Source organism: Triturus cristatus, chromosome 3_2 (genome assembly GCF_964204655.1).
Source record: "Triturus cristatus chromosome 3_2, aTriCri1.1, whole genome shotgun sequence".
Taxonomy (NCBI): Eukaryota; Metazoa; Chordata; class Amphibia; order Caudata; family Salamandridae; genus Triturus; species Triturus cristatus.
Window position 1 is genome coordinate 948,671,769 of NC_140584.1, and position 72,089 is coordinate 948,743,857.

Sequence of the window (72,089 nt, forward strand, 5' to 3'; positions counted from 1 at the left end):
CCCCTTTGAATTGTTGTTTGGGCACCCTGTAAGAGGCCCACTGTGTTTGGTGAAGGAAGGATGGGAGTTACCTCTCAAAAAGCCTAAGCAAGACATAGTGGACTATGTACTTGGTCTCCGCTCCAGGATGGCTGAGTATATGGAGAAGGCATCCAAAAACCTTGAGGCAAGTCAGGCCTTACAGAAAGCTTGGCATGACCAAAAGGCTGTCTTGGTTGAGCTTCAGCCAGGACAGAAGGTATGGGTGTTGGAGCCAGTGGCCCCAGCAGCACTCCAAGACAAATGGTCTGGACCCCATACAATCCTGGAAAAGAAGGGAGAGGTCACCTACTTGGTGGACCTAGGAACTCCCAGGAGTCCCCACAGGGTACTCCATGTTAACAGGTTAAAAGCATATGTTGACAGGGCAGACATGGGCTTGCTCATGGCTACAGATGAGGGACAGGAGGAAGAGAGTGACCCTCTCCCAGACCTGTTGTCTCAAAACCCTGAAGATGGCTCAGTTGAAGGAGTGACCCTTGGAGGCAACCTCACTGCCCATCAGCAGACTGAATGTAGGCAAGTTCTACAATCATTTCAACATCTGTTTTCCCTAATACCTAGCCAAACTGACTGGTGTACCCATGTTGTGGACACTGGTGACAGTCTGCCTGTAAAGAACAAGCTCTACAGACAACCTGACCACGCCAGGGACTGTATAAAGGCTGAGGTACAAAAAATGCTGGAATTAGGTGTCATTGAACCCTCAGAGAGCCCCTGGGCTAGCCCAGTGGTTCTGGTCCCCAAACCTCACACCAAAGATGGCAAGAGAGAGATGAGGTTCTGTGTGGACTACAGGGGTCTCAATGCTGTCACCAGGACAGATGCACACCCTATTCCAAGGGCAGATGAGCTCATAGACAAACTAGCTTCTGCTAAGTTTTTGAGCACATTTGACTTGACAGCTGGCTATTGGCAAATCAGATTAGCTGAGGAGTCTAAGGCCAAAACAGCATTCTCAACCCCAGGTGGACACTACCAATTTGTGGTGATGCCCTTTGGTCTGAAGAATGCACCTGCCACCTTCCAACGGCTGGTGAACCAAGTCCTTACTGGGTTGGATGACTTTTGTGCAGCATATCTGGATGACATTGCTGTCTTTAGCTCCACCTGGGAGGATCACCTGATCCACCTGAAGAAGGCTCTTGAGGCCCTGCAAAGGGCAGGCCTCACTATCAAGGCCACTAAGTGCCAGATAGGGCAGAGTGAGGTTGTATATTTGGGCCACCTTGTAGGTGGAGGCCAAGTTCAACCACTGGAGAGTAAGATACAATCCATAAAGGACTGGTCCCCTCCAACCACCCAGACTCAAGTTCGAGCTTTCTTGGGCTTGACTGGGTACTACAGGAAGTTTGTTAAGAACTATGGGTCCATTGTGACTCCTCTTAATGATCTGACATCCAAGAAGATGCCCAAAAAGGTTCAGTGGACAGTAAGCTGTCATAAGGCATTTGATGACCTGAAGGAGGCCATGTGCTCTGCACCTATCCTGAAAAGTCCTGACTACTCCAAAGAGTTTATTGTCCAAACAGATGCTTCTGAGTTGGGTGTGGGAGCTGTGCTGTCACAACTTAATGTAGATGGTCAAGACCAACCCATTGCTTTTATTAGCAGAAGGTTGACCCCCAGAGAGAAGAATTGGTCAGCTATTGAGAGGGAGGCCTTTGCTGTGGTGTGGGCCCTGAAGAAGCTGAGGCCATACTTGTTTGGCACTCACTTCAAGATTCAGACCGACCATAAGCCCCTCTTGTGGCTAAATCAGATGAAGGGTGAAAACCCCAAACTGCTTAGGTGGTCCATTTCCCTACAGGGTATGGACTTTACAGTGGAGCACCGGCCAGGTACTGACCATGGGAATGCAGATGGTCTCTCCAGGTACTTCCACTTAGGACATGAAGACGAGACTGGTCAAGGCTAGTTTAATGTCCCTGCGTTTGGGGGGGGGGGTTGTGTAGGAGAGTAGGGTCTGCTATCCTATGGTCACCCCAAATTTTTGCTTTTTGCTTCACTGGTTTTTGACATATTGAGGCTGTGGGCCTGCCAATCAGACCCCCAGCCTGCTGTTCTCTCTACTAAATTTACACTATGCACCCTAGGTGCATAACCAATTGGAAGTGGATCACCCTGTGAGCCCCTGTACCAGTGTACACTAGGTACCCAGGGCATTGGTGTATCTAAGGCCTGCCAGGGGCTGAAGCATGTATTATGCCACCCCAGGCTTGGCCTAACATATTTGACACAACTGGCTGATCACTCAGCTGGGGTAAGTTGCTGTAACCACCTCTTACTTAGGTGCAGTATACCTATACCTAACCTTAAATGGGACACATGTGAACCTATAAGTCACTCCTATGGCAGGCCTTAACAATCCTGAAGGCAGAGTGCTTGGTTCCATGTGAGATGGTGCTCTGGCATGAGCTGAGCCTGTCTGCAGTGGTCGGAACAACTTCCTTCTACTGTTTCCAGATATCGTCATACCATATACTCTTAAGTGCATTATGAACCTCGCGGTTAAATGCTATCTTTGGTTTGGCTTTATCAAAACATGTCGAGTAAGGTGTCATACGAATTGGAATACTAACCCCTCGCCAATTCTGGCGACGGGGTTAGCATTCCACCCTTCTAGAGGGACACAACATGTACAGTACCTGAAACCCGGGTAAAATCAGACATAGCCTCAGCTCCACAAAATGGATGCTGCCACCACAGACACAAGTCTGCCCTCCTGCTGCTGGGAGTCCTTCCAGCTTGGGAGGTGTGGACAAACGGTTTCCTGCCAGGGGAGGTGCGTGCACCACCCCAGACAGGATTTTGTGTATTGGTCAGGTAGGGCTTGAAAGAAACCAGACATGCCTGAGGCTCACAAGGAGCCTCGGTGCATATGCCAGTTCAATCCGGTCCTGGGGCACACCAGTCCCGGGCCTGGGGCGAGCTGGACAAAGGATTGGGGGTGTAACCACCCCCCTTCCTGGTCCCACCCTTAGGGAGGGACCTAGCAGGTAGTCCGGCCCCTAGAATCCGCTTAAAGGTAGGAGCTGTGTCCTAAGACTTCAGACATCCTGGAATCAACTTGAAACTAAGAAGAAGACGGGAACTTCGACGCTCTGCCGCACAGAGGACTGAAGCCAATCTCCCCTGTGGTCAGGGAGTGACCACCTTGCTAACGCAAGCACCATCCAGCGAATCAACGTCTGCTTTGCCGCCGCCTCCCGCCGGAGTCCGAGCCCAGAGACTGACAAGACCTGGACCTCCAGACCTCTCACCGCACGATCCACAGTCCCTGAGAAGAGGAGACCCGTGGAGGCACCGAGACACGTGGAGCCAGCCATCTTGAAAAGACCACGACAAGCTGCAAGCGCAACAACCGAGGCTCCCTCCAAGTTGTGCTTTGGGATCTGAGAAGCCCAACCCCCGAGCAGCATCTGCACCAAAGGTGAGCCCTCCAGCATCTCCACGACCTTCTTCATTTTGCCACTCGACGCGCCTAACCGGTTGCTGGCCCGCTGGCTAGTGGCCATCTTGGCGATGAACTTCAAGAAATACACCGCTGGTCTGGTTGCTCCAGACTGGCCCTTGCTCCCCTCCAAAGGAGCAGTCCCTCTGACCTTGCTGGTCAGAACCATCAGCTTATTTCATCTCCTACAACAATTGCTTTTGCCAAGGCTTGTTTGCTTCGATCAAGTCTCCGACACCGCCGACAGCGAGAGCCTGCTTGGGACAGCTCGTGACTTGACTCCTGGACGTCGTTGACCTTCAGGGACCACGTGGCTGCAGAGACAAGCTACACCTTCCTTCCTGTTTGCACCCGACATCGCCTGGTACCCACCTGGTGCCACGCTGGTCACTGGCTAGTGACTGTGAACACTGTCCCCTCTGCTTACAGGTCTTCAACATCTCCGATCCACTCTGGGATCCACCGCATCTCTTCCGGGGCGACCGCCGGCAGCATCTTTGTCTACAGGCTCCATTGAACAGATAGAAGAAACCCGACGCACTTCGACGCCTATGCACCCGCTTCCTGTGGGTGAGGTAAAGCTGGCACTCCGGTGCCCAAGTGTAGAGAATCATCTCTAGTGTCTCTGTTTCCAATCTTAAGTTCCTAGTCCATCCGGAAGATTCCTTTTGCAGTAACTTTGTACTTTTTGCGCACCCATTGAAAACCTATGGGAGCTCGCGTGTGACTATTTGCTCTGCACACGCAACCCGTGGACCTCCTGGTCACTAACTGAAGTTAGCTCCTTGTAGGCCCAGCGATTCTAGAGGCCCTAGGCCTTTTCCCTTTTCTGTCCGTGGTACTTATACCACTATTTTAGTATATGGTTTGAGCGGCCACCAGGGCCTATCCATATAAAGTGCAACTTCTGTGTATTCTACTGTAATCTTGTTTGACGATTTGTGCTCCTGTGCTCATCAAGAGACTAGGGGTTACTTTGAGAAATAAATACATATATATTTTGAATATATATCTGTGTGGTGTCCTTTCATTGGTATAAAAGGGGGTTGCATTTGGTAAAACAGCTTGCTTAACACGTTTCACGAGTTTAGCCTCAAAGACTGCTTAGCCTACGCTACCACTAGGGCAGCTAGTCCGAAAAGGTTGACTTACAACCACACCATAAGGGTTGCTTGGCATGGTACAAGGTGGTCACTTTAACTAGTGAACATCATATACCAGGCCAACTTCTCACACTCTGTAAGATCTCCCACAATTTAAAAAAGTTTAAAGTTTGATCCCTATCTAGGCAGACTCTGCCTTCCATCCATCTAGGGTCAGTAATTTGAATACCATTGAAGTTGGTAATAATAACACCTTTTATTTACGGCAGAAAAACAGTATGAATCACTAAATAAAAACATGTTATTTTTGTGACTGACCACAGGTGACAATAAGAAGTAATCCTAAACAAATCCAATGTTTGTCCACTTATCTAATGTAATGAACTGTCCCACATGATGTGCTTTTTCAGATAATAGGAGGTTGCTCCTCACATTCAAAGACTATGGCCCAGTTTCTTAAAGGTGTCACACAAGCAGTGCAGCACCCAAAGAGTCTGCACTGCGTTGCGTGACAGGAAGAGAGCAGGAAAGTGCCTTATTGATAGAGATATGTCTCTCTCCTTCCCTCTCCCTAGTGCTGGCGCTTGCACTGATTTGTGCTGGCGTGTGCCAGGCACACACCTCAGCGCCATAGTGCTAGGGTGCATGCCTGAGTCTACCATACGTTTTGTACAGAAAGGATCCCCTTTCTCTACAAAATACCATGGCTAAACAAGTTTAAAACCATTTCCTACTTTGTATGTGTGCTGTACAGTGAGGCATGCATGCAAAGTCAGAAAAGCAAGGAGAAATGAAAACATTACTCCTTTTAACGCCTGCTTTTCAGCAGCGTTCATTTTTCGCACCAAACCCTGTCTACTAATGTTAGTTGATTAGGTTTAGTGTCAAAAAACATGGGTGGTTACATGGGAATGCCCTTGTACCACCCATGTAATGCCCTGGTGACGCAGAGTAATGCAAAGCGGTGTTTCGCGCTGCTTTGTGCTACTTTTCAATACAAACCAAAGCAAATACCAATTTGTGGTGCTTTGTTAATCGCCAAACAGGCTTAGCATTAAAAAATTAACACTAACCCAATGCTAAACCTTTGTGAATCTTGGCCCATCGGCCTCATCTCTGTAAGGCATTTTATCAAAGTCATGGCACCCAAGAGGCAATGAGTTGTTGTTTCCCGCAGCCCAATATCTGAGACTTCTGTCTGTACCTCGCAGCATATATAGCCACGGTTTCAGAAGGATTTAGGTTTCTTTTTTTTATTTGGATTCTGATTTGTCCCTGACGCTGTAAGTTCTATTAATCATTTACCCTTCCCTCCCAAATGACTTGCTGTGATTTCATCTTGGCTAAACTGCACAAGATGTCACTTCCAGGAATGTCATCAGGTTAAAGGTTATATCATGTCTCTTCCTGCGATTCAATAAGGGAGAAAGGGTACATGATGTCACTTCCTCTACCCTGACATGTTGTTGAATCGATGGCCAGGATGATTAGCAAATTGTGCAATCAATTGTGCGCCCTGGGTTAATTCTTTCTCGGGCTGTGATTTAGTAGATGCCTTAAGTTTTAAACTGTATGTACATACTGGAGTTAGGACTGCAGCTCGCATGCAATATCAGAGATGTTGAGGCCACAGGGGTGGACTGGCCTATGGGAGAGGGAGCCTGTTGCTGGTGTGTCCAATAATCTCATATGTGATTGTCTATCCCTATCCCCGCAGGCCTTTAAGAGGCAACGGACCGACTACAATTCTCACATTCTCCATGTAGAACATCATAGATGTCGAGAGACAATGTCCCTTTAGATGAGAGACCTTACACCACTTCCCATTCCTACACTATCTCCAGCTGAGAGGCCTGCTCCACTTCCTCGGCCCTCTGCACCTCTAGCTGAGTGGTCTATCTAGCCATTCCAACATTACTTCTATATGAGACAATGTCCCTTTAGATGAGAGACCTTACACCACTTCCCATTCCTACACTATCTCCAGCTGAGAGGCCTGCTCCACTTCCTCGGCCCTCTGCACCTCTAGCTGAGTGGTCTATCTAGCCATTCCAACATTACTTCTATATGAGACAATGTCCCTTTAGATGAGAGACCTTACACCACTTCCCATTCCTACACTATCTCCAGCTGAGAGGCCTGCTCCACTTCCTCGGCCTTCTGCACCTCTAGCTGAGTGGTCTATCTGGCCATTCCAACATTACTTCTATATGAGAGGCCTCTTATTGACCATCCATCCCCCATAAAATAACCGTAAGTTAACTTGAAACTAAATGACTCCAGGATTCCATCAATTTGGGGTCACTTTGTGGCGGTATGGTGGAAGGGAATTGGGAGGGCGAAGTCATAAAAGCAGAGCAATCAAAATTCGTAAAAACCTAAATACTATGGGACAAGCAAACTTCCAACGAGGACAAATATGACAGTAAATCTGTGCTGACTTACTTCATTGATCACAAAAAGGAAGCTTTTTGGGGTTGAGGCACCTGCTGCAGAGATCTTAGTATGGCCAGCGATTTTCAGGGGATAATAATGCACTTTCTGGAGAGAGCTGTGCTTTGTTTAGTCACTATTTTGACACATAAAGTAGCGTAGAGGGTGCATGTGCCTGCTGCAAAGCGCCACATGTAATATGCAGATCACAGATTTGTATTTTATGTAAATATCTCAGTGGGTTACTGCTTTTAGCACAAAGCTCCCTCTGTTACTTAGAATTCATAAGTAGAATCCTTATATTATAGCACAGTGTGCTATAGACTGGCATCAAGAAGCTGTATGCAAACTGTAAGGCATGGGTTTATGCTGTTATGTTATGCTATGTTATGTTTCCAGTTTCATTGGGCATGCCACTACCTATACATGTATCCTACAGCTAGGAGAAAGCAGAACAAGGAGGGCATAGACGTGAACCATTTGGCATAGAGCCAAGTCTTCAATACTTTCCTGCAGTGGAGCAGATTCTGATAATTGATTAAGGATGGCGGAAGGGAATTCCATAGTTTGACGGCCACAACTAAAAAGGCTTTTCCTCCTATCTGGACACATTGGAATCTAGGTTCCTGGAGAAGGAACGCATCAGACGATCTAAGTGAACAACTCGGACATAGTGTGTAAACTTGATTTTAACGTAGGTCGGACCCACAGATAGTAAGCTCGTGGACATGGGATGAAGAGGCAGAATTTTAGAACTTTAAAAATATTATTGTCTTTTTCTCAAACCTTGGTTATTCTAAGGTTGCTAAAAAGGGTTCCTTTAGCTAGTAATATGTGACTCCAACACCTTATACCCCTCATTGTCTTATGTAATATTTCCTGTACATTAATCTACCACTTGCATGATTCATTGTCTCAGTATATTATGTGTTTGGGATTTAAAGCACTCTGACACCACACATTTGGATGTGTAGCGCTATACGAAAATGTTTTAAAATAACTTTGAAAGCGCTATTGAAATTGTTATCAGTGTACATACTCCTGCAGATAGATGCATTTGACTTTCTTACTGTGCATGCACATCTTTTACACAGAGGTTGAACAAATGATAACCCTGCCCACAAGAAACTGTTTCTATTAAGCACTTGTCAAGGCTGCCCAGGGGGCCACGCAGTGGCCCCTCAACAAGGCAGCCGCCTTAGTGCCAAAGGAAGGCACTGGAGTCGGCCTCCTAGTCTCCCTGGGCTGGGACCAGGGGGACGTCCGGACGGCCACTTCCGGTAGTGGGAGGGGGGACAGGGGTACATATACTGTCCCCCGCCCACTGAGCAGCCTCTTGTCCGCTGCCCGTCTCGCCTTGTCTCGCCGGTTTAGTCGTGTCCGTGGTTGTGCAGGAGCTGTGCCATGGTGAGTCTGTAGCCTCCCTGTCACCCCCCGCCTCCCCTTCCCTCTCGTCAGCTTAAGCGGCACTGCCAGGCCATTGCATTGGAGGGGTGTCCGCCGTGAGGGGGGCGGCGATTCGGCTCCATGCACCAGGGTCGGTCTTCTGTCCTCCCGGGTAGTGTCCCGTGTGTGAAGTGTGTGACGGGGGTAGCGGCAAGAGATACCTTGGGGTTGATAAATCACACTGTTTTGCAAATACCCAACATCTTTTGGGGGCGAGGTGAGACACAAAGGCAGCAACAGCTGGGGGCCCTGAGGAAATTCGATTTTCGATCGTGATCGAATCGACCCACCATTTTGTGCTCCGCCGCCATTTTGTGTTGCCCTCACTCAGGCATCACGGCGAACATAGTCTTTTCTGCTTTTTCTGCAGCTTCGTGTCGAAATAAGCCTTCTGCCTCTATTTACAAAGCTGATGTTAGCACTGGCCGAGTACACTAATCCCTGTCTGGTTTTCTTAATCCCTGTCTCAACTATCTGTTGGTTCACACTATTCTCTTCTAACTTTATTTTATCGTCTGGCCTTCGCTGTCTTCTGCTTGTATTCTCTTGTTTCACAACTGTCCTCCAAAGCACACAAACGTATCTCGTCACCTGCGAGTCGACCACAGACGTGTTAATGAATTAGTTTGTGGGGAGGGGTGGCAAACACAGCTGGAGGAGAGGCTCTTCGAGTTACCCGATACTCTGTTTTCAAACCTTTCCTATTGGTTCTGATCTGTTTTCCAACTTTTCTTATTGGTTCTTTCTATCTGCTTTAGGTGTGTTCTTGGTTAATGTATATTTCACATATGACCTATATAAGATTGTGCGCCACGGAGTGAAGTGGCAGTCTCCTGAGAACACACCGTGTGTACTTCTAGGATAACTGTACTAGCTGCAGCTAATAAAATCTGATCTTTTATGCCGACGGAGTGTCCCCGTGTCTCTGTGTAGCTGAGCAGTAGAACCCAGGAGATTAAGGCGTACCCTGCGCCGCCAGACCCAAAAGGTTCTGGTTCTTCAACTGGCGCCCAACATGGGGCGGCTTCAAAGGTAGTGGTTCTGCCTGAAGGTCGTGAGGAATCCCGCAAGAAAATTCTGGAGGAATCGCGAGCCACATTAAGCGACCCCTGTATGTCGAAAGTGGTCCGAAGGTCTTTTGCAGCGTGGTTACTCCTTCCTGACGGCTACTGATGACTGCTGCCCTGACTGCGGCCCTGCCTTGGCCCTCTTTCGATGATGTATGGTAAGGCGAGATGATAGACGGGGCCTCTGTTGGCGTAAGAAGACATCCTTAGTTAAGTACTTGGTGGGTCGCGCCCACAATTTTGGTTCTTTGTTTTCCTCCGGTCCTTAGATTTGACTATTGCAATAGCCAAAGCCGAGGGTAAGTGCATTTGTGCTGCGTAAACTGAGTTTGCCCCCTTGATGTTTGTGAACAGTCCGGTGAAATCACGAGATGCCTGGTCTGACTAAGTTTGGAAGAATTTGTTGCTTCGGTTGTAATAGGGATTCCCAGCTTGAGGACTCTTGTCCGATTCCTTCGGTTGGAACTCCCACTTATGAGCTCTATTCTAAACATGGTGTTGGCCCCATCGCCTTTAACGAGGTATGGATCCGATATACGAAGAATGATGGTGTTTTAAAATGGCCAGATAATGGTAGCTTTGAGTCTGATATTCTAGATAATTTAGAAGCAGTTTTATTCAAAAGAAAAGCCCGGCCGGCAATGTTTGACTCTTTCCGCCTTTGGCGTAAGGAAGCCAAACAGAAGAAAATTAAGCAAGAAGAACGAGATAAGAAAGCACAGGGTATGACCGTTATACAGGCTGCTCAGCAGTTTAAAGATGATGAAGTTGATAATGCGATGGAAATTTCAGAGAGACAGCATCGTATGACAATAGATAAATGCTATCCGATGTTGCCAGCTTCCCCCTCTGATAAAAGAAAGAATTTGGAAGAGGATTCCTTGATGTCTCACCTATTGAGATTGCCTCCGCCCTATGCACAAGGTACTAATGCACCCCAGTTGTTACAAGCTGTTCAGCCGCCAGTTGCACCTCCGCATGCTCCGGCTCTTCCACATTTGCCTCCTCAAGTATTGCCGCCTTTGCCTTCAACTCCTTTGCCTTCATCTTCTTTGCCTTCTGCTCCTCCGGTAATTACCGATTCCTTCTCCGTTAATTTGCCTAATACTTTGTCCCCTATTCTTATGTCCAATTCTCCGTCTATGCGTAAACGGCTTACAGAAACGGTCTCTGGTCTTTTATCACCTTTCTTTGAGGCATTAAATGTGTCTCTGGCATTTTCTCGAAGACAGTCTCGTAGTCAGTTCCCAGATTCCGAAGAACGCGAAATATTGGACTCCCTTGCTCGTAAATGGATTGAAAAGGGTCCACGGTATAGTGTACCTGATATTATGCCTACCTTCTCACAGTGGAATGCGCCTACGCAGAGATATGTTTTCAATGTGATGTGCGATACTCTTATTAAAGGATGGGAGGATATGGACTTGGGTTCAGTTCCTCAGGGTTTGTTAGACATTCAGGCTCATTTTGATAAAGGTCTCATTGTGGGTTCTAAGGTTGAGGACGCTGTAAAGACACTTGTTTCCTTTAGGACCTTATTTTCTTCACAGACTTTTCTAGATTCCGATCCTTCATTTAGGTTGACACTGAAAAATGAATCCATGAGAGAGGTTCCTCCGCTATGGAGAGAAGAGGTTCCAGCAGCAGGTAACGTTCCACCTATTCCTGCTCACTTCCAGCGAATATGGGTACATGTCCCCTGGAAAAGGTCTGAAGTTTTAGCCCTTAAACAGTCTTTACCGGATCCTCGTAAGAATCCTGCAGGTTATTATAAAGAATTGTCACAAACTGTTGAAGCCTGCATCATGAATTTAGCAGATATTGACATGTTGATGGGGAATGTAGTTCCGCAAGCATTATGGGCTAGGATTCGTAAAGAAAATCATGCCCAAGAATTAGGTGGAAATTGGGATGCTATCATTGCCGCAGATAGAAACCAAGTGGGTGGTGCGAAGCCTGATGCTTTGATTTCAGAACTCCCTGGTAGGATTATTACATTAATGAAAATGATGATGCCTGCCTTGAGAGTTAACTGGTATAAACTAGCCGTGTGTAAGCAGAAGAAAGATGAGAGTGTCTCCGATTTCTTTACTCGTTTCGAGGAGACATTCATCGATCACAGTGGTCAGGACATGACTACAGAGGGTGGCTGGGTCACCCCCTTGCTCCTCCTGCCGCCTCCTGCTCCTGCCTGTCAGCCTTGCCGCAGAGCCGCCCGCTCGCCAGTTTCCTGCCGCAGCTCGCCACAGGCCCCGCCCACCACCGGCCCATTGGGCGAGCCGCTCCCGCCGCCCAGCTGACCCACCCTCTCGTCCCCCTTCTTAAGGGGACAGCAAGGAGTGCTCGGGAGTGACCGCTGTGCCTCTCACCAGGCCGGGTCACCCCCTTGCTCCTCCTGCCGCCTCCTGCTCCTGCCTGCCAGCCTTGCCGCAGAGCCGCCCGCTCGCCAGTTTCCCGCCGCAGCTCGCCACGGGCCCCACCCACCACCGGCCCATTGGCCGAGCCGCTCCTGCCGCCCAGCTGACTCGCCCTCTCGTCCCCCTTCTTATGACGCCCCCAGAGCGACCGCGCAGCGGACGCGTGCAGCGGGAGCACCGATTGAGCGCCGAAGGTGCGCCAAAGGTAAGCCCGTCTGCGCCCGTCCGCGCCTGGCCCGCGCCCAGCGCCAGGACCCCTGGCCCCCGCAGACCCCAGCCCACCCGCCGGACGTACGACGCCGCCACCCTCAACGCACTCAACGCCGGCCGAATCCCAGGATGCTACCGAGCCACCCCGAGACGCACCCACGGACCCTTCTGCTGCAACGCCTGCAAGTTCACCTGCATCCGGACCAGCACTACTCCAGCACCAACCAAGACCAAGACAGCAGCAGCCACCTGAAATGCATCCTGCTCAACACCCGCTCCGTCCACAGACACGCCATCGAGCTCTGGAACCTGCTCGACACAACCTCACCAGACGTCGCCTTCCTCACAGAAACCTGGATGAGCGCCTCTTCAGCGCCCGACATCGCCATCACCATCCCAGACGACTACAAGATCATCCGAAGGGACCGTATCAACCAGACCGGAGGAGGCATCGCCATCATCCACAGGAACACCATCCGCATCACGACCAACACCGACGACACCCTCGCACCCGCCGAGCACCTGCACTTCCAGGTCCACATCAACCCCAAGACCACCCTCAGAGGCACCCTCATCTACAGACCCCCGGGACCACGCACACAATTCAGCGAAGACATCGCCGACTTCATCAGCCCGCACGCCCTCCTCTCCGCTGACTACATCCTCCTCGGGGACCTCAACTTCCACCTGGAGAACAACAACGACCGCAACACCACCACCCTGCTGGACAACCTCGCAAACCCAGAGACGTTTTAATGCATGGGCAAAGTGGGCTCTGGCCCAGGGCCCCAGCATTTCAGGGGGCCCCTTGACAGAGTCAGCTCTGTTCTCCAGAGTTTTGCCTCAATGACCTTGAATATTTCTTAAACAAATTGTTTTAAATACTGTTTTCATTTGATTTATTATTTATGTACCTGATGTGTGAGAGTCTAGTGCAGCCATTTTGCAGAAAAATTTTGTGTTTATGTTTCAAGCAATATACATAAAAAAAGTTTCTTTTAGATCAAACAAGCCCTAACATATAAGAAATGGGAGGGTTTCACAGAGATTATTTGCAGTAATATTGGTGAGCTGCTGCTGTGTTACAATATTGAAAACACACATAACTATCCCTGAATATTAGATGTAAACACATTTAGGGCCTTATTTATGAGAAGTGATGCATCGCTGTGTGAAAACAGAGATGAGTCACTTCTTAGTGCGCCCTCCTTGCGACATGATGGATGCGTCATATTTACTGTATGAAGCAACATGTTGCATCGAGTTACAGATATGTCAGTATTTCTCACGTATCTGTAGGCGCAAAAGGGATGCATTGCTGGGGTGTGTCTGAAAATAGATGCAACTCCAGCAGTGTGTCCTTTCACATGGGGCAAGCCCTATGTGAAAGGGCCTGCATCAGTCTTAAGCCTGCAGTGAGGCAGGTGTAAGATATTGACGCAATGGAGTCCTAGAAGTGGCGCACTGAGTTATCATAGATTTCAATCCGCCACTTCTACAAGGCTTTTTGCGGGGGAACACCACCCTGCATACATTACACCTGGCGCAGGTATAATGTGGTGCAGGGGTTTACAAAGTGACGCATCTGCCTAGATGCGTCACATGGTAAATACGGCACAACATGGCACATTTTTTATGCTGCTGGTGCGTCACAAAAAGTGACGCACCGGCGGCATAAAAGTGAAGCAAGGCCTCATAAATATGGCCCCTAAAAATTGGACGAGGGTTCCTTTGCACTGTCAGGGACCTAATGAAATGAAATAGTGTATTTAATAAATCGCGCAGCTACTCGAGTGTCCTGGCACATGACAGCGGGAGGAAAACGTGCGTAAAAGACCCATCAGTTATTAAAAAGCCAGGTTTTTAAGTTCTTCCTAAAAGAGAGTAGGTCTGTGGTTAGTCTCCGAGACTCAGGGAGTCTATTCCACAATTTTGCGCCTAGAAATCTGAGGGATCTGCCTCCAGTGCGGGCACGGCATATTTTAGGCTCGATGGCCAGGTTGGCATTGGAGGATCTTGGGGGTCTAGATGTTGTGTAGCAATTAACAAGCTTATTTAGGTAGCCGGCTCCTAAGCCGTGGAAAGCTTTAAAGAAGATGGTCATCTCTTTGAAGTCGATCCGTTCTTTTCTGCGGAGCCAGTGTAGAGACTTAAGAATAGGAGTCATACTAGATCTGAGTTTAGTTCTCAGGATGGCTCTGGCCGCTGTGTTTTGTACCACTTGTAGGCACTGGATAAGGGATTTGGGAAGACCGAGGTACAAGCTGTTGACATAGTCAAGCTTTGATGTCACTAGAACCTGCACAACAATCTTTCTGCTCTCAAGTGGTAACAGTGGCAGCAATTTTTTTTGCATCCGTAGTATGCCAAAGCAAGAGCCAGTTAGATTTTGGATTTGAAGGCGCATGGAGAGTGTCTTGTCTATGACAATTCCTATGTTTTTTACTTTCTCCTTTTCCGCGGGCGGGGGCGGCAGATCTTTTGGCCACCAACAGCTCCAGTGAGGCGTTTCTGGATTACCAAAGCAAACAACTTCAGTTTTGTCAGGATTGCACTTCAGCTGATTGATCTTAAGCCAGTTAAAAATCTTTGTGAGGCAAGACCTAATCTTTGCCCCGTCAAAGTCGGTTCCTTTTTCACGTGTTAAAATCAGCTGAGTGTCATCAGCATAGGAAACAATTTTAGCTCCCTGTTCCTCTACCAGAAATGCAAGGGGGGATAGATCTATTTTAAAGAGGGTAGGACTGAGAATGGAGCCCTGAGCGAAATCTACATTCATGGCCGGAACCGGGGATGAGAAATGGGGGGGCAGATGTCCTGAGATCTATTTGCCAAGAAGGATGACATCCATGTTAAGGCGATCCCCGCCCAGGGCAATGTTAGCAAGTCTCTCCAGGAGCCTCTCATGTGGGACCGTATCAAAGGCCGCCGACAGATCGAGCAGTATCAGAACAGCCTTGCCTCCCTGGTCCAGCATACCCTTGAGAAATTCAGTCACTTCCAGCAGAGCGGACTCTGGACTGTGGTTAGCCATAAAACCAGATTGGGACTCATGAAGGAGCTTCCCATCTTCAATGTGCTTTTGGAGGGCCTTGTTTACATGCTTCTCTAATATTTTAGAGAGGGCCGGAAGAAGGGAGATTGGCCTGTAGTTGGCAGGGTCCGTCGGTTTGACGTTAGCCTTTTTTATCAGTGGAAGAATCTTAGCATTCTTCCATGATTTCGGCATGTTGCCTGAGGAGAGGGAAGCATTTAAGAGCTGGTTTACCCTGGGGTCTATGGTGAGAGCTAATAGGTTCAGGATATTCGCTGGACATGGTTCGGTAGGAGAGCCAGACGTAATGCTTTGGAGAAGGGTTAGGGACTCTTCAAGCTGAAACTCAGGGAAAGCTAGTAAAGATGGTGGATCCAAGAGGTGACATTTGCTATTAGAACTAAGGTAGAAGGTCAGTTCTTCCTCTGAGATGTTAGTGAAGGCTTGTTGAATCTCGGAGATATTTTTGTGGAAGAATTAAGCTATTTGCTTAGACAATTCTTCCGTGCATGGCCTTTACTTTGTGCCGGATTTAACTATGCTAAAGATTGCCTTACTCTTATTTTGGGCATTTTCTATCTTGGATTGAAAGACGTTTTTCTTGGCTCCCTTCATGAGAATGTAATGAGCTTTTAAGGTGTCTTTATACACCTTCCTGTCCTCAGGTAGATAGGATTTACACCATTTCCGTTCCATTTTTCTACAACTTCTTATGCTAGATCTGGGAATCGTTAAACCATGGAGCTGATGGGGCCAACCTCTTTGAGGAGCGGGAAACAACCGGTACCGCTGCACCAATGTTGGTTCGGAGCCATGAATCTACTGAGAGGGCATCTGAGTCGGGGCAGCCAGACAGCTCCGGTGAGGAACGACCAAGGGCGTCTGCTAACATCGGGATGGATATTTTATGGAACGTCCTGTAATTAGGTACCCTCTGTCCTGCGTTAGTCCAAGGGGCTGTGGCAGAGTTGGGAATGACGAATTTTGATAGGAGGTGGTCAGACCAGGTAATGAGAAGAGGTAGGCTTACTGATATGTCAAAGTTCTGAAAGATTTGGTCCCTCTCATGGGTGGCAGAAGAAATACATGGAAACATGTTGCAGGCCTACAGCGTCTACAACAAGGAAATTGTTTGCTGTTCTTTTCCATTGTCCACATGTATATTGAAATCTCCTAGAGTAAGGCAGTTGTTGTATTTTAAGTCCAGGGAGCTGGTGGCTGTATTAAGCATAGTAATAACATTTCCAATTGCACCGGGAGGTCTGTAAATCAGAAAAACATCTATGCTATGATGGGGGGCTTAAGGTACAGCGGAAGCCTAACAACTCAGCGCCCTCGATAATTTCCATTGGGATGGGAAAGCAGTCTAGTTTTTTATTGTAAATTATGGCAACACCACCCCCCTTCCCACTCTGTCGATCCCTCCTAAGGATTTTATAACCCGTAGGGATGGCCGAGGTGATAGTAGGGTTGGAGGCTTCAGACAGACAGGTCTCAGTGAGAAATAAAAGATCAGGCAGTTTGTCTAAAAGTAGGTCATAAACGTGTGGTTCATGCTTTTGCATAGATCGACAAATAAAGGGTGGCCTTTAAGTCCTCTTTTTTCTTATTGTTTTTACACTTATTGTTGCGTGGGAGGATCTTGGGTGCGAGTTACCTGGGCTGAAGGAGAGACAAGTTGCACTTATTGCATCGAAAGTCTACCTCCAAGCTCGGATCAGCTACTGTACACTGAGATAATGGTAGCCGCCTAAGGCTAAGCAGTTTTTCGCTATTGTAATATAGTGGAAGAACCTCACCAGAGGGGAACTGGGCAGCATCGCCGGCGCCGGACGACTCCGGGACGCTGACGGGGGCAGACGGGCTTGCCTTTGTCGTGCCAGCGATGCGCCCGCTGAGTCCGTCCGTTTGCATTGATATAGGCTAATGCCTATGATGCAAACTGGATCGCTAACGAAGCGGAAACTGCGTGGGCGGAAGTGAGGAGCCCGATAGTAGCCCTAGCCCTCCACACAATCAGTGTATCAGCCGCAGCAGACCAGTACTGGAGGAAAAGCGATATGCGAATCGGAGCAGCTAAGGATGTGTAGGCAAGCAGAATCAAGTAAAGTGCAAGTGCGCGTAGGTAGGAGAAATTGTTAAAAAGCACAAAGTAATTCAGCCACACATACAATTTAAAAAAAAGTATTAAAACCTAGTAGCAGGGCAGGAAACACTAAATCCTACCGCTGCCAGCTGCGCGCGTCTGTTTGCATTGGGAATATATAGGCCAATGCTTATTATGCAAACTGGATCGCTAACACAGATGAGGAAGCGGAAACTGTGTGGGCTTAAGTGAGGAGCTCGATAGTAGCCCCATCCCTCCGCACAATCGGCGTATCAGCCGCGGCGGACCAGGACCGATGGAAAATCGAGAAGCGAATCGGAGTAGCTAAGGAGGTGTAGGCAAGCAAAATCAAGTAAAGTGCAAGTGCGCGTAGGTAAGAGAAATTGTTAAAAAGCACACAGTAATTCAGCCACACATAGACAATTTAAAAAGTATTAAAAACCTAGTAGCAGGGCAGAAAACACTAAATCCTACCGCTGTCAGCTGCGCACGTCCATTTACATCGGAATATAAAGGCTAATGCCTATGATGCAAACTGGATCGCTAACACAGCTGAGGAAGTGGAAACGGCGTGGGAAACAGGGTGCTCAAATTGGATCATAAATTCAAAGCTGTTTTGAACAGGGGCCCCCAAAATATGTTTGGCCCAGGGCCCCCAAAAACCTTAAGATGTCCCTGCGCAAACCTGGGACTCAAGCAGCTGGTCACCACCCCCACCCACTACGCCGGACACACACTCGACCCCGTCTTCTCATCCAGCAAGAACATCGCCTTCAGCCACGCCACCGGACTCCACTGGACGGACCACAGCTGCGTCCACTTCAGCTTCAGAAGGACCACGATCCACCACCACCAGCAACAGGTTGCACGCAGAAGCTGGAACAAGATCACAGCCGACCAGCTCGCGACCTCCCTGAGCAGGAACCCTCCCACCAGCGCAACGAACCCAAGCCAGGCAGCCACCAACCTCGCGAAGTGGATCAGCAACTGCGCAGACGACCTCGCCCCTCTGAAGACCCCGCCTAGCAGACCCGGCAGCAAGAAAGCCCCATGGTTCACCGACGAACTCAAGAGCTCCAAGAAGAACTGCCGAGCCCTCGAGAGAGCCTGGCACAGAGACCCAACACCGGACAACATGACTGCCCTCAAACTCGCCACCCGAAAACACCACAAACGGATCCACGCCACCAAGAAAACTGCATTCAAGGAACGACTGGACAACAACGCACACAACAGCAAGGAACTCTTCAACATCGTTAAAGAGCTCTCCAACCCCAACGCCGGAAACAACGACATCACCCCTTCGCAAAACCTCTGCAACTCCCTCGCCTCCTACTTCCACAACAAGATCGCGGACATACACAACAGCTTCAGCACTCAACTGACGCACGCCACGACCGAACCACCGCCCCCCACCACCACCCTCCGCGCCTGGACCCCGATCAGCACCGAAGACACCGTCCGCACAATGAACTCCATCCACTCCGGATCTCCTACCGACCCCTGCCCTCACCACGTCTTCAACAAGGCCGACGCTGTCATCGCACCCCACCTGCGGGACATCATCAACACCTCCTTCGACACCGCTACTTTCCCGGAGAGCTGGAAGCACGCCGAACTCAGCGCACTAAAGAAGCCAGCAGCCGACCCCACCGACCTCAAGAACTACCGCCCCATCTCGCTGCTCCCGTTTCCTGCAAAAGTCATCGAGAAGACCGTCAACAAGCAGCTGGCCGCCTTCCTCGAGATGAACGGTTCCCTCGACCTCTCGCAGTCTGGCTTCCGGGCCAACCACAGCACCGAGACCACCCTGATCGCAGCCACCGATGACATCCGAGCACTGCTTGACAACGGAGAAACAGCAGCCCTCATCCTCCTAGACCTCTCCGCGGCCTTCGACACTGTCTGCCACCGTACACTAGTGCAGTGACTCAGCAACGTCGGAATCCAGGAGAAGGCACTGGAGTGGATCATCTCCTTCCTCGCCGGAAGGACACAGAGAGTCCGCCTCCCCCCGTTCAGATCTGAAGCCACCGAAGTCATCTGTGGCGTTCCTCAAGGCTCCTCGCTCAGTCCAACCCTCTTCAACGTCTACATGAGCCCCCTCGCAGACATCGCACGCCAGCACAACCTCAACATCATCTCCTACGCCGACGACACCCAGCTGATTCTCTCCCTCACCAACGACCCCGCCACCGCCAGAGCCAACCTTCAAGAAGGGATGAAAGAAGTAGCCGAATGGATGAAGAACAGCCGCCTGAAACTGAACTCGGACAAGACGGAAGTCCTCATCCTGGGATCCTCACCCTCCGCCTGGGACGACTCCTGGTGGCCCCCCGCCCTAGGCAGCGCACCCAAACCAACAGACCACGCACGCAACCTGGGCTTCATCCTGGACTCCTCCCTCTCCATGACCAGACAAGTCAACGCCGTCTCCTCGTCGTGCTTCAACATCCTGCGCATGCTACGTAAGATCTTCCGGTGGATCCCCACCGAGACCAGGAAGACGGTCACCCAGGCCCTCGTCACCAGCTGTCTGGACTACGGCAACTCCCTCTACGCCGGAACCACCGCCAAACTCCAGAAGAGACTCCAGCGAATCCAGAACGCCTCAGCACGACTCATCCTGGACATCCCCCGTCGCAGCCACATCTCCGGACACCTGAGAGACCTGCACTGGCTCCCGGTCAACAAGAGAATCACCTTCCGACTCCTCACCCATGCACACAAAGCCCTACACAACCAAGGCCCAGGATACCTCAACAGCCGCCTCAACTTCTACGCTCCCAAACGCCAGCTTCGATCGACCGGCCACGCCCTCACCGCCGTCCCCTGCATCCGAAGAGCCACCACAGGGGGACGGTCCTTCTCCTACCTCGCCGCCAAGACATGGAACTCCCTCCCGACCCACCTCCGCCTGACCCAGGACCACCTCGCCTTCAGGAAGCAACTCAAGACCTGGCTGTTCGAGCAGTAGCGGACCCCCCTCCCCCAGCGCCTTGAGACCCTCTGGGTGAGTAATGCGCTATATAAATGCTTTGATTGATTGATTGATTGATTATTTGTGGATAAGTTCGTATTTAATTTGCTTCCCGAGCTGTCACATAAGTTGAAAGACTCCGAAAGTTCATGGGCTGTCTCTTCTTCAGCTCAGATATTGGCCACTGCTCAATATTATGAGAATAGAGATAAAGAAGAAAGAAATAAGCAAGAGAAAAAGACTAAAGAATTAAAAACTAAGGTTCTCTTGCAACAGGCTTATCCACCTCGCTATGCTCAGCCTCAGTTTCAACAGCCTCCGCAGTTTCAGAGCGTGAATCAAAAGCCTGAGTCATATATTCCGCGACCTTTGTTAGGACCTAATTAATGTGCCTATTGTAGAGAGGAAGGTCACTTCAAGAATAGTTGTCCGGTTTTATTGCAGCGTAATGGCACACCATCTGCTTCACGAGGTCGTGCTGGCCTCCAGTCAGCAAACAGAGGTAGAGGTCGGGGTATGTTGACCCAAGAACAGCGTTCTCCTCCTCCTTCTAATTCTGTGAATTACTTTGATCAGCAAAACGTTCGGTCTACACAGTACTACAATGAGGATTGTTACATTGAAGACGGGAATGAAAGTCTTCATGCTAACTAGGACAGCCATGGACAAAGTAAGGGAGTTGTGTCGATTCCAGTAGATCAAAATGGACCTTATGTTAAAGTCACTACAATGGGTGTTTCAGAGCCATTTCTTTTAGATACTGGAGCGATGAGAAGTTCTATCATCCATTCAAAACTCCCTGGGGCACCTTTGTCTGGCTTAACGAATGTATCTGTAGGATTTTCTGGTGCCCCTGTTCGTAATCCGGATTCTTGCCCTTTGCCCATTTCAATCGGTCCTTATGATTTGGAAGCTCCGCTTCTTTTGACGAATGGTGGCGGTGAGAATCTGTTGGGCTTGGACTTATTGAAAAGAATGCATGCTACGATATATTGTTCTCCTTCTGGTGTACATCTTACTTTAGGTCAGAAATTAATTTCTCCAATGTATCTGTCCAAAGATCAGTTTCCACCTGAATTGCTTTCTCTTCCTGCAACGCTTTGGGCCACGGGTCCGAACGATGTGGGCTGTCTTGAGATTCCACCTTATGTTGTTACTCTCAAGCCCAATGTTGAATTGCCTCGTATTCCACAGTATAGAATTTCCACTGAAGGTGAGAAAGCACTTTTGGAAATCATTCATGATCTGATTCAAAAGGGTGTGGTTGAGGAAACGAGAGGAAACATATGCAATAGTCCTATTCTTCCTGTTGGTAAACGCATTGATCCTTCTCAGCCTCCTGTTTATCGTTTCGTAATTGATCTTCGGGAGGTAAACAAAATTGTTGTACCACAATTTCCTGTTGTCCCAGATATCAGTGCTCTGTTGACAATGATACCTTCCACAGCGACTTGGTTTTCTGTTATCGATCTAAAGAATGCTTTCTTTAGTATTCCCATTGCAGAAGAGAGTAGAGATATTTTTGGCTTCTCTCTTGGAGGCCGAAGCTTCCGGTTCAAGCGCGCACCTCAGGGCTATTGTGAAAGTCCCTCTATTTACAGCCAAGCTTTAAAATGTCATCTTGATACTTTTCATTTGCCGTCTGGTGCTGCTCTTATCCAGTACATGGACGACTTGTTGATCGCTGCGGATTCAGAAGATATTTGCAAAAACGTGACTGTTGCATTGTTACGCCATTTGTTTAAACTGAATCATAAGGTTTCACCTTCCAAACTACAATATGTTCGTCGAGAGGTTACCTACTTGGGTCATCTCCTATCAAAGGAGGGACGACGATTAACCCCAGAATGAATTCAGGCGATTGCGCAAATGTCTGTGCCATCCACACAAAGGGAGGTACATGCCTTCCTGGGCATTACTTCCTATTGTAGACAGTGGATCCCTAACTTCTCTCTGTTGGCCAAACCTCTGTTGGCACTCACCTTGATAGATACACCTCAGCCCCTTCCATGGACTGACGAATGTCAGAAGAGTTTCACTGACTTACGTACTGCGCTATGTTCTGCTCCTGTATTGGGTACTCCCGATTATAGTAAGCCATTCACATTATATGTTCATGAAAAAGAAGGTTGTGCGTTGTCAGTTTTAACGCAGCGTTTTGGAGACAAACAGCGACCATGTGCATATTTTTCAGCTACGTTAGATCCGGTAGCTAAAGCATTGCCTAGTTGTCTTAAAGCAGCAGCAGCAGCGGCAATTTCTATTCGACAGTCTGCTGGAGTAGTGTTAGACAACACACTTATTGTTATGGTGCCGCATGCAGTGGATACCTTACTCAACCGAACGAAAACACAGCATCTTACGAGTGCGCGTTTATCTGGATATGAGTTGACACTTTTGGCTGGTCATGTGCACATCAAACGATGTAACACTTTAAATCCGGCTACTTTGTTGCCTCTTCCAGTAGATAAAAATGATGAAAAACAACATGATTGTTTCATCCGTACTGAGGAAGAGACAAAAGGAAGGATTGACTTGAAAGATACGCCGCTAGAAAATCCAGATGGAATTCTATGGGTGGATGGTTCTTGCTTTAAGCTTCCTAATGGAGATACAGTCTCAGCCTATGCTGTTACTACTTTACATACAGTTGTGGAAACAGCCAGTATCAGACACAATTCAGCTCAAGCAGCAGAACTGATAGCTTTAACAAGAGCATGTGTGTTGTCAAAAGGAAAGAGAGTGAATGTGTATACTGACAGTCAGTATGCCTTCGGTGTGGCGTTCAATTTTGGGCGTCTTTGGAAAGAGAGGGGATTTCTTACTTCACATGGCACTAAAATACAACATGGTCAGTTGGTGACTGATCTTCTTGAGTCGCTTTCTTTACCTGCCCAGATTGCAATTGTAAAGTGTAGTGCACACAAGAAGATTACAGATGATGTTGGTCGAGGAAATGCGTTTGCAGACGAAGTAGCGAAAAAGACAGCGAGAGATGCTACAAGTCGAATGTATGTTGCGGGTCCTGCGAACTGGGTTAGAGAAAGAGGAATGTATGAGGATACAGTGGAAAGTGTGAGGTCGATTCAGGAAGAGGCTACAGAGAAAGAATTAAGCAAGTGGAAAGAAAGTACAGGAATGTTAGATGAGATGGGATGTTGGGTGGAATTATCTGAGCACCAACGTTGGCTGTTACCAGACGCCTATGTACTTCCAGTAGTTACTATGGCGCATGGTCCAGCCCACTTAAGTGCGAAAGGTATATGCAAGCTTTTGGCTCCAGTGTGGCAAAATGAAGGAATCCCAAAGTGTGCAGACAATGTAGTGAAACATTGTATTGTTTGTTTGATGTGCAATCCAGGAAAGGGAACCCCAACTCCAGCGGGTCATTTTGCTCCTCCGACATATCCATTTGAAGTGTTGCAGATCGACTACATTCATATGGAACGATGCAACAACCTCAAATATGTTCTGGTGGTGGTATGCGCTTTTTCTAGGTGGATTGAAGCATACCCTCTAAAAGACAATACAGCCTTATCCACAGCTAAAGTTCTATTAAAAGAATTATTTCCCAGGTTTGGTTTGCCGCGCATTGTCTGGAGTGACAATGGAAGCGAATTTGTGGGCCAAGTCATGCAAAAAGTTTGTGCGGGACTTGGTATCAAGCAAAAGTTTCATGCGGCAAACCATCCACAATCAGCGGGTTTAGTGGAATGCTACAATGGAACTTTGAAGTTAAAGCTAGCTAAAGTGCAAGCTAGTACAGGACTTAATTGGCCCGATGCTTTACCATTGGCTCTTCTATCCACCAGAACTGCTGTACACTCTCGTTTGGGACTTAGCCCTTACGAAGTGGTGTTTGGACGCCCAGCTAATATATGGGGAGTCCCTCGCCCCAAGAAATACTCAGACTTGCCATATCCAATGTTGAACGATTACTTGCATGAACTTACAACTAAATTGCGTGTTCTCCATCAACAGGTTCAGAGTGCTTTGCCGGAGGCCTCCACAGACCCAGGTCATTCCATCCGACTAGGTGACTGGGTCTGCACAAAGAATTTCCAAAGGACGAAAAATTTGGAGCCCAGGTGGAAGGAGCCTCGGTTGGTTCTCCTCACCACGAGAACAGCAGTAAAGGTCGAAGGAAAGAAAAATTGGATTCACGGCGTGCATTGTAAGAAAGTGCCTTTGCCCCTACCCTTTGATCAATGGATGCGTAAAGGCATTGGTGACTCTGAGAGCGAGAAGGTTCCACGATTTGTACCTTTCAGTGATGCACACCTGAACGGAACATTGTCTGAGAAAGAGGACGACGACATTCTTCAGCAAGCTGTACCGCCACATCGTCGCCTAAATACGACAAATCCGAGAACATTATTCCAAGACCAAACTGTACCTGACAAAGAACACTATAACCTAAGACCTAGACTGAAGAACACTTAAGATTTCTTTTTCTCACCTATGTAGTATTCTATCCCGGTTGCAGGGTCACGGTAGGAGTCTTAGTTGTGACCTGAGTAGTGGCAATAGGCCTGCAGGACTTGCAGTGTCATAGGACGGCAGATAATCATAATTAAGTGATTGAGGAAGATTGCCGTGAGCATCCATTAGAAAGATGGAAACTACATTAGGGAAAAGAGAGAGAAAGGATAAAATGAAGAAAGAATTATGTAAATTAATGTACAATCGTTTTAGTATAACCTTGTGTATCATTATATTATTGTGTATTCTTTTGGCGTGTATGCAGTGAAAAGTTGTCTCTCCTTCTACCTCTTTGTCTTCTTCTACTGTCTCTCCACATCTATTTCATACCCTTCCTCAACATGAACTCATTAGAAGAACCGAGTATTACAACAATTCATTTGTCCAGTTATTACATCAACACCAATTAGTGATCAATACAACTGACTGTTGGGTGTGTGGACTTATACCACATACCACAGAGAAAGGAATGCCGTATTTAGTTCTTCCTTTTTCTTATGAGGGTTCCGCTTGGGCTTATTTCGTCATCTTCTCCTAAGCCTACCAAAGTAAATTCAGACGACCCGTTAGTTCATATATTGGTGGTCCGGATTTCAGTCATAGTTCACTAATAAAGGGAATGGTAGCTATGGCTAAAATCATGGAGAATAGTAAGATTTCCGTTGACGAAAGGAAAGCGTACACCAACTGGAACGTCACCCATTATGTCACTAGCCTTAGTGATAAAGTTAAACAAGGAAAATCACCACCAATTTGGACTATTCCTCATCAGGGAAATTTCTGTCTACAAATTAATAATCTGTCTACTGATACCATACAAAGAAACAACTGTACCCACACATATGTCTACTCCTCTCAGAACTCGCCTCCTCTAGTACCATCCCAAGGCACGTATTTTATCTGCCACGATAAGGCTTACACGTGGTTGCCAACTGGTTTTTCTGGTACCTGTTATATAGCTTTCCTTCTTCCCCTACATACACCGCTTCTGCAAATCATCATCGAAACAGATATGGCAGAGGGATTATTGAGATAATCACTAGAAGGCACTGTTCCGGGGTGGGTATGGTCGTGAATCAACCAAGTCCAACCACAAAAATAAGGAAGAAGAAAAAATATATATAAAGGTATTGGGTCTAGGGTAAGGTACTAGAGATGGGGGGAGACAGCAAAAGTGTCTCTTGTTGCCCTCACACACCCCGAAGGATGTCATGCTTCATCATCGGGCTGTGCTCCTCGTCGGGCCGGCGGTGCAATGCCCTACGGGTCCCCCGAAGGGTCTCTTTAGCTGAGATCTTTTAGAGAGCTGCCGATGGGTGCATGCGGGTATGTGGAGGGAGAGTACCGGGGTCAGTGGTGAGGGTAGTGTGTGCAAAGATAAAAATACCTAAGGGTTGCCTAAGGGAGTACTTTAATAAAGAGGTACCCTTGGTACAATGAAAAATGTGAGTAAATTGTTACCTTTCAAGACGTAATGTGTCTATGGTAGCTGGAAAAAAATGGTCGACATGTTTCGCGCCTTAAGTGGTCAAAGTGATCCCTGGCGTTTCATCAGGACCAGTAGTGGTGAGTAGTGTGGAAGGGGTGCACAGACTAAGTGTAGTGGGAGGGGTAATAATCACCCTCTCACTGGGCAACAGGGGGGTGTTTTAGTGTCTCCTAACCAGGTAGTGTGTGATTAAGGAGTCTGTTGTGCCCCCTTTGCACTAGACCTAAAAAGAGAGTTGGGATTACTCCTTGAGTTTTAAGCGGCGTAGGAGGCCCACACTATCTAGGGGGGTTACTCAGGTGACGGCACTGGAAACCTGCCCGGTCCAGGTTTCCAGTGCCGTCACCTGAGTAACCCCCCTAGATGGTGTGGGCCTCCTACGCCGCTTAAAACTCAAGGAGTAATCCCAACTCTCTTTTTAGGTCTAGTGCAAAGGGGGCACAACAGACTCCTTAATCACACACTACCTGGTTAGGGGACACTAAAACACCCCCCTGTTGCCCAGTGAGAGGGTGATTATTACCCCTCCCACTACACTTAGTCTGTGCACCCCTTCCACACTACTCACCACTACTGGTCCTGATGAAACGCCAGGGATCACTTTGACCACTTAAGGCGCGAAACATGTCGACCATTTTTTTCCAGCTACCATAGACACATTACGTCTTGAAAGGTAACAATTTACTCACGTTTTTTATTGTACCAAGGGTACCTCTTTATTAAAGTACTCCCTTAGGCAACCCTTAGGTATTTTTATCTTTGCACACACTACCCTCACCACTGACCCCGGTACTCTCCCTCCACATACCCGCATGCACCCATCGGCAGCTCTCTAAAAGATCTCCGCTAAAGAGACCCTTCGGGGGACCCGTAGGGCATTGCACCGCCGGCCCGACGAGGAGCACAGCCCGATGATGAAGCATGACATCCTTCGGGGTGTGTGAGGGCAACAAGAGACACTTTTGCTGTCTCCCCCCATCTCTAGTACCTTACCCTAGACCCAATACCTTTATATATATTTTTTCTTCTTCCTTATTTTTGTGGTTGGACTTGGTTGATTCACGACCAAACCCACCCCGGAACAGTGCCTTCTAGTGATTATCTCATTGACATTTCGGAGCATAGGCACTGGACCATTAACCAGCTCCTGGTCCCCCCCCTCTCCCCTTTCTGTTGATACAGAGGGATTATTGACTCAAAAGACACAGCAGGACAAGAGGGAGGAGATTTCCTCAAAGGAATTCTTCCTTTTTGGGGTCCGATGGCCAACAGCAGAAATATAAGACAACTGGTTCGTGTCGTAGAAACCACTATAGGCATCACTGTAGGAGCCTTAAGTAATATCACGGCAGAACTACAGGCAGATCGTCTTATGACGTTACAAAACCGAGTTGCCTTAGACTTTGTTCTTGCGGATCGTGGTGGAGTGTGCAAATTGATCGGGTCAAGTTGCTGTATTTTCATACCTCATGACGCTCCGACAGTATACCAAGCTATCTCTATGTTACATATAATCTCTGAGTCGATTCACCAAGACAAAGGAGATTGGTCATTATTGGAGTGGTTTTGGTGATTACTGTCCAAATGGGGTTGGACGGTATTGACATTCCTTGGAGTAGTTTTGACCATCATTTTCTCTTGTTGCCTTTGTATACACTGTGGTCCCGCCGTCTGCGACCTGTGTGTTACTATGTGCATCCCTAAACCCAAACCACAAGTAACAGAGAATATTAGAATGATGTTACAGCAACAGCTCGATGACCTTAAGGCCATCGACATTGACTCAGACTAACGTGAGTCTATGTATCTTGCCTGAGTTCTGGCAAAAGGAGGGTCTGAGGAAATTCGATTTTCGATCGTTATCGAATCGACCCGCCATTTTGTGCTCCGCCGCCATTTTGTGTTGCCCTCACTCAGGCATCACTGCGAACATAGTCTTTTCTGCTTTTTCTGCAGCTTTGTGTCGAAATAAGCCTTCTGCCTCTATTTACAAAGCTGATGTTAGCACTGGCCGAGTACACTAATCCCTGTCTGGTTTTCTTAATCCCTGTCTCAACTATCTGTTGGTTCACACTATTCTCTTCTAACTTTATCTTATCGTCTGCCTTCGCTGTCTTTTGCTCGTATTCTCTCGTTTCACAACTGTCCTCCAAAGCACACAAACGTATCTCGTCACCTGCGAGTCGACCACAGACCTGTTAATGAATTCGTTTGTGGGGAGGGGTGGGAAACACAGTTGGAGGAGAGGCTCTTCGAGTTACCCGATACTCTGTTTTCAAACCTTTCCTATTGTTTCTGATCTGTTTTCCAACTTTTCTTATTGGTTCTTTCTATCTGCTTTAGGTGTGTTCTTGGTTAATGTATATTTCACATATGACCTATATAAGATTGTGCGCCACGGAGTGAAGTGGCAGTCTCCTGAGAACATACCGTGTGTACTTCTAGGATAACTGTACTAGCTGCAGCTAATAAAATCTGATCTTTTACGCCGATGGAGTGTCCCTGTGTCTCTGTGTAGCTGAGCAGGAGAACCTAGGAGATTAAGGCGTACCCTGCACCGCCAGACCCAAAAGGTTCTGGTTCTTCAGCCCCTGTGGGAACGGGTCGCGTGTGGCCCCCCTCCCGGGACTACGTCTCCGGCCCTGGAGTATTTTAATTGCTCGGAGGGGTATCTGGGTGCGGGCGGTGCCGAGGCTCTCTTCTGGGAGCTATTTATGGCAGAGTTCATGCAGTCCGGTCTTGACTGCAGGGCACGGGTTCGAGCCTGGGGGTCGCGTCCACATCCTGTGATTTCGGGCTAATCACTTAATCTGCCCTGCCCGAATGTGGAATGTAAATACGGTGCTCCGGCACAGCGCTCCAATACCTTTGGGTCGAGTTTGCGCCCACGTGGGGGGCACCCAACAGCCCCGTGCATGTGAAGGCTTAAACTGCCGACTTTGGGGCAGGAAACCAGGGTTCGAGCCTGGGGGTCGCGTCCACATCCTGTGATTTGGGCTAATCACTTAATCTCCCCTGCCTGAATGTGTTATGTAAATACGGGCTCCGGTACAGCGCTCCATACCTTCGGGTCGAGTCGCGCTATATAAATGATGAGAGAAGAGAAAGAAAAAAAAATGCGATGAAAGCGCGAGGAGACCGCGCTGAAAACAAAAGGTCACGATCCATGTTTAGGTATGCCTGGTTCACGGTATTTCATTTTCAAAAGGCCCAAGCTTTGTAACATGGATGCGTACTAGGATAAAGGGAGCGCTTTTATAAGGAAGTCATGTATAACGTTAGAGTATAAGTGCGCTCCTAACCGAGCGCTTTAAAAAGAAATCTAAATGGCTTATGCCTCTTTCTCAAGCTGCATGTCTCAAGGATCCTGTCTTACCTTTATTGGATTCCCAGTCTCTGCGGCCCTGGAACAAGTCGAGTTCCAGTTCAGTGCCGCCAATTATACTGTAACTCGTGTCCTGACGCAGGGACCAGTCATTCATCATGACGTGCAGTTATTTGGTGAGGCCACTGAAGAGTTACTACATTTTGGGAAAGTATGTAAAAGGAACCACATCACATGGTTTACAGAAATAAGTTGTATTCGAAACAAACTAAAATAGTGAAAGGTTGAGTAAGGGTTTGTGTTCGGGGAAGAGGTTTGTAGGATCCACATGTTTATGCGTGCCTAGCTAAGCTGCACTAGTAAAGGGCTATTGATTTGAAGGGGTCTGCATAGCCATGAGGGATAAGCTAAGAATTGTGATGGTTGGGGCTATAATGATCAAAGTGACATTCAGATTAATTAAAGTCATTATAAGAGCAGGAAGAAGATCACTGAAAGTAAATTCACATTTCAAATAACATATAGCACAACAGGGTGTGCTACCTCACCATGCCGTGGCCATCCGCCCTGTTGCACGCGATCCTGGCCGAACTCAAAGTTAAGCAGGGTCGGGCCGGGTAGCACCTGGGGGGGAGACGGCCTTGGTCTTCAGGGTTGCAGGCTTGCACAAGACACCAATATTCCTGGTAGCTACGGTTGCCCCAGGGTCATACCTCTACCCCAGGCCAAGCGGCTTGCAGGTACAGCGACCTTGCACTGGATAGCCAGGGATCGAGCCTCGTGGTCGCGTCCACTCCTGGGCAAATCACTTAATATCCCCGTAACTGAAGATGAATGTAAATACGGTGCTCAGGTACAGCGCGCCTATCCTTCGGGTCGAGTTCGCGCTATATACGCCATGTTGCCCACTCCCTGTGACTGTGGAGTCATTGTAAAAATAATCTTTACAGTAGAGATGCCGGGCGCCGAGAGGTCCGCATTGCTGTGGGCTGCGGGGCGGCGCTTACCTCTGTTGCCCAGGGTCGCCAGGCCTCACGGGGTGGAGGTGCAACGCACGGCAGTGGGGGTGTGGAGCGCCTGGGTTGCGCAGTGCTCCGGGGCTCAAACTGCTGACTTGGTGCAGGAAACCAGGGATCGAGCCTCGAGGTCGCGTCCACATCCTGTGATTATGGGCAAATCACTTAATATCCCCGTGACGGAATAGGTAATGTAAATTCGGTGCTCATGTACAGCGCTCCGTGCACGCCGGGTCCTCCGGTGCCTGCTAGATGCGTCAGGGCTCTATGTCAATTTTTCCGACTTCAGAATGGCCCTATTGGGTATTATCGACGGGGTTCTAGATTATGGCATTCCAGGAGGCATGGTCATTGATGCCCCATAACTGTGAGTTGGCAGATGGAAGGAGGTCTACGGAGTCTCAGGCAATCGCCAGGTCCAAGTTCAGATTGCACATCACATAAGCGGACACATGAAAGCCTAACTGCAATCATGTGAGATCAATTATGGTCACAGTTTATTTCTAAGTGAGATTTCACCTTGTTGCTGATAACACCTGTCGCCGCAGCGCATGTGGTCTAATGTACCGGTTTGTATGGGTGGCGGGTACAATACGCTCCTGCCCTGCACCCTGGTTATGTTTCGTGGTTTTGGAATGATTTGAGGTGTGCTGTGTCCCTTGGGTGGCCGCGTGCGTTTCTCTTCACAGTCGGCGGTTAACTCGACTTTAATATATGGTGTTGATGTGATGTCTGTCATCTTGCTGCCAATCCCAGATCAATGCAATGGGGTGTGCGTTTCTTAAATGTGCAGGGTGCCATTGCAGAGATTGTCAACCGTGTCCTCTGGGCAGCACAGCGGGATTAGTATGGCTGTGCAGTCCTCACAGGTGAGGCGAGAGGGGTAATCTGCCTGGGTCAGCACCCGTCTTGGGGGAATTTTTGACATAGTTCAGTGTCAGCAAAGATGTGGGCCCATCGTTAAAATGGTTTACCTTTCGTAATGAGCTTGGCGATTGGGATGACATCAAGAAAGGTTGGCGAAGGGAAGCTTGGCAAATATATAATTATAAGAAGTATGTGGTATGCACAAAGAGTACTATGCCTCTCAAGGGACAGATATTTCAGTGTCGAGCTCTTTACCCAGCCTTTGGTTTTTAAGCATTATATCCGCCGCCCGGATCTACATGCTCTTCTTGTGGTCATGCGTTGCGGATGTCTTACCAGACGATGAACAGCAGCAAATGTAAATATACTTACATATTTCTCCCCTGCCACATATAGCCACAGTGACACACTCTGGACATACTGAACCGTGCAGTATGTCTATCTGTTTGAAAACACAGCGTGCAACCCCAGGTCTGGCCCAGACTCCATTAGTAACAGCAGGACAGTCATTTGTTTGACCCAAAATGACATTAACTGATTGTGGGCACGCTGCCCAGTGCCAACCCAACAGCTTTGCATGAGTATACAGGAGGGGGGCTTTACTTTGAGTGCCCGGTATTTTATGAGTGCGGCAGTTGAACCGATACCACTAGGGCTATCATGACGGTCTTTTGCAGGCTCCTGTTGAGGCTAAGGGTACACATTTTCGCAGTACCTGTGTGCTTCCCTGTGGTAGAATTTGGTTTGTCGGCTACAGGAAGCTTTCCTCCTGCCCAAGCCATCCTTCTAGCCTTGGAGGGGGGCGGGGGACTGGATTGCCTCATTTGTCATACTTGGAGTCTAGGGAAATAGAGGCGTGTCAGCTCTCTAAGTTCGATTGCCACATTTGCTGCGCCTAAATGACAAGATGTTGTATGTCTCCTGACAAGTGCTGCTACCAAGTTTAGTTTACATTGGGTTGGTGAATACATTATCCTTTCACTTGCGGTCAGAGAAAGTAGTTAATGTGGTTGGATATAGCATTGTGTGACCTGGGACACTTAGTGGTAAGCTGGCTAGCATTAAGCACATATATCGTTATCTGGAAGGGGGAAGCAGTTGTCAGTTCTGTGTGGACAAATGCTCCGTTAGGAAGGGGACTCCCCGGGTAAAGGCGTGCACAGCTAGGAGCTGAGAGTAACCAGCAAAGGCTTGCTTCCAAGGTTTGTAAAGTTGATCAGATGGGCCAAGCTGTGCTGCAAAGCACCATGCATATTCTATAGGTCGCTGTTTGAATTACGAGGTCCTAGGCACAGTTACTATTAGGTTCTGATTCCTATTCGCCTGCACGCCTTCACGGATATTGTTCATTCGGGACGCATGTTATACGTTCCACCGATCCCCCGATGAGAGGTGACCACACAAGTCCAGCGATGTAATTTTGTATGGGTCAAGAGGGGCGATTTGGGGTGGCAACAAGATACCTGCAGCAGGGAGTGCCGCCAGGCGGCAAGGAGTTGGAGAGTAATTGGGATTTGAAGGTCCCGCTGGGTGCCTGCCACCTGGCCACTGCAGGTTGTTATGGTGATCACTAAGGGCTTAGTAGGGGTCATGACAAGATTCACCGGGGCTGATTCACAGGCGGGGGTGGTGGTCCCTATCTCATTTCACATGATGCTCCCTGTCGGGTCTGTCTAACGTTCATCTAAAAGGGCTTTAAATTAACAGCCTCTCTTGTCTCAGCCATATTGTGAGCAGTATGCAAGCGGTCTGTGCATCAGTAGGTTGGGGTGAGCACGTCCGTTCCCAGGGTTGTGGCTGTGATTCCTGTTGTGACTCTTGGAGTCCTAGTCCTGCATGCTGTAGGTGGCTGATGAGTGTTGATTACATAACTGGATGCGATAGATTAGGAGGCAGAACCTTGCAGCAGACTCTGCTAAGCAATGTTCCTTGCAAAATGTTTTGACCCAAGGCCGAAGCGGGAGCCTCTAGTGCCGGGCCAGAATCATTAGGCCAGGCAGCATGACAAGGTCTTTTAGGACTGGTAGAAGGGTGCATGCTAAGTAGTCCTGAAGCCCCCCCCCCCCCACTTGGCAAAGATGGCAAGCAGGGGCACACGGGGGAAGGAGCTATCAGCTGTCAATCTGTTGAGCTTATAGTCAGCATGAAAGTCGGAGGGAGGCTGCTGATTTGCCCTAGCATGGTTTGTCTCGCTTCAGGGCCAGTTGGGGTCACTGTTCAGGGTATGGTTAGACTTCTCGGTTGCGTTTGGATACTGTGACAGGTTGCCCCTGCGCATACAACACGGCAATAAGTGGTAATTTTGGGGGGGTGAACTAGGTGTCCTTCAAGAAACTAATTAGAGCTTGCAGTCCCGCCATTGCAGAACATAGATTTGGCAACATTCTTCTAGGAAACCATTATTAGCAGGAAGGTATTGAACCATGGAGAGCCAATGGGTGAGTTTGTGCACAACAATAGTAAGGGAATTACATTCTGTTTCAACAGGCTACATGTACCATCAATAGCACCAGCAGCTGTAAAGCTTCCATTTTCGCCCGGGACTGGGGCTGGCAATGTCATCAAACTTGGCAGCCAGACACGGAAGAGGCAAAGACATACCTGTGATGGTGCAACGTGCACTCAGCAGTAGAGTCAGCTGAGTGTCATCAACCCCGGGTATACCGTCAGTGATAAACGTAGGTTGGGGCGACAGACGAACAGGCACTTTCTGTCTGCTGGGGCAGGAGTGTGCCAGTGCCAAGAGGGTGCGGGTTTCCTGGTTAGGGCTGATATGGAGGGGAGGGAGCACTAATATGGACAACCACAAGAGCACTTTTTGCAGTCATAGAAGGTTAAATTGATAATTCGATGGCATGTTACCACTTGCTTCAGTTATGCGCATTTTCCTTGGTAGTTGTTAGCGAACATTCAGAATGCAATGTTGGTGGTTAGCCTGTTGTCATGCCTTTCAGAGGTGTTTTAGCTCAGGCATGGCCAAGCTTCGGTTAGATGCCTGTGGTCTGCCCTGGGATTCATGTTAACAGGCAGGTGGAGCGGCAGAACTTAGAGGGGCGTGGGTCCGACCTCTGGTTACAGGTGCAGATCCTGGTAGGTTCACTTAGTATCCCGTCCGTGAGTTCGATGAAACGGGTACCATTGAGTTGAGTAACGATAACGTGTAATTTCTCCCGCCCTTCCGCCTTGGCTGGCAGGTTGGGAAGTTGTCATCCAACTAGGGCGATATGGTCCATATGATTGGGGGAAACCCATGGGGTTAAACACAATGGGGCTACAAAGTATTAGTAGAACACTTGGTATTCCCAGTATTCCAATAAGAGAGGTATCTATACTTTGGTTCCCCTCTGGGTCACTCTGTCCTGTTTTCTCCCTGGTATACTAGCAGAAGTTTGGGAGGGCAGGGCTTCACATAGGGTGGTGACTGACGGAATGCGATGGTCATACTCCGACTAGTGCTAGACTCAGATAACTGAGTGAAAGAGGAAGTAAGGCGGGCTTGTCAACTCTTACCTCCACCCGCTTTGGCACTTCCTGGCAGGAGTGGCTTGTCAAAGGTATTGCTCTTCTGCCAGGCAAGGGTAACATTGGACCAACGCCGAATTATTGGTTTTAGGTCATTTCAGTCAATAATCCACGGGGAGTTTAGAAAGGGTGGGGGCACCTGTCCTGAAGGGGCATGCTGGCCTCCGGTCTTGTATGGGCTAAGACTTGTTTTGGCTGGACCTGGGAGAAGCCTGGTAATCAGCATGTTGTAAGTAAAAAGGCCTACTTTGGTGGGGGGCCCTGGTTGTGATGGTGGCCACCCCCAGAGCTGTGGAGGAGTTACAGGGCGATCCAGAGTCTGCATGTTACCAAGGGGTACTTCATGCAGCAGCACAGTATGGTGCTAAGCCAAGGATACCCAGGGATGTCTTAGCGTTGTCCCCTGGAAGAACTACGGCGCCCCGTTAGTCCTACGGCCGGTTGTGGGTCTGAGCAACCGGGGGCTGCCTGGAACGCTCCGCCCACCTTTTGGGGGGCGTGAGTAAGGGAGTGGACTGGTGGTCCACTGATGGGAGGGGTGGCCCCTCCCAAGGATTGGTAAACACCGATTGGCGACGGCCACGGTGTAATTTGGGTCATCAGACGGGCAGGCGGCATAAGGGTTGGCCTGCCCTGGGATCGTCCGTAAGATAACCCACCATGTTGGCATATTTGTTATGCAAATAAACCTGCAGCAATTTTCTCCACTAACAAGGTGTCGTGTGGTTTATTGATGTATTGTGCTGCATGTAATCTGACTACTGTTGCCGATATTGGCACTATGTAAAGTGATAACAAGTGAGCGCCTTTGGTTCCATCCATTGCATTGGCATCTAAGTGTTAGACTACAGATAGCACCCAGCCAGCACGAGACTCTCGCAAAAGAAGAGCTGATGGCCCTTTAATAGAGGCCTTTGTGTTGGGCCCATCTGGAAGTGAAAATAAGAAACCTTCCTGACAGGATGCTGCTCCGAACAGAAGCTGGCGTGTGGGCGCTGCTGAATAAGGGGAATGCTGAATAGGTCACAGTCTTGCAATAGTCTAGGTTCAGCACATTTCACTAGGGCCGGCCAGATCCCACTCTTTAACAGCTGCCGGTTTAAATCCCTGCATTGCTTTGGAAAGTGTACTTAGGAATGCAGAACTGCTGCATTTTTACAGTTTAGGGTTGGGATAAGAAGGTGTTTTTAGGCATTTCTGGGTTGCCCATCTTTCAAAAGTAGTTGATTGTACAGAAGCTCATATGTTTGTGGACAAACAGTTTCATACATTACTCCTCTCAAAGGCAGGAGGAGCAAGTGTGTTTCTTGGAGGGACTGGAGAAAGAACACACGTGTAAAAGGAGGTCCTCGGGCTGGGGTTGCGCCAAGGGGGTGAAAATATGTTCCTCTATGACAAACAATGGTTACCTGCTATAATGCATATTTGCCTATTGTGTGCATTCAAACTTTTCTACATGTAAATGTTGCACATGTATGAATGTTGTCAACAAACTGGTAAACAAGTATTTACTCGACTTTAGAGACAAGGAAAGGACCCTTTCTTTTATTTCCGCCTGGTTTGCATCGTGCTGTTGTAACCAGAGAGCACACAACCCGCCCAGACGGCTCATGCGAAACCAGAGAGGAACGTTAAAGCCTGTCCCGGATGAACAATGCGCAGGGCTGAGACAAAAGTGTAGCCTGGAGGTGCCCGGCTGGGGCGTGAATCAGACAGCCAGGCCTTTGTTGGGGAGCGGCAGGTAACCCGCCCCTTCTGTGAGCAAGGGACTCCTCACAGGGTGGGAACGGGCCCGTGTTGAGACAATTCCTTTTCACCCTCGTAAACTCATAAGGAGAAGGAAAAAAAATGCGAGACCTGCAAAAAAAGACACCAAGTTCCTGAAAATTGGCACCGACTTCAAGGCTGACGAATTAGGCGGGTGAGCGGCCAACGCCCGAGGCTGTGGATATAAGGAGACCCAGAGGAGGCGAAGATCCGCACTCTCCCTCCGTCCTCACCGCTGTTACACAGCCAGACTTAGAGAGCCCGGCTCGTGCACTCTCGCGCCACCATGAGCACATACAGCGTCAGCCAGAACTACTCCTCTTCCGGCTCAGGAATGGGGTTTGGGGGCCTGGGTAGCTCCGGCAGGGTGTCCTCCGTCTACTCGGGGGGCAGCTACCGGCCCCCGAGCATCCACGGGGGCAGCGGAGGTAGCAATATCTCCGTGTCCACAGCTAGGTTTGTGTCCTCTGGGATGGGAGGCGGGATGGGTGGTGGTGCCGGCTATGGCTTCGGTGGCTCTAGCTTTGGCATCAGCCACGGTGTGGGAGACGGTCTGCTGTCCGGTGGCGAGAAGGCCACCATGCAAAACCTGAATGACCGCCTGGCCTCCTACCTGGACAAGGTCCACTCCCTAGAGCTGGCCAACACCAAGCTGGAACACCAGATCCGCGAGTGGTACGAGAAGCAAGGCCCTGGGCCCTCCCGCGACTACAGCCACTACTACAAGATCATCGAAGACCTGCGAAACAAGGTGAGAGGTGCACCGACCATGGCAAGGTCACCGGGTCACTGTCTGCTTGGGATCATCCACGTGGTTTAGTTGTTAACCAGGAGAACTGATCCTGGCTTCACCGCTTGACTAAGCTGTGTGATTCTGGCCTAATCTTTACACTTCACCTTCCCTCATCCTTATCTCTGACAGAATTATGAGCACTTAAAATGGTTGCATTTAGGAATACATACCAATTCAAACATTTACATCCAACAGTGACATATAGGAGATTGATGTACACACTGGGGCAGATTTATGAGCCCCTTGCGCCACTTTTGCGTCACTTTTAACATGGGAAAAGTGACGCAAAAGAGGCGCAAGGGGCTCATAAATCTGCCCCACTGTATTTATATAACCACGTAAGAGAGATTAGAACATTGAAGATTTATTGAAAAGAGGTGTACATAACAGGTGTGGGTCCTAGCAGGGCTGACCCAGATGTTTTATCATTCTGAAGTCGAGTCATAAAGTTTCATTGAGACGGTTCAGTTTGTGGCATGTGTCTTACGTCAATGATCAATACCATTATTTTGCAAGGTGGCACTGTTTGCAGAGTCTCTGGGTATCTGAAAAACTTGGCTGGTTTGCAGTTCTGAACGGACAGTGGTGTGGAGGACAATCCCTTCGGCAGCATCTGTGTTTGTGGAGTGTACTTGTTACTGAAACTCTGGTTGGTCCTCACTGGTTTGTGAACCATAATGGACAACTAGTGACTTAAATACAATCATTGTGTTTTCTCAATAATAACTAAAACAAAGGGACAGCCATTAGTGATGACGCTTTGGCCAACCCCAGTCATCCTCTGAGAGGGGCCTTGTTTCCCACTGGGTACATGCACAATGCAACCCCCCTTCCCCATGCTTACGGTTGCTGCTCCGTGGGCACCAACGAACGTGCTTGGCGTCACATTCTCGAATCTTCTAAAATACCAAGGAGAAAGACTGGGCTCTTTTTTTTTCATTTAAACATATCCTTAATGCTTCTGAAGGTCGTCACATTATCTTTGAGATTCTGAGGTATTTTGAATGTAAAACTCCATTTGTGTGTAACACTAAAGAGAGGAGTGTGATCCTCTTGTTTACTTGTAAGTTGTGACGTCTCAAGACTTGCTCAGTTCTCGTTCTGTTTATTTTCCTCTTTTCTTACCACCGCGTGCCAGAAACAACATGAGTTAGAGTAAACAAAGTCCATGTTATTGAGTCCAGTACTTCCCGTTTCACATCATAAGCTAATCAACACTCATTTGATATAACCAACAAAAGAGATTTCCCAGGAAGGAGGGAGCTGACCCATCATTCAGGGAATGGGGCATCGCGATTGGCTAGAATCCAACATTTCAGGCGCCAAGTGGTTAGGCTTGCCAAGCCCGCGCGCTCAAGTCTGCGAAGCACATGGAATGGAAATTGAGACAAAACGGTGTAAACTGGACTTCATGTTACAAGATGACCGTGACTAGACACCTGAGTTCCTCTTGTTGTCTTTTTAATGATACAAATCATTGTTTTCAGGGTGGTAGTCCAATTGTTTGAGGTAAAATGAACTAAGTTTGCAACTTCCAGAAATCTTTATATAGTTAAAGAAAAGACTATGATTGAAAAATTGTTACCTATATCACATGACTTTACCTAGAAAACCTTATCTTCAAGGTAAATATGACCACTGCTGAACACACGAGTTGAACATCACCTTCCCTCAAAAAGTCTTCCCCTCTCAAGTACTTGACTTACCTGAGGAACAAATTGAGTCTCGAAACACAAAAGGTATTATTAAAATGAGGACAAGAGGTCAGTAGGTGGAGGGCCGCACGTTAACAACCGCTACCCCAGACCATGGTGCTTCCCTGCCTACTTTACTTATGATGGCAACGCCCCGGTTAGCACAAAGGCGCCTCCCTCCGCTTGGCGTGCTACATACAGAGGTCATACAGTCTATGCAGGCACTACCAGGATGCCACAAATCAGCATCTAATGGAGATGCAATGCTAAGCGTTCAACATCAAACTCAGCAGCAGTAGTAGAAGCAATGCAGTCATCACTTCCATTTCTAAGTTCACCATGAGGCCACCAGAACCCAGAACATTGGAGTCAATCACTTCAGTAGCAGATTGGTCCAGTGGCCACTGCTTACCCGAGCCTGGCTTAAGCCCTCCAACATAGCTATTCCCCACTGCTTCCACCCTTCTTGCACATTTTGCATTCGCCATGTTTTTCTCCCAATGTCTTCCCAAGAAGCCCCAGTCATTGGTTTGGCCTTACGATTTATGTGCTCAGTTTTTCGGGCTCCCACAGGTACATAGCAGATAGTAATCTAACGAAATAAGTGCCCAGTATGCCAGCCTCAACAAAGCCTCAAGGGCTGCTCATTGGGAGCTGTGTTACTATCTGTGACCAACAACTCACCCGCGATTCACCACCAAGCGAAGGGGAAAGTGAGTACAATAATGCTTTACTAGTATGACCTATCAGACCTCTACTGCTTTGGGATTGGGCCTAATGTGATGCTGGTCCACCCACAGTCACCCATGCCAACTAATGGGTTGTTCACATGGGTGCCAGTGGGTCTTGTATGAGTTACGCCCACTCCTCGTCCAGAAAGGATGTTGACAGCATGCCAGGTGACCCTGAGTATCCAATCTTCCTAGTGGTTTGTCAAGATTGTTACTGCCACTTGCTTTCACTGTTAAACCTTACCCTTTACCTTACACTTTCAGATCCACACTGCCACCACGGAGAATGCCAAGACCCTGCTGCAGATCGACAATGCCAAGCTGGCAGCTGATGACTTCAGGAGCAAGTAAGTGGTACTCTTTGGTGGGAGGGGGGACTGTGGGAAGATTGACTTGGGGCAAACTTTGGGATTCACTCTATTTTAATGCTAGATGTTTCCTTTTCTACTGCATCAGGATTCATATTTTCATGTTGTGATGTCTCACTTCTTGGAGCAGTCTCATCTCGTCCCACAGACTGAACTTGGGTCTCACACACACAGCTCCTGTGTGTGTGAGACCCAACTGACCCAACTGACTCCAACTGAGCCTCAAGTCTTAAAGCACATTCTGGTTCCCAGGCAGTTTATGTGATCACAAATGAACACATTTAATATCATTCCGTACAGCAGGGTCTCACTCCTACCACTCCCCAAGATTCCACAAGTGTCACCTGAATGTCATGCCTTCAAGAAGGGCTCTGCGGTGGCCCGGTTCCTTGGCCACAAAGGCATCACCAGAATGCCCACCTTTACAGCACACGTCTAAGACTCCACACGTTGTAGTTGAGCCTCAAATCTCGAGGAGCAACCCCCACCCCGTCAGCTTTCATGGTCACACAAGCATTAAGACCTACGTCGCAGCGTCTCACTCCTAGCGTCTCACTCCGAGCACAGTCTCAGACTCCCACATGTCTCAATGGAAGGTCGCATGCTGGCTAGAGTCTCGCCACGGTCAGCTTTCATGGTCAGTCATTGATAGAGCAGCATCAGGTTTAGCAGGGTCTCCCTCCTGGCGTACTCCAAAGACTTTACAAGTTTCACTCCATTCTCACAACTTGGAACACTCTCACTCTATAGCTCAGTAGAAGGAACTGGACATTTTCTAAAGCAGAAGGTTCTAGGTATGTGGACTCTCTGTACTCTGAGACACCCCCAGTCAAGAGGGCGAGAAGAAGGTCACATTTCACTCTCACAGCAATCCGCTTTTGGGCGCTCTCCCTTTAAACATCCGGCAGAGAGTGAGACCAACCCGCTCTTCTGCAAAAAGCAAATGCAAAAGCAAATGCGCCTTGAAACACATGCTCACAGCTGGCTGACCCCCTGGTGTCTTGCACCCCAAAAGAGAAGCATGTACTGGAGCAGTTTTCATCTCAGGTTTGCTTCCTTGAACCCATGAAGTTGTATGAACTCTGACCTGGAAGTACAGTCTCACTCCTGCCAGGAAAGATACGTTAATAGGGTCTCACACCCTGGACCCACCCGTAGTCTGGTAAACTATAATTAAGTGGTTCGAATGGCTGTGCTGTGGTCGCCAGGAGATCGACCCAAGGCATGCTCCACCCTCTACGAGTTGTGGTGGGAGGGAATGACCATGAACTCTCTCCTGGGTGGATAAGAAGAGAAAAGCGGGTGCGCCACAGGGAGCAGAGGAGAAGCTATCAGTGGTGCAGCAAGTGCAGTAGCACCAGGGCCTAGTGGCCGGTGGAGGCCACTGAGCCCTGGTTATTGGTGCATTATACTACCAACCCCGCAGTTGAGGGCATTTTCCTCGCTACCATTGTGGCCCTTGGTACCCTTGCTATGCCAATAACTGGGAGCAATGCCACATATCTGAACCTTGAGGATGGTGGCAACGGATACCTTGGCTTTGCCACAAAGGGGACACCGATTCCCATACATCACTGGATGGGCAGAAGCACTATATATTGGGGAATTGTAGCATGGCAGAGGAGTGCCTGTAGAGTGCAACCCTCTCGTCCCCATTTTCAAGGTAGTCGTATGTTGGCAATCTTTGGAAACTATTCTCTGCTTTTTTGGATAACAAGGCAAATCAAGAACAATGCCTCCCTTGTGACATACTCTTACGCTCTTTACAAAGAACAATGCAGCCTGTGGGAGACCAGGCTGGGCGCAATTCCAAGGCTAAAATTACTTCATCACTTATTAGCAATTAACTTGGAATGAACAGTGTCGGCCATTTTCTTTAGCGAGCATAAAGAAACTCCATGGCCCTGTTTGGTGGGCAAATAGCAGATACTCGTGAGTATATTTCTATCACCTGAGATGCTGCAGGGAAAGAAAGAGAATGGGTCTGTCTTTCTTCATGCCATGCTTCCTTATGCCACGTCCACTAGGGAGGGTGCAAGAGGAATATACAGTCACATAGTAACAAGCACAACAGTGTAGGTTCACATGGCTGAATAAACAAGTGGATTGGAAGAGACGCAAATTAGGGATTTTGTGTCCAGTCATTGTCTTCAAAAGGCTTGTTGGTGTGTCTCGCCCTCATGTCAATCTAATCCTTGACGTGTGATTGGCTCTGCTGCAAACTTTTCAAAGTCACAGACCAGCAAATTGTCCTGTAAGCCAATCGATCGTTGGGTGGAAGAACCACTGTCAGCCTCCTCCAACCTAAATGCCAGGTCTCCCCCAGACACTTTTGCCACAGTACACTTCTACAAGGAAACTTCTCACCACACTCATTGACACCCACTTTATCTTCCGTTTAGCTACCCTTCGTACCAACCATTGTTCTCTAGTCTCATCCTCATCCCTTTCTCACCCATCATGGAATATAGTCATCTCTCAAACGATCTCTCCCCTCCCAGCCAACAAGACTGGTGTAGAACTGATAACAGTTCAGCCAATCAGAAGGGATCCAGCCATCAGCATTCACGCTGCAGATTTTATCCTTCTGTTCAGGTAGTAGGTACTGATGGCTGCTTCTCACTCATACTAAACTGAGTTTGTTTCCTCCAGGTATGAGAGTGAACTGGCCCTTCGTAACAGTGTGGAGGCCGACATCAATGGCCTACGCCGCGTCCTGGATGAGTTGACTCTGGCCAGGTCAGACCTGGAAATCCAAATCGAAAGCCTGAAGGAGGAACTGGCCTATCTCAAGAAGAACCATGAGGAGGTAAGCAACATACATGAGAACATTCATGCACACAAGCGTGCTAACAAGTGAACGATTCTACCCCAGTCTCGCATGACTTTTATTGCCATCATCTGTTGAGAAGTCTCCTAATCTCCTACCAGACAAATCAGACTCTAAGCTTAAAAAGGCAACATAGAATGAAATCACCAGAGATTTTCTACCTTCAGTCAGTACTGGAACTAGACCAATTTGGCACTCCCTTCATCTCCCCTTCCCTCTCAGCATTGGTCAATCTGGTATATCAAAGAAGACATGCCCAGTGTGAATGCAGATTGATTTTGACCAATGCCTGATTACAAGTCCCTGCAGAAATACTTAATTATCCATGCACAGATACCTCATTGTGCATGGAACACATTTATAGGTGGTGCAATATTTATCACACCTAGTGTTAACTGGGTACATGCTCATACAAGGATTCTTATTATGTTCTCAAAGGACCACATGCTAGTGTAACAAACTGGTCTAGTACTCGACATTTTAGGACTGGATGTGCTGTGTAAGTCATGTAGGGGGCATGAAAAACCTATTCTTGGAGAAGCCAAGACTTCTTGTCAACTGTGCAGCTACTGTTGACTACAAAAAAAACGAAATGTCCCTATCATAGATTGTGGTGAGGAAAGGGATGCCACACAATAAACTGTTGATCCAAGTGCTTTTAAATTCCTGTGATCTGGTGATGTCTTTATGATTTTAGGAGATGAACGCCCTGCGTGGCCAAGTCGGTGGGCAGGTCAACGTGGAAATGGATGCAGCACCAGGTGCAGACCTAGGCAAGGTCTTGTCTGAAATGAGAGCCCAGTACGAAGATATGGCGGAAAAGAACCGCAGAGATGCCGAGGCCAGGTTCTTCAGCAAGGTAAGAGAAAGTCATACGATGACGTTAATGATTACAATTGCTCCAACCATTCCACAAAGTCATTGCAGGTTGATTAACAACAACTTACCATAACAGTGTGTTTCTCACCTCGTTTCAGACAGAGGAACTTAATCGTGAAGTTGCCACCCACAGTCAACAGATACAGTCCAGCAAAAGCGAGATGACAGACTTAAGGCGCACCCTGCAGGGGTTGGAGATAGAGCTGCAGACCCAGCTTAGCATGGTACCAATCACATTCTCATGATTTATTAAATTAAGTTGTGTTATGCATTTGTGTGTAACGCCTTCTCTAACTCGCCATTCTCCCCGTTTTTGGGGGGTTGAGAAGGTTTGAAGAGCATGGGAGTCTTGAGTGTTTCTGTATAACCTTAAACTTTGGCCCATTGCTGAAAACCTCCCTTCATTGGATCTGGCGAAGCAGCGTGGTCGTTGGAGTCTGTGGGGTTCAATGCAGATTGACATCGATCCAGGCTTAATTAAAATCCATTGGTTTTATTGCAATCTCTGCACAAATATCTCGTTGAGCAGGCATTGACTTTATAAGTGGTGCGATGTTTATCACAATATTAAACTCCCCATATATGTCCCTTGAAGAGATACATATCTTTAAGGTTAATAGATGTGGGGTTAAGAATAGTAAATCTATACTTACCTACATATATGAACTGCCTCAATATTTTGTTCTTCAATATTTTGGCTACGATATTCTGGCATTTTGATATTCCAGACTACATCCTAAGGAAGGTTCCATGACTAGTGAGTGAAAAGTATTGAAGCACAAAACCTGCACAGTGCGGAAGTGTTTAGCCGGACACGGTGAGGTTCAGTGGAACGAATCTCTTGCGATTCACAGTACAAAACATTATCCCTTCCGTGCCGTGACCTTGACATTACTGTCACAGCTTAGACATTCTAACTCAATCTCCAAATTTACTCTTGGCCAATAGTAATTGAATTTGAAAACTGGACACTCTAATGAAGGAATGCCTTTTTTTGTAGAGGAAGGGGGCAACAGATATAAGGTCTCTTATTTACACTTACCTATCTGTGAATCATCATACGATTTATAACCGTATCACTCAAGAACCAGAACACTATGAGGATCACTGATTCCAAAAGGAATAGGGAAAAGATGAACACGGTGGGGAGTACCAGCTCCACAATAGGGGAAAGTGTACTTCCTACCAGCTGGTGGCAAGGGAGCGTCCAAGCTCAACCAACGATAAGCTATTTTTAAAGAAAGTGTCCACAACACAAACTATGGCAAGGAAAAATTAAGGTAATCAACAGGGTAAAGAATCAAGTCTACCAATACCATATGGTGCTTGAAAAATGAATTATAACTTGTTGGCAGAAAGGTATTGGACAGGCACAGGGGAGATACAGTGCATAGTAGTCTAGGATTGCGACAAAGAAAATGTGGGCAGGGAGGACTAAGAAGATCAGGGAATAGACCTTGGGTTCACTGTCAGCTATCACTTTCAATACTATCGTAGGATTTTAGGAATTGAATCGCGTGAAGGAAGGTCAGAGGTTTCATGAATCCAGGTAGGGACTGAGGATATCACAAGTCTCAATAAACTTTTTTCTTCTGGACACAAACTTTAATAAATAGGTTTGGCCTCTGGTATAGATATATATTATGAAGTAGGTTTGATTATGCAACACTCCCAGCAAAGAGCACGGGTGATGTATTCGTTTTTTTGTTATCCGTTTCCTGTAAAATCCTCTGAATGGACCAAAACAAGTTCTTGCCTTGTTTTTCACAGATCTCTTCTGTTTTTGGTCACAGTTTCTCAGGAAACTAAACATATTTATGCCTAGTTTCATCTCACATGGCTTAGAGGTTTCTTTCCAACCTCCTATCTCAGCCACGACACAAAGCTCTAGTGTGACACCAACATATTGGTTCAGGAGTGCAGCCGTTTTGAGTATCCTGTTGATGACTCAGCACAAAATGGGCGCATTTGAATGAAAGCAGCACGTCCTATTGCTGCACATATACATTCTTCGGGCTAAATGGTGGTGGTTTCTTATTTAGCCACTTATAATAATATCGTTTTTCTTAAAGCTCCATTGTTTTTTTTCTTCTATTTTTGATTTGATTGCAGCTTTGAAAAAGCGTACCCTCTGTACTTTTAGCCGATGAGTGAAACATGTGTCGGCTGTGTAAACTGACACATCCGCCAATAATAAATAGACTCTTGATTTCAACCAGATCATTGTGGACTATACAAATGTGGTGGAATCTCAACTATAATATCTGCACGGCTGTAAAGGCATCTCTGTTATAACTTCTATTTGCAATTCTCCTTCCTTTTAGAAATCGGCCCTGGAAGGCACCCTTGCGGAGACCGAGGGCAGGTACTGCATGCAACTCAGCCAGATCCAAGCCATGGTTTCCAATGTTGAAGCACAGCTAGCCGATCTCAGAAACGACATGGAAAGGCAAAGCCAAGAGTACAAGATCCTCATGGACGTGAAGACACGCCTGGAAATGGAGATCGCCACCTACCGCCGCCTGCTGGAGGGAGAGGATACCCAGTGAGTGTAAATGTCCATTGCAGTTTACTTCTGCTTTGGGGAGTGCCTCAAAGATGGATGTAAAGTTATTATTTTGGGTGCAGATGCTTATTATATAAAAATGCATTTTAGAACTGTGGAGGTGGATGAAGGAAGGAGACACTCTCCACTTACCAGTGACTCGTCCCTTATCCACTCTCCATCACCTGAGCCTATTTCTTCTCATCACTAAATACAAATTTAGCTAATAATATATGCAAAACATTGGCATTTTCTCAATGCATGCAGCAAACTTAACTATTATTTACCTTTAACATTACCCAGTTTCCTGAGTAAGTGATCCTCAGGCATCCATGTAACATAGGCTGAATAAAGGATGCTTGTTTCCGGTCCAGGGAGGACCTTGCTCGGCAGTTCAGGCTGGACTGTTCCCATGAGGTACAGGGCCAAGACTGATTTACATATGCCAGGTCTAAACTGGGGTGGCATGGTAAGCAAAACAATAATGGATTTAACCCATATCGCTTGACTGGGGGTGAATGTTTTGATATGTTCTGTATTCTATCCATCAATTGTGTGTCTTTTGCTTTCTCGCCCTAAGTGTGTAGGTTATGCCCAGATGTGGGTACCGGGCTCACCGTGCCACTGGATTCATGCTATCCTGGCTGAGGAGGGGTGAAACCCCGAAACTGGTCCTAGAATGCTTGTTTCTGGTCAAGGGAGGATCTGGCTTGGCAGTTCGGGCTGGACCGTTCCCATTAGGGACAGGGTCAAGACTGATTTGCATATGGCCAGGTCTAAAGTGGGGTGGCATAGTGAGCAAAAGAATGATGGTTTTCACCCAGATCTCTTGACTGAGGGTGAATGTTTTGATTTGTTCTGCATTTCATCCATCAATTGTGTGTCCTTTGGAACAGAGCCAGAACCTTCAATCTCCAACCCCAAATTCCAGTTTGACCCAGGCACTGTCTCTGTTAATTTGAGGAACATCCTGGCTTACCGTTGCCTCTGAAAGGTTACGATGGCCGGGACAGGGTCCATCAGAGGTAGCCTAATATGGGACCATCTTTGCAAAAGTTCTGCTGGACCTTTAGAGGCATTCAGGCTTACTCATTAGGCAAAAGCCGAAATCCCAAATAAAGGCATCTGATTCCAGCTGTGTTCCATATTACTACCAATGGTAGAGCATTCCACCCAAAAAAGAGCAGACGTTTCAGTGTAATACTTCAAGATGCTTCTTTAGCACATGAGGCCAACCCGCCTCACCTCTGGCCACAACTCGTAGCGCCTGTCACATAAGGCTCCCAACTAATGTTTCGGTCCTTATGGGTCTCTGGAGGGCAGAGTAGACTTATGAACACTGGTCTGGGCCTCGCTATTCCAGCTTTGGGAACACCCACACAGATGAACAAACTGTCCCAGAGATGTCTTTCATCGTGCAAATACAAGACAAGCTAGGGAATGGATAGGATGCCTAAATTCCTGTTTGATGTCTAGCTGAATCTTTTGTCTAGATAGACTGAATTTGTACCTTAGCCGCCCAGAGACGTTAGGATAAAGCAATGTCATTTTCATAATGTATTCATCCAAGACTCCATCACTACTTTTTTGCTTTAAATATTCTCAACAACACACTTTTGCACATTTAAATTCTTTGAGTACTGGTATATAAGGTAACATAAATTGAAAGACAGCTTCTAGTTAGCTAGACCATCGTCTGAACACTGGCATATTTTAGCCATAACTGAGAAAAATGTAGGAAAAATCATAGGATTCAGTAAGATCCTGGTAGACCAGTATGAAGGCTTAAGGAATTTCAAGCCTAAACTTAATTTTACTTTTCTTTTTAATCGGCTTTTGGTTCCTTGTGAGTCTGTAACATGACAGAGATATGACAGATTAGGCATGCAGATGGAGTACCTGCGGCAGAGATCTTCGTGTCGCCGGTTGGTCACAGGTTGAGAGATATCCAGGGCCAATCCAGGCATCCAACCTTCTGTGATCAGTTAAATGAGTTGGTGAATCATAACAGTTATCTTCATAGTAGGCACGCTATAGGTTTACAATATAAATAATAGAATATTCCATGTTCTCTAATATCCTGCCTAGAGCATAATGATTAACTTAATTATTTATTTCATAACTAACAAAATGTACATATCTGAGTATCCATACATTCTCTATCTACTTTGAGCTAGTTCTGAAAAACAAATTAAATATCATGAAATATGAGGTGAAGATTTGAAGGGAGTCTCACACCATCTGCAAATAAAAAGCACCTGGGCTAAGCAGAGACCTTCCGAAGAGTGCAATCATCTACCATAGGTGTTCAGACTCAACATCACCCTACTGCTTTGAAGGCACTTTCCAAAATTGCTGCCCACACTTACCTGCAGAAACCCATCAGAAGCAGTAAGTACAAACCCCCCACCCCCCAAAATCAACCAGACATAATATGTCTCAACTTGCTTAGCAGTCTGGTGAAACTCAAAAATGGGAGCAAAGCAGGGAATATGTGTGTTCTTAGTATCACTTTCCAGGTCCAATGGTGGTCAATTTTTCTAATATGAAGTACAAAGTTATTCGATTTCTTAGCAGCCATTTGCAAATACACTGTGGCCTCCAGCCCTAAACCTCTCCAAGTCATGGTGACTGCATACATGGCATTCATCTTTGGTCTTGTTGTGAAAAGTATGTTGGACTCCAGTTGGAAATCCATGTCTTTTAATTATTGCTTTGTCTGCAATACTATCCCAGTGTCTGTGTTTTCCACAATGAATCTATTATATCCTCCGCCTAGACAGCCTCATTTCTAATGTTTCACAAATTCTCTCTCCTTCTAGGCTCTCATCCAGGGCTACCAAAGATGGTAAGGAATTTTCACCATACTTAAGTCGTTAATAGTTTTTTCCTAATAATTATTATTATGTAAACTGGATCCAACATTCTCTATGGAGGGAACATTCCCTTCCCGATCTTGGCACACAGACCAAAGGACAAAGAGTTTTGAAAGACTGTTGCGTGTTAACCACAGGGAATAGAGTACTTCCTCTTTTACAAAGTCTCCCTGGCTCTTTTATGTGTGGAATATGGATCTCTTTGTGAGTTTATTAAATTATTGTTTAGGTAATTGATAAAGGGATATTTTGGAGTTAATAGTTCACCGAGTTTTTGGTTTCCCATTGAATTTTGGTAGCTTTAGTATTTTTTCCTGTGGTGAATGTAAGACTCAAGTATCAGAATGTAAAGCAGAAGCAGGACTGGGTGAGCTTATTATAACACCTGTCATGGGACAATTTTAGATCTCTTATAGTTTGGATTGAGTTTTATGGACAATTTCAAATGTTTTCAATCATACATAGGGATTGTAGCTCCCCTTTATAAGGATAAAATATTTTCCTCTCCTGATAAGTGTGTTTAGTTTTTCCCTATTAAAATGTTACCAGCTGACTCATGGCCGCTGTCAACACCATCTTTTAGTGCATGCTTTCCTTTCAACATTTAGTAGACACTGTTCAATGGTGGGAACAAGGACTAAGGGTTCCCAGAATGCATTATATTGGTGACCCTACTTTAAAATCACATGTTGTGATTTTAGCAAGAGTATCCAGGAACCACTGCATGCGTGTATATCTTTTTTCTGTTGTTTATGCAGTTTGGGCCTCTCATTTGTGCACTACTTGGATCTTCTTCCTTGAATTTTTGGTGTTTTAAAATGGCAATTATATTTTTCCCTCCTAATAGTTTATATCTTTGTGTTTATTTTGGACTTCTCTTTCAAGGGTCCTAATATTTGGCTCCTTTTGTCATCTCTTATATACATTATTTTGGTTCTCTACATGATATACTGGTTCTTCTATATTGATTGTGCCATTGAATAAGATGCTGTGTTGCTTCTCCAACGATATTGCCCTATTGATTTTACAGGACAAATAAATAACAAGACAAAAGAATACATTTAGGAACTAGTATCACAAACAGTATACTGAACTCAGGCAATCAGCAGCTGTGTCCGCATTGCTCTACTGAAATCACAAGTCTATAGATCATGTTGTTTTGTTTAAACTATGAGAGCATAATGAGAACGTTGGTGTCTACTGTTGGCATCAGATCCCCAGTGTTGGTATTGACCTGTTGATCAAGTGAATAAAAATAAGTGCCCGAAAAGATGGGGGGTCTTCAGGATAACCACTGACTACATAAATGATCCCTATTTGGATGTATTGTACATACATTTATCTCATATGGATAGCTTGGAAATGTGGCATTATTCTGGCCCACGAAGATCAACTTTGATCTGTACTTTTCAGGACCATGATCTACCGTGAGGATATTAGTGCCTGCAGTGGGAACCAGATACACGATATTGCGATTAGGTTGTGATTCAGGCTAGTTAAAAGGAGGACGGGGCATGTGTAATGCAAAATGGTGTTATGCAAAATGATGTAGTGCAAAATGATGAGATTCCTTTAGCGCTTTTTGACAATTTGCAAAGTTTTCAAAAGTAACAAAATTGGCATTTTTGGCTGCATGCCTAAAATCAATATGGGTTGAGGGTCTATATGCAGACAATCAGTCTATGTATATGTTGGTCTCTCCCTTTCCAATATTATCAGTTGCATGTGCGCATACACATTTTATAACTCAAAGAACATAGTGGGATACTGGACTCCGCTGCTGTCCTTGGGCATAATGCCCAATCTACGCTATCATGAGGTGTGCAGATAATGATTTCAATGCATTATCCACCATGGACATTATGACAAATAGCCAAGGCAATCATTTTTGCACACCTCTTTCTTAGGAACATTCTACATATTTTCTTTAAGAATTTCTTCATTATTAATATGCATTATATTGAAAATATGAATATTAAGGTTCCCACTTTCCATTCTTATTGATTTCTGTATTAACACACACTGAAAACAGCATGTTTCCTCCTTTGTCTACATTAATAAAACGAGAACATTCGGAAATCTGATTTTCCTTTTTAGTGTCTCTCCACGTAGTCCATCATGACTTGAAGTCGAATAGTAGTGAATCTTATTAGCAGCATAGGGTGTTACAATTAAAGTATGACATTTTCTAATTCATTTTAAATAGCTCTAGAGGTTTGAACATGCTCATTTTTTCATCCTTCAAAACAAAATATAGATAAATCCCGAAACAATAAAAAACTTGGATAAATACAGATTGAAATGACAAAATAAATACTATAAACTTTCATGCATATTTATTGTGTACTATGCGTTTGGGTTTCTGATACTATAGCAGCAGTTCATGTTGTACTTTTTTCACAACAGTGCTCCAAACCACCCGACAAGTCCGCACAATCCTCCAAGACACCGTGGATGGGAAGGTTGTCGCATCCCACGAGAAAGTCCACAAATCTGCCTACTGAGGGAAACATGAAGAGATCTTGAAGGACCCAAGCTGGCAAACCCTTGGCGCATGACTGGTTGAAAACTACAGTTGTCCATCACAGAGCCATCCCAAACCCTATGGATAGTCCAGCTACACCGGAGATCCTCTAAAATGGGTCCTTCCCATAGAGTTGCTTCCATCTTCTTTCTTGTCTGTCTAGAGACGGGGGAGCCAAACACAGCATAATGCAACCCTGCAGTTTAATCATTCTCAGCTTAATCAGGATGGACCCATCGCCTGGCAACAGCTAGCCATCTTCCACAGGTTTCCACCGCCTCGTCTGCCTCTGTCATGCGCAATCCAGATTGCTACTTACATGTAACCTGGACCTACACAGCATCTTCAGCCAGTTTAATAAACGTTCTCATCTGACTGTTGCACACCAGTGTCTTGTGTCTATTTTTGTCACCAAGTGTCTCCTGCATGGATGTGTTAATCATCTAATGGTTGTTCTCACACAGGGTTGTATTTCTGCACGTCCCTAGTCTGTGAAATAAATGTACTGAAATGTATGATAATGTGGAGCGAGCATTTGACTATTTAATTCATACTCTATCAGAGGCAACTGATTTTCACTACAGTCTAAACACCTTCGCTCCATCTTCCACCTTCCCCAAAGCTTGAGCACCCCAACCCTGCTTTCTGAAAACTGAAAATGATGCTCACTTTTCCGCAGGTGGTGCAAATCACAGACTCTGAAGCATTTGAGGAATACAAACTCCACCCTTGCTACACTCTTCCTGGCACAGCTTCCTCTAATAATAATAATAATAATGAAATAAATAATAAAGCGCGCAGCTACCTCAACTGAGGTGTACCGGCGCGCCTGGTCCCTCAACCCACATAATGTAGACCATTGCCTTCGAATGTTTCATGTGGCCCACCTGGCACTTTCATTTCACAAGCCATCAGTCCCTTGTCTGCGTCCTCGCTCTCCACCCAAGCCCCTTCCTAAAACATTTTAAATATGCAGCGGTCCTGCACCTGCTAAAAATCTGTCTCTTTCTCACCACATATAGGCTACTCCATCCTCTCTCGTGGGGTCCTGTGCTCCTCACTCCATAGGACAGCCCTCTCTCCTACTGTTTACATCATTAGCACCGCCCACCACAGCTGCCTCTCATCCACCCTTACTCTACAGCACGGCTATAGAAAGTACTGCCCGTGGGCCGCATGCAGTCCTCCTGACTCTTATTTGCAGACTCCCAGTCAACAGCAGCACTGGGCTGCTGTTCCCTTAACAGAGCAGGAACATTCGGAAAGCTCTGAAACAAATGGGCCTACTTTATTCACATGTTAACTAAAGTAACGTTAAAGAAGAAAAGAAGGTGTCCTAGACAACTTACCTTTAGGAATACCTTTAGTTTTAAGACATCTTGCACTAAACATTAAAAACATGATAAACTCTCTGCAAACTTCAGAAAAGTGTATTTTATTAACATGCATGAGCATTTTACATCATTTGATCAGATTATAGCAGTGCATTGAGAGGAATGTATTAGCAGTGATTATTTTCAAACATGATCTTAGAAACATTAAAGTCGCCCCCATTCTGAAAACAATGCCAGTAGTGAACCAAGAGGTAAGCCATTTGTCAGGTAGACCTTGTGTGCATTCTTGATTGTTATATACTTGGAACATTATATTTTATTCAATAAAACACCAGAGAAGGTTTTGTGCAGCACATCCGCTGAACTCATATATTTCAAGGGGCTCTCAAATGTGGTAATGAAGAAATAGGCGACAAAGTGAAATTAAACAATTGCCAAGGATCACACTAGTTCGTTAAGTAGGGAAGCCAGGATTGATACCATGTTTTCTGGTTTCACATTTTTCAATTCAGCCACCAGATGAGTATCTCTTTCCCGCTCATGTTTTACATTAGAGGTTAATGCTTTGACTTTAATTTTTGGTGCATGAGAATGGAGCATAGGTGGCAGACAGAAGTCACATAAAGGCTCAGGGGCAGATTTACGTTTTCTGGCTCATCCCTGCAAATCAGTAGGGTTGCGCCAGGAAAGATGCGAGATGCAAGTTTACCCTTGCGCCACCACAGATGCGCCGCACTTAGAATGCAGCGCATCATGGCGCAAGGTTAAACAGATGCGTGTTGCATCTGCTGGCATAAGGTTGGCGCAGTGCTGGAGTTGCGTTGTGGGCGCGACGCAACTCCAGCACTGTTCCAACCTGGCCTATCCTCAACATGGTGTGTCATGCCTTACGCCTGCTTCAAGCAGGCGCGAGGGTTTGACGCAGCGGCGTCGGAAAAGTGACTGAGTGAAATCTTATAGATTTCACTCAGGCACTTTTCCGAGGCGTTCCTGCGACGGAACGCCCCCCTCGTGCCAGAACGCCCAAATGAAACCTGATGCAGGTTTCATGTGGCGCAGGGCTTTACAACGTGACGCATCTCCCTAGATGCGTCACGTTGTAAATAGGGCCCAACGTGGCGCATGGTTTAAGCCACCGCTGTGTCACAGAAGTGACCAAACGGCGGCGCAAATGTGGTGCACGGGGCTCGTAAAGCTGCCCCTCAGTTTGTTGTCTACATCATGCATCTGATTCGTGGCCCCTTACACCCACCATTCCTCACTCGACCCTCACATTGCAGTGATTCACCAGGGAGTGAAAAATTTCTCCTGCCTAATAAAGATCTAGGAGTCAAGAGGCTTTGCCTCCTTTTGCAAAGAGGCATTTTGGGATGCAATAGATTACAATGGTAGTTACAAGCATACAAGGGAAACCTCAGAGTCTCTAGGGACCTGTGGTATGTTAGTTTAGTGTACAAACAATGATCCCTAATGGGAACTATACAGAAAGCCGAATGGTAATTTAATGTACAAATAAAATGCAAAAAAGCAAAAACGTAACACACAACAGATTGGGTACTAGTGACAAACATGCTTGGCGGTCTTTGAAGAGTGATTTACATGTGTGATACAAGTGATAAAAGTGCTTATCAATACACACTGGGAGTGGGGAAATAGCTGAGACGGTGGCAACATACTATGAAAACATGTACACATCCATGTCCAGTAGGTCGGGGGGGGGACTGCATAGCACTCCTGGCGGTCTTCACATTGGAGGTCCTCTCTTATGAAGAATGGGAGAATCTGGCTCATGACCTGATGGTAGAATAAATTGAGGGGGCACTCAGGGGGCTACAGTCGGGCAAGGCGGTGGGACCTAATGGCCTCTCCCTTGACTTGTTTAAATGTGTAACCCATAAAATCGCAGCTCACCTCCTCAATATGTATCTGGCTGGAAGAGATGCAGGGACCCTCCAAGCGGACCAGAGAACACAATTGCAGTAATCCCCAAAAAGGGTAAGCCTGCAACGGCCTGTAGTTCGTACCTCCCTATATCCCTGCTCAACATGGAACTTAAAGTACTGGCTAAGGTTCTGGCAAATCGACTGTCGGACGTTATGACATCACTGATCCACAGCACTGATGGGAATGTGCTGAATATCCGGTTACTGCAAATTGCCATGCAATCCCACTTAAGATTGCTATTGTCTGATAATAAAAAAATATTATAAAAATGTGCTCCTTGTTGTTACATCTGCTTTGGAAATACAGCATTGTTTAGTAATGTTTTGAAACGGTAGTGATTTTTTCCTCTCTAGCTCCGCCCCCACTGATCCCGCCCCCTACTGACCCCGCCCCCACCGGTGCGGCCCTCAGCCACAAACCACACTGTAAATTTGGCCCCCGAGAGAAAGTTTGTGAGTACCCATGCTCTACAGTATTCTGGATTGTGGATCACGACCTACTGCTGTCCACCTTGGCTGCCCCGGGCATCACAGGCTGTTGCGAGGCTCTTCCTCATCTTAATTTTCTGGACGCTCATTCATAGTACGAGGGGCTTCGTGTTGCTCTCTCCTTTTAGGTCACCCTGAGAGATCAGTGCCGGGTACTCGTAGGCCACTGGAGTGCACCCACAGCATCGTTTGCGTGGAGAGCGCCAGCAACGCCCAAATAAAGTAAATGTTACCAACTTTTTAAATAATTAACCCTTCCTCTTAACTTTTTGTTTCTTATCTTGGATGATGTATTGACCTAAGCTCTAGTGGTTCCGGTGTAGTGACGATGCATAGCACCAGAACACTCCCAGGATTAACTAAGCGCTTAAAAAATATAACTAATTCATTCATTCATTCATCCTTTCATCTTCCTGGGTCTACTCTCTTAAACCACTCCATATCCCCTGTCCTCTGTTTTATGGGGATTGCCCTATCTTACCCTCCCCCTCGTCCTTCCTCCAATCATACATCTTCTGCTGCCTCACAGCGCTTGGTTGATTGCCGCCGACCACGGCCCCCGCAGGGGACCACTACAGCGGTCGGCGCCCTAGTACCACCGGGGCACCAGTCACCCCTCCCCACCCCCTCCCACAGGGAGGGGGTGGGGACGCTGACCGGTGTCCCCCTCCTCGAGCTGGCCGGAAGTGACGAGCAAGCACGTCATTTCCTGGCCCCTGTGGGGAGGGGGAGGCTATTTAGCCTTCCCCCACCCTCCTGGCGACCTCTTTGTCGCCCACCACGCCCACAGTCAGCGACAGATAAAGTATCAGCGAGTGGGTAACAGACACCAGCTCTACAGCAACACCGTGCCCTGGGAGCACGCACGCAGCGCTAACACACAGATAAAGTATCAGCGAGTGGGTAACAGACACCAGCTCTACAGCAACACCGTGCCCTGGGAGCACGCACGCAGCGCTAACACAGAGCTCCAACCATAAGGGTGCCGAGTAGCAAAATACAAGTAAATAGGTTCAATAAGGCGGGCCTCTGGCCTTACAGCGGTGTGAAATCACTTTCATGCAGAGGTAGGCCCAGGTGAGAATGGGGCATTTCTAATGTCCGGAGGACCATCGCGGTTGGTGGTATCTCCCAGCGGTGCCACTGGTCATGACACTTTTACCTCATTTAGGGGATGCGGACAGCCAACATATGGTGCTGCCGTCCCAATAGCTGGGGTGTCAGCGGGCCAAACGCAAGGGGACATTATGTCAATAGAACATTTGGCACGCCCAGGGTGTCACTAAAACTCGGCTTCAACGGAGCAGGAATCTGGCACCGCTGGGGATGCTCTGGGTTTGCGGGGGGGCACCCCCCTGCCACCCTCCTAATGGGGAGCATGATGGGAGGGGCGAAGTAGGACTTAGTCAATCCTCAATGCTTGAACTTTACAGATAGCGCGCAATGCTTAAACCTGACAGATTCCCGAAGCTGGTATGCCCAGGGGGTTTCTTCACTGAGGGATCTGTAGGGGCATAATTCCCATAAGGAATAAGGGATGGTGGGCAGGGGCAAGAGTCGCCCCTTGCCCATGGTCACGCGCTGTCAGCCAAGAGCACTCCTGTGCTCCAGGTTTAGCAATCAGAGGGGACGGTCCAAAGGTTAAGTAAAACCCTTCTCGCCATAATAGCCAAAGCAGGCAGGCGGGTGGGGGGAGTGGCACCTAGTAAGTGGGCTGCTGTCCCAGAGATGGGCACGCAGGTTCAGGCACACCCGGTGCGGAGGGCGGCTGCTAGGTGAGATCATCAAATTGATGGTGCTTGGCGAGCCGGGGTGCCGGCATCCTCCCGCCCAGATTAGCGAAGAGGTGTAACTTTCCCGCAGGGAGGTGAATAGTTATTGGCACAGCTTCTCAGGCCCCAACGGGTCCTTTGTTTCAGCAGACACTATCTGACCCGGGATAGCGTCCAGGGCTTTGGGACATAGATAGGGCCAGCTATAACACCAGGAGCTATAATGCTCACTGGTAAGTCTTGTGCCTGTGGTGGTAAAGGATCTCACAGGAAAAGGTTTGAGTCCCGCTAGCACTGTCAAGTGTCATAAGGTGGCAAAAATTTCAAACTCTTCTTTCTGCAGGGATGGTTCCCTTCCAGCTAGTTGCAGGAAGCCCCAGTCTGGAGAGGTTGCAAGTAGGACTATAGCGGGTTGGTGGGGGGCCCTGGTTGCGACGGTGAGCCGCCTCCAGGGCTGTGGCGGAGATACAGGGCGATCTGGAAGCAGGCCGGTACAAAGGGTACCTCTGCGCGGCACCATAAGGGGTGCCTGAGCCAAAACCGAGGAGCCTCATGGGAGAGTCCCGGAAGCCGTGTCGGCGCCCCACTAGTCCTGCGGGCGGTTGTGGGCCTGAACAACTGGGGGTTTTGCTATGCGACGCTCCGCCCCGAGAGGGGGGGCGTGAGTAGAAGTTACCAACGGCACGTGATCGTAGAAAGAATCACCTGGAAGGCAGCAAAGACGGGCTTCGCTCCCGCGCTGCCCGGCTCATCAGGCGGGCAGGCGGCCCAGTTGGTTGCCTGCCCTTGGATCGCCCGTAAGATAACCCACCCATTACATATCTGGATTATGTAATAAACCTGCAGCAATTTTACCCAACTCAACAGTCTGTGTGTGTGTTATTGGGGTATGCATTTTGGGGGAGGGGGGACAGAGGGGTGCCCCTGGTGGTACTATGCCGCCGTCCACGGCCCCCGCAGGGGGAAACTACAGCGGTCGGCGCCCTAGTGCCACCGGGGCACCGGTCACCCCTCCCCAACCCCTCCCAAGGGGAGGGGGCGGGGGCGGGGACGCCGACCGGTGTCCCCCTCCTCGAGCTGGCCGGAAGTGACGCGCAAGCACGTAATTTCCTGGCCCCTGTGGGGAGGGGGAGGCTATTTAGCCTTCCCCCACCCTCCTGGCGAACTCTTTGTCGCCCACCACGCCACTTCCCTCCCTACCGCTTACCCGGACGAGGCATCGAGTGGGGGGGTTTTCTGAGCGTTGTAATGTTTCTTTTTTCGTTGCAGGCGGAGTTACAGGGCGATCTGGAAGCAGGCCGGTACAAAGGGTACCTCTGCGCGGCACCATAAGGGGTGCCTGAGCCAAATTCGAGGAGCCTCATGGGAGAGTCCCGGAAGCCGTGTCAGCGCCCCACTAGTCCTGCGGGCGGTTGTGGGCCTGAACAACCGGGGGGTTTGGTATGCGACGCTCCGCCCCGAGAGGGGGGGCGTGAGTAGAAGTTACCAACGGCACGTGATCGTAGAAAGAATCACCTGGATGGCAGCAAAGACGGGCTTCGCTCCCGCGCTGCCCGGCTCATCAGGCGGGCAGGCGGCCCAGTTGGTTGCCTGCCCTTGGATCGCCCGTAAGATAACCCACCCATTACATATCTGGATTATGTAATAAACCTGCAGCAATTTTACCCAACTCAACAGTCTGTGTGTGTGTTATTGGGGTATGCATTTTGGGGGAGGGGGGACAGAGGGGTGCCCCTGGTGGTACTAGAGTCTGTTTTTCTGAATTCATCTAAAACTGAGATAAACTACTTTTCCGGCACCTCTGAACCGCCCTCCTTAACCGACTGGGTGTCTTTTCGCTCAGACATGTTGTCCCGCCATCGTCAGCAAGAAATAGTGACCATATTTTACACATCAGTTTGTAGCTGAAGTAATTCATAACGACTCCTACCAAGAACGCCAGTTTCCAGGTGCTAAATAACTATAACATCCATCCACTTATCCCCTCACACAGTCAAGGTGTCAATCACCACATTAGCTCCAAGTAGAGCCGGCTATGGCACCAGTCTGCGGCTGCTGCTCCCTGCGAGGGAGACATTGAAAGTGACATTTTCTGTGGCCTTGGGCCACTTCACCGAAAGAGTCCTCACCTGGCAGCAGCAGAACCCTGTTTTGATGTCTTGTTAACACGGCCCTGCCCACAACCTTCTGTGACAGGAGACAAGAGGATGAGCTGACAGTTCACACTCGATTCTGGGCCTCTCTGCTGAGAGGGCAGGGTATTTGACAACTGTGCACAGCGTGCCCATGACTGTTCACAACGGGGCCTGCATGCGAACCTCTACATCACTGTGTATCCTCACGTACTGCATGGCATCCGCACACCAACCAGCATACAATGGGTATGCATGGTAACTTCCCCATCACCTTGCATAGCAAAGATGCACTGTAAACATCTGATCGCTATGGGCACGTGAGGTTTATGATAACCACTCCATCCGCACGTACACCTGATGAGTGCATGGGAACCTTCCCATCACCATCTATACCTGAGAAGTGTCTGGCAACCTCTTCATCACCATTCCCAATCTGAGGAGTGTATGGTAACTCTCAAACACCATGCATACCTGAAGCGTGCCTGGTAACCTCCCCATCACCATTCCCAATCTGAGGAGTGTATGGTAATTCTCAAACACCATGCATACCTAAAGCGTGCCTGGGAACCTCCCCATCACCATTCCCAATCTGAGGAGTGTATGGTACTCTCTCAAACACCATGCATACCTGAAGCGTGCCTGGTTACCTCCCCATCACCATTCCCAATCTGAGGAGTGTATGGTAATCTCTCAAACACCATGCATACCTGAAGCGTGCCTGGTAACCTCCCCATCACCATGCATACCAGAGGAGTGCATGCTAACCTCCCCATCAACATGTTTACCTGAGAAGTGCATGGTAACCTCTTAATCACCATGCATACCTGAGGAGTGCCTGGCAACCTCTCAATCACTGTGCATACCTGAGGAGTGCATAGAAACCTTTTCAATCATCGTGCATACCTGATGAGTGTATGGTAATCTCCCCATCACCATGCACCCCTGAGGAATGCCTCGTAACCTCTCAATCACAGTTCCTAGGTGACGAGTGCATGGTAATATCCCCATCACCATGCATACCTGATGAGTACCTGGTAACCTCTCAATCACCATGCATACATAAGGAGTGCCAGGTAACCTCTCAATCACCGTGCATACTTGAGGAGTGCATTGTAATTTCCCCATCACGAAGCATACCTGAGGAGTGCCTGGTAACCTTTCAATCACCATGCATACCTGAGGAGTGCATGGTAACCTCTCGATCACCGTGCATACCTGAGGAGTGCATGGTAATCTCCCCATCACCATGCATACCTGAGGAGTGCCTGGTAACCTCTCAATCACAGTGCACACCTGAGGAGGGCCTGATAACCTATTTTATCACCATGCATACATAAGGAGTGCATAGTAATCTCCTCATCACCAAGCACACCTGACGAGTGCATGGTAATCTCCTCATCACCATGCACACCTAAGGAGTGCCTGGTAACCTCTCAATCATTGTGCGTACCTGAGGTGTGCATGGTAATCTCCCCATCACTGTGCACACCTGATGAAAGCACGGTAACCTCTCAATCACTGTGTATACTTGAGGAGTTCATGGTAATTTCTCCATCACGAAGCATACCTGAGGAGTGCCTGGAAACCTCTCAATCACCGTGCATGCCAAAGGAGCACCTGGTAACCTCTCAATAACCGTGCATACCTGAGGAGAGCATGGTAATCTCTCAATCACCGTGCATACCCGAGGATTGCATGGTAATCTCCCCATCACCATGCATACCTGAGGAGTGCCTGGTAGCCTCTCAATCACTGTGAATACCTGAGGAGAGCATGGTAATCTCCCCATCACCATGCACCCCTGAGGAGTGCCTGGTAACCTATTTCATCACAGTGCATACCTGACGAATGCATGGTAATCTCTCCATCATCATGCATACCTGAGGAGTGCCTGGTATCCTCTTGATCACCATGCATACCTGAGGAGTGCATGGTAATCTCCCCATCTCCATGCATGCCCGAGGCGTGCATGGTAATCTCCCCATTACCATACATACCTGAGGAGTGCATGGTAATCTCCCCATCACCGTGCATACCTGAAGAGTGCATAGTAAGCTCCCTACCTCCATGCACACCTGAGAAGTGCTAATTAACCTCCCTATCACTGTGTATACCCGAGGAGTGTATGGTAACCTACCCATCACCCTGCATGCCAGAGGAGTGATTGTAACCACTCAATCACCATGATTACCTGAGCAGTGCCTGGTAACCTATTCAATGACTGTGCATATCTGAAGAGTGCATGGTAATCCCCCATCATCATGTATACCTGAGGAGTGCCTGGTAATCTCCCCATCATCATGCATACCTGAGGAGTGCATGGTAAACGCTGAATCACTATGCATACCTGAGAAGTGCCTGGTAACCTTTCGATCACCATGCATACCTAAAGAGTGCATGGCAATATCTCCATCGCCATGCATACCTGTGGAGTGCCTATAATCTCCCCATCACCATGCATAAACGAGGAGTGTATGGTAACCGCTCCATCACTATGCATACCTGAAGAGTGCTTAGTAACCTCTCAATCACCATGCATACCTGAGGAGTGCATGGTAACCTCTCAATCAGTGTGCATACCTGAGGAGTGATTGGTAGCCGCTCAATCATCATGCGTACCCAAGGAGTGCCTGGTAACCTCTCAATAACCGTGCATACCTAAGGAGTGCATGGTAACCTCTCAATCACCATGCATACCTGAGGAGTGCATGGTAACCTATTTAATGACCGTGCACACCTGAAGAGTGCATCGTAATCTCCCTATCTCCATGCAGACCTGAGGAGTGCTAATTAACCTCCCTATCACCGCGTATACTCGAGTGCTAGTTAACCTTCCCATGGCTGCGCATACCTGAGGATTGCATGGTAACCTGCCAATCACCATGCACACCTGAGGAGTGTTAGGTATTCCGCCCATCACCCTGCATGCCCGGAGAGTCAATGGTAACCCGCCATTCACCATGCAAACCTGAGGAGTGCATGGTAATCTCCCCATCATCATATACATCGGAGGAGTGCCTGGTAACCCCTCAATCACTGTGCATAACTGAGGACTGCCAAGTAACCTTTCAATCACTATGCTTACCTGAAGAGTGCATGGTAATCTCCCCATCACCACGCATAAATGAGCACTGCATGGCAATCTCCCCATCATCATGAGGAGTGTATGGTAATCTCTCCATCACCATGCATACCTGAAAAGTGCACGGTAATCTCCCCATCACCATGCATACCTGAGGAGTGCCTGGTAACCTCTCCATCACCGTGCATACCTAAGGTGTGTATGGTAATCTCCCCATACCTGTGCATAACTGAAGAGCGCCTGGTAGCCTCTCAATCACCATGCATACCTGAGGAGTGCGTGGTAATCTCCTCATCTCCATGCATACCTGAAGAGTGCATAGTAAACTCCCTACCTCCATGCACACCTGAGAAGTGCTAATTAACCTCCCTATCACTATGTACACCCGAGGAGTGTATGGTAACCTACCCATCACCCTGCATGCCAGAGGAGTGATTGTAACCACTGAATCACCATGATTACCTGAGCAGTGCCTGGTAACTTATTCAATGACCGTGCATACCTGAAGAGTGCATGGTAATCCCCCATCATCTTGCATACCTGAGGAGTGCCTGGTAATCTCCCCCATCATCATGCATACCTGAGGAGTGCATGGTAACCGCTCAATCACTATGCATACCTGAGAAGTGCCTGGTAACCTTTCAATCACCATGCACACCTAAAGAGTGCATGGCAATATCTCCATCACCATGCATACCTGTGGAGTGCCTGTATTCTCCCCATCACCATGCATAAACGAGGAGTGTATGGTAACCGCTCCATCACCATGCATACCTGAGGAGTGCTTAGTAACCTCTCAATCACCATGCATACCTGAGGAGTGCTTGGTAACCTCTCAATCACTGTGCATACCGGAGGAGTGACTGGTAGCCCCTCTATCATCAGGCATACCCGAGGAGTGCCCGGTAACCTCTCAATCACCGTGCATACCTAAGGAGTGCATGGTAACCTCTCAATCACCATGCATACCTGAGGAGTGCATGGTAATCTATTTAATGACCGTGCACACCTGAAGAGTGCATAGTAATCTCCCTATCTCCATGCAGACCTGAGGAGTGCTAATTAACCTCCCTATCACCGCGTATACTCAAGTGCTAGTTAACCTTCCCATGGCTGCGCATCCCTGAGGATTGCATGGTAACTTGCCAATCACCATGCACACCTGAGGAGTGTTAGGTATTCCGCCCATCACCATGCATGCCCGGAGAGTCCATGGTAACCCGCCATTCACCATGCAAACCTGAGGAGTGCATGGTAATCTCCCCATCATCATATACACCTGAGGAGTGCCTGTTAACCCCTCAATCACTGTGCATAACTGAGGACTGCCAAGTAACCTTTCAACCACTATGCTTACCTGAAGAGTGCATGGTAATCTCCCCATCACCATGAATAAATGAGCACTGCATGGTAATCTCCCCATCATCATCCACGGTCTGAGGAGTGTATGATAATCTCTCCATCACCATGCATACCTGAGAAGTGCATGGTAATCTCCCCATCACCATGCATACCTGAGGAGTGCCTGGTAACATCTCAATCACTGTGAATACCTGAGGAGAGCATGGTAATCTCCCCATCACCATGCACCCTTGAGGAGTGCCTGGTAACCTATTTCATCACAGTGTACACCTGAGGAATGCATGGTAATCTCTCCATCATCATGCATACCTGAGGAGTGCCTGGTATCCTCTTGATCACCGTGCATACCTGAGGAGTGCATGGTAATCTCCCCATCTCCATGCATGCCCGAGGCGTGCATGGTAATCTCCCCATCACCATACATACCTGAGGAGTGCATGGTAATCTCCCCATCACCGTGCATACCTGAAGAGTGCATAGTAAACTCCCTACCTCCATGCACACCTGAGAAGTGCTAATTAACCTCCCTATCACTGTGTATACCCGAGGAGTGTATGGTAACCTACCCATCACCCTGCATGCCAGAGGAGTGATTATAACCACTCAATCACCATGAATACCTGAGCAGTGCCTGGTAACCTATTCAATGACTGTGCATACCTGAAGAGTGCATGGTAATCCCCCATCATCTTGCATACCTGAGGAGTGCCTGGTAATCTCCCCATCATCATGCATACCTGAGGAGTGCATGGTAAACGCTGAATCACTATGCATACATGAGAAGTGCCTGGTAACCTTTCGATCACCATGCATACCTAAAGAGTGCATGGCAATATCTCCATCGCCATGCATACCTGTGGAGTGCCTGTAATCTCCCCACCACCATGCATAAACGAGGAGTGTATGGTAGCCGCTCCATCACCATGCATACCTGAAGAGTGCTTAGTAACCTCTCAATCACCATGCATACCTGAGGAGTGCATGGTAACCTCTCAATCACTGTGCATACCTGAGGAGTGATTGGTAGCCGCTCAATCATCATGCATACCCGAGGAGTGCCTGGTAACCTCTCAATAACCATGCCTACCTAAGGAGTGCATGGTAACCTCTCAATCACCATGCATACCTGAGGAGTGCATGGTAACCTATTTAATGACCGTGCACACCTGAAGAGTGCATAGTAATCTCCCTATCTCCATGCAGGCCTGAGGAGTGCTAATTAACCTCCCTATCACCGCGTATACTCGAGTGCTAGTTAACCTTCCCATGGCTGCGCATACCTGAGGATTGCATGGTAACCTGCCAATCACCATGCACACCTGAGGAGTGTTAGGTATTCCGCCCATCACCCTGCATGCCCGGAGAGTCCATGGTAACCCGCCATTCACCATGTAAACCTGAGGAGTGCATGGTAATCTCCCCATCATCATATACACCGGAGGAGTGCCTGGTAACCCCTCAATCACTGTGCATAACTGAGGACTGCCAAGTAACCTTTCAATCACTATGCTTACCTGAAGAGTGCATGGTAATCTCCCCATCACCATGCATAAATGAGCACTGCATGGCAATCTCCCCATCATCATCCACAGTCTGAGGAGTGCATGGTAATCTCCCCATCACCATGCATACCTGAGGAGTGCCTGGTAACCTCTCCATCACCGTGCATATCTAAGGTGTGTATGGTAATCTCCCCATCCCTGTGCATAACTGAAGAGCGCCTGGTAGCCTCTCAATCTCCATGCATACCTGAGGAGTGCGTGGTAATCTCCTCATCTCCATGCATGCCTGAGGCATGCATGGTAATCTCCCCATCACCATGCATACCTGAGGAGTGCATGGTAATCTCCCCATCACCGTGCATACCCGAAGAGTGCATAGTAAACTCCCTACCTCCATGCACACCTGAGAAGTGCTAAGTAACCTCCCTATCACTGTGTATACCCGAGGAGTGTATGGTAACCTACCCATCACCCTGCATGCCAGAGGAGTGATTGTAACCACTGAATCACCAAGATTACCTGAGCAGTGCCTGGTAACTTATTCAATGACCGTGCATACCTGAAGAGTGCATGGTAATCCCCCATCATCTTGCATACCTGAGGAGTGCCTGGTAATCTCCCCATCATCATGCATACCTGAGGAGTGCATCGTAACCGCTCAATCACTATGCATACCTGAGAAGTGCCTGGTAACCTTTCAATCACCATGCACACCTAAAGAGTGCATGGCAATATCTCCATCGCCATGCATACCTGTGGAGTGCCTGTAATCTCTCCATCACCATGCATAAACGAAGAGTGTATGGTAACCGCTCCATCACCATGCATACCTGAGGAGTGCTTAGTAACCTCTCAATCACCATGCATACCTGAGGAGTGCATGGTAACCTCTCAATCACTGTGCATACCTGAGGAGTGACTGGTAGCCGCTCAATCATCAGGCATACCCGAGGAGTGCCCGGGGTAACCTCTCAATCACCGTGCATACCTAAGGAGTGCATGGTAACCTCTCAATCACCATGCATACCTGAGGAGTGCATGGTAACCTATTTAATGACTGTGCACACCTGAAGAGTGCATAGTAATCTCCCTATCTCCATGCAGACCTGAGGAGTGCTAATTAACCTCCCTATCACCGCGTATACTCGAGTGCTAGTTAACCTTCCCATGACTGTGCATACCTGAGGATTGCATGGTAACTTGCCAATCACCATGCACACCTGAGGAGTGTTAGGTATTCCACCCATCACCATGCATGCCCGGAGAGTCCATGGTAACCCGCCATTCACCATGCAAACCTGAGGAGTGCATGGTAATCTCCCCATCATCATATACACCTGAGGAGTGCCTGTTAACCCCTCAATCACTGTGCATAACTGAGGACTGCCAAGTAACCTTTCAATCACTATGCTTACCTGAAGAGTGCTTGGTAATCTCCCCATCACCATGCATACCTGAGGAGTGCCTGGTAACATCTCCATCACCGTGCATACCTGAGGTGTGTATGGTAATCTCCCCATCACTGTGCACAACTGAGGAGCGCCTGGTAGCCTCTCAATCACCATGCATACCTGAGGAGTGCGTGGTAATCTCCTCATCACCATGCACACCTGAGGAGTACCTGGTAACCTCTCAATCACCATGCATACCTCAGGAGTGCATGGTAATATCAACAACATTCACACCGAGGAGTACCTGGTAACCTCTCAATCACCATGCATACCTGAAGTGTGCCTGGCAACCTCTCCATCACCATTCCAAATCTGAGGAGTGAATGGTAATCTCTCAAACACCATGCATACCTGAAGCTTGCCTGGTAACCTCCCCATCACCATTCCCAATCCAAGGAGTGTATGGTAATCTCTCACACACCATGTTGACCTGAGGCGTGCCTGGTAACATCCCCATCACCATGCATACCTGAGGAGTGCATGGTAACCTCCCCCATTACCATTCCCAATCTGAGAAGTGTATGGTAATTTCTCAAACACCATGCATACCTGAAGCGTGCCTGGTAACCTCCCCATCACCATTCCCAATCTGAGGAGTGTATGGTAATCTCTTAATCACCATGCATTCCTAAAGCGTGCCTGGTAACCTCCCCTTCACCATGGATATCTGAGTGGTGCATGCTAACCTCCTCATCACCATGCATACCTGAGGAGTGTCTGGTAGCCTCTCATCACCATGCATACCTGAAGAGTGCCTGGTAACCTCTCAACCACAGTGCATACCGGAGGAGTGCATGGTAATCTCCCGATCACCGTGCACACCTGAGGAGTGCTAGGTAACCTGCCAATCACCATGCATGCCCGAGGAGTGCTTGGTTAACTGCCCATCATTGTGCGCACCCAGGGAATGTATGCTAACCTGCAATGGCCAGGAGCAACGAGTAATGATGGTCAGGAGCACAGAGCAATGCCTGGTAACCCGTCAATAGCTAGGCACACCTAGAGAGTGCCTAGCTATAGACACTGGGCATGCCTTAGGAGTGTATCATTATGCATATCTGAGATTGCCTGCTAACTTTCAATTTTGGTGCACATTCGATTAGTGCATGGTAACCTCATCATCATCATGCGCACCTGAGGGGTGCATGGTAACAGCACCATTGAAATGCAATCCATGGGAGTGTAGCATGGTCTCCCCACACGGGTACACAGTTGAGGACTGCATTTTATCCTCCATATCACCAGTCACACCTAAAAGGAGCACAGTAACGTCTCCGACACCAGGTATACCACGGAGTGAGCGGCAAGCTGCCTATCACTGAGTATACCCAAAGAGATCATGGTGACCTCACTATCACCTTCACCATCACTGAGGATTGCATGTTATCCTCCATATCACCATTCACACCGAAAACGAACACAGTACCCTCTCCGACACCATGTATACCACGGAGTGAATGGCAAGCTGTCTATCACTGAATATACACAAAGAGATCATGGTGACCTCACTATCATCTTCACCATCACTGAGGATTGCATGTTATCCTCCATATCACCATTCACACCTAAAAATAGCACAGTAACCTCTCCGACACCATGTATACCAGTGGAGTAAATGGAAACCTGCCTATCACTGAGTATACCCAAAGAGATAATGGTGACCTCACTGTCACCTTCATCATCACAGAGGACTGCGTTTTATCCTCCATATCAGCATTCACATTGAAAAAGAGCACAGTCACCTCTCCGACACCATGTATACCAGAGGAGTGAATGGCAAGCTGCCTATCTCTGAGTATACCGAAAGAGATCATGGTGACTTAATTATCACCTTCACCATCACCGAGGACTGCATTTTATCCTCCATATCACCATTCACACCGGAAAAGAACACAGTAACAGTAACCTCTCCGACACCATGTATACCAGTGGAGTAAATGGCAAGTTGCCTATCCCTGAGTATACCCAAAGAGATTATGGTGACCTCACGATTACCATCACCGAGGACAGCATTTTATCCTCCATATCACCATTCACACCTAAAATAGCACAGTAACCTCTGCTACACCATGTATACCAGAGGAGTGAATGGCAACCTGCCTATCCCCGAGTATACCCATAGAGATCATGGTTACCTCACTATCACATTCACCATCACCGAGGATTGCATTGTATCCTCCATATCACCATTCACACCTAAAAATGGCACAGTAACCTCTCTGACATCATGTATACCAGAGGACTGAATGGCAAGATGCCTATCACTGAGTATACCCAAATAGATCATGGTGACTTCACTATCACCTCCACCATCACAGAGGACTGCATTTTATCCTCCATATCACCAGTCACACCTAAAAACAGCACAGTAACCTCTCCGACACCATGTATACCACAGGAGTGAATGGTAAGATGCCTATCACTGAGTATATCGAAAGAGATCATGGTGACCTCAGTATCACCTTCACCATCACAGAGGACTGCATTTTATCCTCCATATCACCATTCACACCGAAAAAGAACAAAGTACCCTCTCCGACACCATGTATACCAGTGGAGTAAATGACAAGCTGCCTATCTCTGAGTATACCCAAAGAGATCATGGTGACCTCACTATCACCTTCACCATCACAGAGGACTGCATTTTATCCTCCATATCACCATTCACACCGAAAAAGAACAAAGTACCCTCTCCGACACCAAGTATACCAATGGAGTAAATGACAAGCTGCCTATCACTGAGTATACACAAAGAGATCATGGTGACCTCACTATCACCTTCCCCATCACAGAGGACTGCATTTTATCCTCCATATCACCAATCACACCAAAAAAGACCCAAGCAGCGAACGCTACCCTCCGAGACACTGTTCGCAACCAAGCAGCGAACAGTACCCTCCCAGACACTGTGCACACCCAAGCAGCGAACAGTACCCTCCCAGACACTGTGCACACCCAAGCAGCGAACAGTACCCTCCCAGACACTGTGCACACCCAAGCAGCAAACGCTACCCTCCCAGACACTGTGCACAACTAAGCAGCAAACGCTACCCTCCCAGCCACTGTGCACACCCAAGCATCAAACGTTACCCTCCCAGACACTGTGCACACCCACGCAGCAAACGCTACCCTTCCAGACACTGTGCACACCTAAGCAGCGAACGTTACCCTCCCAGACACTGTGCACAACTAAGCAGCAAACGTATCCCTCCCAGACACTGTGCACATCCAAGCAGCGAACACTACCCTCCCAGACACTGTGCACAACCAAGCAGCGAACGGTACTCTCCCAGACACTGTGCACAACCAAGCAGCGAGCGCTACCCTCCCAGACACTGTGCACACCCAAGCAGCGAACGGTACCCTCCCAGACACTGTGCAAAACCAAGCAGCGAGCGCTACCCTCCCAGACACTGTGCATACCCAACCGGCGAACGCTACCCTCCCAGACACTGTGCACACCCAAGCAGCAAACGCTACCCTCCCAGACACTGTTCGCAACCAAGCAGCGAGTGCTACCCTCCCAGACACTGTGCACAACCAAGCAGCGAGCGCTACCCTTCCAGACACTGTGCACACAGTGAACGCTACCCTCCCAGACACTGTGCACACCCAAGCAGCGAGCAGCGAACACTACCCTCTCAGACACTGTGCACACCCAAGCAGCGAACGCTACCCTCCCAGACACTGTTCGCAACCAAGCAGCGAACGCTACCCTCCCAGACACTGTGCACACCCGAGCAGCAAACGCTACCCTCCCAGACACTGTGCACACCCAAGCAGCGAACGCTACCCTCTCAGACACTGTGCACACCCATGTAGCGAACGCTACCCTCCCAGACACTGTTCGCAACCAAGCAGCGAACGCTACCCTCCCAGACACTGTGCACACCCGAGCAGCGAACGCTACCCTCTCAGACACTGTGCACACCCAAGCAGCAAACGCTACCCTCCCAGACACTGTGCACACCCAAGCAGCGAACGGTACCCTCCCAGACAATGTGCACACCCGAGTAGTGAACGGTAACCTCCCAGTCACTGTGCACACCCAAGCCGCGAATGGTAACCTCCCAGACACTGTGAGCACACCCAAGCAGCGAACGCTACCCTCCTATTCACTGTGCACACCCAAACAGCGAACGGTACCCTCCCAGACACTGTGAGCACACCCAAGTAGCGAACGCTACCCTTCCAGTCACTGTGCACACCCAAGCAGCGAACAGTACTCTCCCAGACACTGTGCACACCCAAGCCGCAAATGGTACCCTCCCAGTCACTGTGCACACCCAAGCAGCAAACGCTACCCTCCCTGTCACTGTGCACACTCAAGCTGCGAAAGCTACCCTCCCAGACACTGTGCACACCCAAGCAGCAAACGCTACCCTCCCAGACACTGTGCACACCCAAGCAGCGATCGGTACTCTCCCAGACACTGTGCACACCCGAGCAGCGAACGGTACCCTCCTATTCACTGTGCACACCCAAACAGCGAACGGTACCCTCCCAGTCACTATGCACACCCAAGTAGTGAACGCTACCCTCCCAGTCACTGTGCATACCCAAGCTGCGAAAGCTACCCTCCCAGACACTGTGCACACCCAAGCAGCAAACGCTACCCTCCCTGTCACTGTGCACACCCAAGCTGCGAAAGCTACCCTCCCAGACACTGTGCACACCCGAGCAGCGAACGGTAACCTCCTATTCACTGTGCACACCCAAGCAGCGAACGCTACCCTCCCAGACACTGTGCACACCCGAGCAGCGAACGGTACCCTCCTATTCACTGTGCACACCCAAACAGCGAACGGTACCCTCCCAGTCACTATGCACACCCAAGTAGTGAACGCTACCCTCCCACTCACTGTGCACACCCAAGCAGCAAACACTACCCTCCCTGTCACGGTGCACACCCAAGCAGCGAAAGCTACCCTCCCAGACACTGTGCACACCCAAGCAGCGAACGCTTCCCTCCCAGACACTGTGCACACCCAAGCAGCGAACGCTACCCTCCCTGTCACTGT

At 48.1% G+C, this 72,089-nt stretch overlaps 1 protein-coding gene across 1 annotated transcript; it reads left to right on the forward strand.

Moving 5' to 3' along the window:
- The first annotated feature begins 36,635 nt into the window (after positions 1-36,635).
- On the forward strand, positions 36,636-52,381 carry LOC146858861 (keratin, type I cytoskeletal 19-like). The gene is made up of 8 exons (XM_085649466.1): positions 36,636-37,509; positions 40,241-40,323; positions 42,997-43,153; positions 43,872-44,033; positions 44,152-44,277; positions 46,378-46,598; positions 49,421-49,446; positions 51,881-52,381. Exons 1-8 carry the CDS (start codon positions 37,045-37,047, stop codon positions 51,976-51,978), a joined length of 1,338 nt encoding a protein of 445 aa, XP_085505592.1. The 5' UTR covers positions 36,636-37,044; the 3' UTR covers positions 51,979-52,381.
- Positions 52,382-72,089: the final 19,708 nt, after the last annotated feature.

Excerpts from the sequence above, each read along its gene's own strand:
- LOC146858861 (XM_085649466.1), top strand. The coding sequence starts at position 37,045 with ATGAGCACATACAGCGTCAGCCAGAACTACTCCTCTTCCGGCTCAGGA. Across the intron at positions 40,324-42,996 it reads GCTGATGACTTCAGGAGCAA|GTATGAGAGTGAACTGGCCC; the intron begins GTAAGTGGTACT and ends TGTTTCCTCCAG. Across the intron at positions 43,154-43,871 it reads TCAAGAAGAACCATGAGGAG|GAGATGAACGCCCTGCGTGG; the intron begins GTAAGCAACATA and ends TTATGATTTTAG.